Source organism: Columba livia, chromosome 9 (assembly GCF_036013475.1).
Source record: "Columba livia isolate bColLiv1 breed racing homer chromosome 9, bColLiv1.pat.W.v2, whole genome shotgun sequence".
NCBI lineage: Eukaryota > Metazoa > Chordata > Aves > Columbiformes > Columbidae > Columba > Columba livia.
In genome coordinates this window covers 27,182,833-27,254,921 of record NC_088610.1, presented here as the reverse complement: position 1 = coordinate 27,254,921, position 72,089 = coordinate 27,182,833, and the positions used below count along the sequence as shown (strand labels likewise).

Below are 72,089 nucleotides of genomic sequence, written 5' to 3'. Positions count from 1 at the left end.
CCCTCACTAACCCCTCGTCTGGCTGCATGTCTCTACTTTCCTTTTCTCTCACTCTCCTGCTTCCTGCCTCTTTTCCTGCAATTCCTCCATCTCACTCCTGAAGCCCAACACTACTATTTATTCTTCCTTCCCTTTCTCCTGCTCCCTTCGCTTTCTGCCTCTGTCCCATATCTTTCTTCCCGACTTGTCTTTTCAAGACTTTGGGCCAAATTGGCCCCAAGTCTGGGCATGGTTTGACCAATATTCAGAGGCCTGGCTGGTGACAGCAGGGACAGCAGGCAGTGACAGGCCCGGGGCTGACAGGCTCCCCATCCCCTAGGGGGCGCCTGGCTGCCACACCCAGCTGACATAGAACCTTTGTCACAATGCCCGCTACCGTGGCGAGTATGTGGTGACTCTGCAGGTGACAGGGACACTGCAGGACTTGGTGGCAGCTCAGCAATTTCTCACTTCCCCAAAGAAGCGGAATTCTGCAAATTGCTGCCTTTACTCTTGAAAGGATATCATCAGGTGGGTGTTTTGGTGTCATACTCTGAAAACCAGAGCAGAAATGGTGAACTATTCCCATGATATGCATGGTCCCTGCACCAAAGCACCGTGACTCAGCCTAAGGAGATCTGCAGCTTATTTTTTTGTACTGCCAGCAGATTGTGGAAGCACAGTATAAAAACCATCCTTATGGAGAGATCTGCGTATTTTAGGCTTAGTCTTAGTGTCTCAAGTAGCTGGGGTTTTTGCTTGGGCCTAATCCATACGGTCTTATGGCCTTACTCCTAGTCTGAAGACGAATGTGCTAGAAACTATAAAGCTAAAACATGTCCTGCAGCTTAGCCTTGCTTTGCCTGTCCTTGCCTGTCCTTGCCTTGCCTTATTTCCTTCTCATCCTGTTCTCTGTCCCATCCTCTCTCACTAACCCCTCGTCTGGCTCCATGTCTCTACTTTCCTTTTCTCTCACTCTCCTGCTTCCTGCCTCTTTTCCTGCAATTCCTCCATCTCACTCCTGCAGCCCAACACTACTTTTTATTCTTCCTTCCCTTTCTCATGCTCCCTTCGCTTTCTCCCTCTGTCCCATATCTTTCTTTCCGACTTGTCTTTTCAAGACTTTGGGGCAAATTGGCCCCAAGTCTGGGCATGGTTTGACCAATTTTCAGAGGCCTGGCTGGTGACAGCAGGGACAGCAGGCAGTGACAGGCCCGGGGCTGACAGGCTCCCCATCCCCTAGGGGGCGCCTGGCTGCCACACCCAGCTGACATAGAACCTTTGTCACAATGCCCGCTACCGTGGCGAGTATGTGGTGACTCTGCAGGTGACAGGGACACTGCAGGACTTGGTGGCAGCTCAGCAATTTCTCAGTTCCCCAAAGAAGCGGAATTCTGCAAATTGCTGCCTTTGCTCTTGAAAGGATATCATCAGGTGGGTGTTTTGGTGTCATACTCTGAAAACCAGAGCAGAAATGGTGAACTATTCCCATGATATGCATGGTCCCTGCACCAAAGCACCGTGACTCAGCCTAAGGAGATCTGCAGCTTATTTTTTTGTACTGCCAGCAGATTGTGGAAGCACAGTATAAAAACCATCCTTATGGAGAGATCTGCGTATTTTAGGCTTAGTCTTAGTGTCTCAAGTAGCTGGGGTTTTTGCTTGGGCCTAATCCATACGGTCTTATGGCCTTACTCCTAGTCTGAAGACGAATGTGCTAGAAACTATAAAGCTAAAACATGTCCTGCAGCTTAGCCTTGCTTTGCCTGTCCTTACCTGTCCTTGCCTTGCCTTATTTCCTTCTCATCCTGTTCTCTGTCCCATCCTCTCTCACTAACCCCTCGTCTGGCTCCATGTCTCTACTTTCCTTTTCTCTCACTCTCCTGCTTCCTGCCTCTTTTCCTGCAATTCCTCCATCTCACTCCTGCAGCCCAACACTACTTTTTATTCTTCCTTCCCTTTCTCCTGCTCCCTTCGCTTTCTCCCTCTGTCCCATATCTTTCTTCCCGACTTGTCTTTTCAAGACTTTGGGCAAAATTGGCCCCAAGTCTGGGCATGGTTTGACCAATATTCAGAGGCCTGGCTGGTGACAGCAGGGACAGCAGGCAGTGACAGGCCCGGGGCTGACAGGCTCCCCATCCCCTAGGGGGCGCCTGGCTGCCACACCCAGCTGACATAGAACCTTTGTCACAATGCCCGCTACCGTGGCGAGTATGTGGTGACTCTGCAGGTGACAGGGACACTGCAGGACTTGGTGGCAGCTCAGCAATTTCTCACTTCCCCAAAGAAGCGGAATTCTGCAAATTGCTGCCTTTACTCTTGAAAGGATATCATCAGGTGGGTGTTTTGGTGTCATACTCTGAAAACCAGAGCAGAAATGGTGAACTATTCCCATGATATGCATGGTCCCTGCACCAAAGCACCGTGACTCAGCCTAAGGAGATCTGCAGCTTATTTTTTTGTACTGCCAGCAGATTGTGGAAGCACAGTATAAAAACCATCCTTATGGAGAGATCTGCGTATTTTAGGCTTAGTCTAAGCGTCTCAAGTAGCTGGGGTTTTTGCTTGGGCCTAATGCATACGGTCTTATGGCCTTACTCCTAGTCTGAAGACGAATGTGCTAGAAACTATAAAGCGAAAAAATGTCCTGCAGCCTAGCCTTGCTTTGCCTGTCCTTGCCTGTCCTTGCCTTGCCTTATTTCCTTCTCATCCTGTTCTCTGTCCCATCCTCCCTCACTAACCCCTCGTCTGGCTGCATGTCTCTACTTTCCTTTTCTCTCACTCTCCTGCTTCCTGCCTCTTTTCCTGCAATTCCTCCATCTCACTCCTGAAGCCCAACACTACTATTTATTCTTCCTTCCCTTTCTCCTGCTCCCTTCGCTTTCTGCCTCTGTCCCATATCTTTCTTCCCGACTTGTCTTTTCAAGACTTTGGGCAAAATTGGCCCCAAGTCTGGGCATGGTTTGACCAATATTCAGAGGCCTGGCTGGTGACAGCAGGGACAGCAGGCAGTGACAGGCCCGGGGCTGACAGGCTCCCCATCCCCTAGGGGGCGCCTGGCTGCCACACCCAGCTGACATAGAACCTTTGTCACAATGCCCGCTACCGTGGCGAGTATGTGGTGACTCTGCAGGTGACAGGGACACTGCAGGACTTGGTGGCAGCTCAGCAATTTCTCACTTCCCCAAAGAAGCGGAATTCTGCAAATTGCTGCCTTTACTCTTGAAAGGATATCATCAGGTGGGTGTTTTGGTGTCATACTCTGAAAACCAGAGCAGAAATGGTGAACTATTCCCATGATATGCATGGTCCCTGCACCAAAGCACCGTGACTCAGCCTAAGGAGATCTGCAGCTTATTTTTTTGTACTGCCAGCAGATTGTGGAAGCACAGTATAAAAACCATCCTTATGGAGAGATCTGCGTATTTTAGGCTTAGTCTAAGCGTCTCAAGTAGCTGGGGTTTTTGCTTGGGCCTAATGCATACGGTCTTATGGCCTTACTCCTAGTCTGAAGACGAATGTGCTAGAAACTATAAAGCGAAAAAATGTCCTGCAGCCTAGCCTTGCTTTGCCTGTCCTTGCCTGTCCTTGCCTTGCCTTATTTCCTTCTCATCCTGTTCTCTGTCCCATCCTCCCTCACTAACCCCTCGTCTGGCTGCATGTCTCTACTTTCCTTTTCTCTCACTCTCCTGCTTCCTGCCTCTTTTCCTGCAATTCCTCCATCTCACTCCTGAAGCCCAACACTACTATTTATTCTTCCTTCCCTTTCTCCTGCTCCCTTCGCTTTCTGCCTCTGTCCCATATCTTTCTTCCCGACTTGTCTTTTCAAGACTTTGGGCAAAATTGGCCCCAAGTCTGGGCATGGTTTGACCAATATTCAGAGGCCTGGCTGGTGACAGCAGGGACAGCAGGCAGTGACAGGCCCGGGGCTGACAGGCTCCCCATCCCCTAGGGGGCGCCTGGCTGCCACACCCAGCTGACATAGAACCTTTGTCACAATGCCCGCTACCGTGGCGAGTATGTGGTGACTCTGCAGGTGACAGGGACACTGCAGGACTTGGTGGCAGCTCAGCAATTTCTCACTTCCCCAAAGAAGCGGAATTCTGCAAATTGCTGCCTTTACTCTTGAAAGGATATCATCAGGTGGGTGTTTTGGTGTCATACTCTGAAAACCAGAGCAGAAATGGTGAACTATTCCCATGATATGCATGGTCCCTGCACCAAAGCACCGTGACTCAGCCTAAGGAGATCTGCAGCTTATTTTTTTGTACTGCCAGCAGATTGTGGAAGCACAGTATAAAAACCATCCTTATGGAGAGATCTGCGTATTTTAGGCTTAGTCTAAGCGTCTCAAGTAGCTGGGGTTTTTGCTTGGGCCTAATCCATACGGTCTTATGGCCTTACTCCTAGTCTGAAGACGAATGTGCTAGAAACTATAAAGCGAAAACATGTCCTGCAGCCTAGCCTTGCTTTGCCTGTCCTTGCCTGTCCTTGCCTTGCCTTATTTCCTTCTCATCCTGTTCTCTGTCCCATCCTCCCTCACTAACCCCTCGTCTGGCTGCATGTCTCTACTTTCCTTTTCTCTCACTCTCCTGCTTCCTGCCTCTTTTCCTGCAATTCCTCCATCTCACTCCTGAAGCCCAACACTACTATTTATTCTTCCTTCCCTTTCTCCTGCTCCCTTCGCTTTCTGCCTCTGTCCCATATCTTTCTTCCCGACTTGTCTTTTCAAGACTTTGGGCAAAATTGGCCCCAAGTCTGGGCATGGTTTGACCAATATTCAGAGGCCTGGCTGGTGACAGCAGGGACAGCAGGCAGTGACAGGCCCGGGGCTGACAGGCTCCCCATCCCCTAGGGGGCGCCTGGCTGCCACACCCAGCTGACATAGAACCTTTGTCACAATGCCCGCTACCGTGGCGAGTATGTGGTGACTCTGCAGGTGACAGGGACACTGCAGGACTTGGTGGCAGCTCAGCAATTTCTCACTTCCCCAAAGAAGCGGAATTCTGCAAATTGCTGCCTTTACTCTTGAAAGGATATCATCAGGTGGGTGTTTTGGTGTCATACTCTGAAAACCAGAGCAGAAATGGTGAACTATTCCCATGATATGCATGGTCCCTGCACCAAAGCACCGTGACTCAGCCTAAGGAGATCTGCAGCTTATTTTTTTGTACTGCCAGCAGATTGTGGAAGCACAGTATAAAAACCATCCTTATGGAGAGATCTGCGTATTTTAGGCTTAGTCTTAGTGTCTCAAGTAGCTGGGGTTTTTGCTTGGGCCTAATCCATACGGTCTTATGGCCTTACTCCTAGTCTGAAGACGAATGTGCTAGAAACTATAAAGCTAAAACATGTCCTGCAGCTTAGCCTTGCTTTGCCTGTCCTTGCCTGTCCTTGCCTTGCCTTATTTCCTTCTCATCCTGTTCTCTGTCCCATCCTCTCTCACTAACCCCTCGTCTGGCTCCATGTCTCTACTTTCCTTTTCTCTCACTCTCCTGCTTCCTGCCTCTTTTCCTGCAATTCCTCCATCTCACTCCTGCAGCCCAACACTACTTTTTATTCTTCCTTCCCTTTCTCATGCTCCCTTCGCTTTCTCCCTCTGTCCCATATCTTTCTTTCCGACTTGTCTTTTCAAGACTTTGGGGCAAATTGGCCCCAAGTCTGGGCATGGTTTGACCAATTTTCAGAGGCCTGGCTGGTGACAGCAGGGACAGCAGGCAGTGACAGGCCCGGGGCTGACAGGCTCCCCATCCCCTAGGGGGCGCCTGGCTGCCACACCCAGCTGACATAGAACCTTTGTCACAATGCCCGCTACCGTGGCGAGTATGTGGTGACTCTGCAGGTGACAGGGACACTGCAGGACTTGGTGGCAGCTCAGCAATTTCTCAGTTCCCCAAAGAAGCGGAATTCTGCAAATTGCTGCCTTTGCTCTTGAAAGGATATCATCAGGTGGGTGTTTTGGTGTCATACTCTGAAAACCAGAGCAGAAATGGTGAAATATTCCCATGATATGCATGGTCCCTGCACCAAAGCACCGTGACTCAGCCTAAGGAGATCTGCAGCTTATTTTTTTGTACTGCCAGCAGATTGTGGAAGCACAGTATAAAAACCATCCTTATGGAGAGATCTGCGTATTTTAGGCTTAGTCTTAGTGTCTCAAGTAGCTGGGGTTTTTGCTTGGGCCTAATCCATACGGTCTTATGGCCTTACTCCTAGTCTGAAGACGAATGTGCTAGAAACTATAAAGCTAAAACATGTCCTGCAGCTTAGCCTTGCTTTGCCTGTCCTTGCCTGTCCTTGCCTTGCCTTATTTCCTTCTCATCCTGTTCTCTGTCCCATCCTCTCTCACTAACCCCTCGTCTGGCTCCATGTCTCTACTTTCCTTTTCTCTCACTCTCCTGCTTCCTGCCTCTTTTCCTGCAATTCCTCCATCTCACTCCTGCAGCCCAACACTACTTTTTATTCTTCCTTCCCTTTCTCCTGCTCCCTTCGCTTTCTCCCTCTGTCCCATATCTTTCTTCCCGACTTGTCTTTTCAAGACTTTGGGCAAAATTGGCCCCAAGTCTGGGCATGGTTTGACCAATATTCAGAGGCCTGGCTGGTGACAGCAGGGACAGCAGGCAGTGACAGGCCCGGGGCTGACAGGCTCCCCATCCCCTAGGGGGCGCCTGGCTGCCACACCCAGCTGACATAGAACCTTTGTCACAATGCCCGCTACCGTGGCGAGTATGTGGTGACTCTGCAGGTGACAGGGACACTGCAGGACTTGGTGGCAGCTCAGCAATTTCTCACTTCCCCAAAGAAGCGGAATTCTGCAAATTGCTGCCTTTACTCTTGAAAGGATATCATCAGGTGGGTGTTTTGGTGTCATACTCTGAAAACCAGAGCAGAAATGGTGAACTATTCCCATGATATGCATGGTCCCTGCACCAAAGCACCGTGACTCAGCCTAAGGAGATCTGCAGCTTATTTTTTTGTACTGCCAGCAGATTGTGGAAGCACAGTATAAAAACCATCCTTATGGAGAGATCTGCGTATTTTAGGCTTAGTCTAAGCGTCTCAAGTAGCTGGGGTTTTTGCTTGGGCCTAATGCATACGGTCTTATGGCCTTACTCCTAGTCTGAAGACGAATGTGCTAGAAACTATAAAGCGAAAAAATGTCCTGCAGCCTAGCCTTGCTTTGCCTGTCCTTGCCTGTCCTTGCCTTGCCTTATTTCCTTCTCATCCTGTTCTCTGTCCCATCCTCCCTCACTAACCCCTCGTCTGGCTGCATGTCTCTACTTTCCTTTTCTCTCACTCTCCTGCTTCCTGCCTCTTTTCCTGCAATTCCTCCATCTCACTCCTGAAGCCCAACACTACTATTTATTCTTCCTTCCCTTTCTCCTGCTCCCTTCGCTTTCTGCCTCTGTCCCATATCTTTCTTCCCGACTTGTCTTTTCAAGACTTTGGGCAAAATTGGCCCCAAGTCTGGGCATGGTTTGACCAATATTCAGAGGCCTGGCTGGTGACAGCAGGGACAGCAGGCAGTGACAGGCCCGGGGCTGACAGGCTCCCCATCCCCTAGGGGGCGCCTGGCTGCCACACCCAGCTGACATAGAACCTTTGTCACAATGCCCGCTACCGTGGCGAGTATGTGGTGACTCTGCAGGTGACAGGGACACTGCAGGACTTGGTGGCAGCTCAGCAATTTCTCACTTCCCCAAAGAAGCGGAATTCTGCAAATTGCTGCCTTTACTCTTGAAAGGATATCATCAGGTGGGTGTTTTGGTGTCATACTCTGAAAACCAGAGCAGAAATGGTGAACTATTCCCATGATATGCATGGTCCCTGCACCAAAGCACCGTGACTCAGCCTAAGGAGATCTGCAGCTTATTTTTTTGTACTGCCAGCAGATTGTGGAAGCACAGTATAAAAACCATCCTTATGGAGAGATCTGCGTATTTTAGGCTTAGTCTAAGCGTCTCAAGTAGCTGGGGTTTTTGCTTGGGCCTAATGCATACGGTCTTATGGCCTTACTCCTAGTCTGAAGACGAATGTGCTAGAAACTATAAAGCGAAAAAATGTCCTGCAGCCTAGCCTTGCTTTGCCTGTCCTTGCCTGTCCTTGCCTTGCCTTATTTCCTTCTCATCCTGTTCTCTGTCCCATCCTCCCTCACTAACCCCTCGTCTGGCTGCATGTCTCTACTTTCCTTTTCTCTCACTCTCCTGCTTCCTGCCTCTTTTCCTGCAATTCCTCCATCTCACTCCTGAAGCCCAACACTACTATTTATTCTTCCTTCCCTTTCTCCTGCTCCCTTCGCTTTCTGCCTCTGTCCCATATCTTTCTTCCCGACTTGTCTTTTCAAGACTTTGGGCAAAATTGGCCCCAAGTCTGGGCATGGTTTGACCAATATTCAGAGGCCTGGCTGGTGACAGCAGGGACAGCAGGCAGTGACAGGCCCGGGGCTGACAGGCTCCCCATCCCCTAGGGGGCGCCTGGCTGCCACACCCAGCTGACATAGAACCTTTGTCACAATGCCCGCTACCGTGGCGAGTATGTGGTGACTCTGCAGGTGACAGGGACACTGCAGGACTTGGTGGCAGCTCAGCAATTTCTCACTTCCCCAAAGAAGCGGAATTCTGCAAATTGCTGCCTTTACTCTTGAAAGGATATCATCAGGTGGGTGTTTTGGTGTCATACTCTGAAAACCAGAGCAGAAATGGTGAACTATTCCCATGATATGCATGGTCCCTGCACCAAAGCACCGTGACTCAGCCTAAGGAGATCTGCAGCTTATTTTTTTGTACTGCCAGCAGATTGTGGAAGCACAGTATAAAAACCATCCTTATGGAGAGATCTGCGTATTTTAGGCTTAGTCTAAGCGTCTCAAGTAGCTGGGGTTTTTGCTTGGGCCTAATCCATACGGTCTTATGGCCTTACTCCTAGTCTGAAGACGAATGTGCTAGAAACTATAAAGCGAAAACATGTCCTGCAGCCTAGCCTTGCTTTGCCTGTCCTTGCCTGTCCTTGCCTTGCCTTATTTCCTTCTCATCCTGTTCTCTGTCCCATCCTCCCTCACTAACCCCTCGTCTGGCTGCATGTCTCTACTTTCCTTTTCTCTCACTCTCCTGCTTCCTGCCTCTTTTCCTGCAATTCCTCCATCTCACTCCTGAAGCCCAACACTACTATTTATTCTTCCTTCCCTTTCTCCTGCTCCCTTCGCTTTCTGCCTCTGTCCCATATCTTTCTTCCCGACTTGTCTTTTCAAGACTTTGGGCAAAATTGGCCCCAAGTCTGGGCATGGTTTGACCAATATTCAGAGGCCTGGCTGGTGACAGCAGGGACAGCAGGCAGTGACAGGCCCGGGGCTGACAGGCTCCCCATCCCCTAGGGGGCGCCTGGCTGCCACACCCAGCTGACATAGAACCTTTGTCACAATGCCCGCTACCGTGGCGAGTATGTGGTGACTCTGCAGGTGACAGGGACACTGCAGGACTTGGTGGCAGCTCAGCAATTTCTCACTTCCCCAAAGAAGCGGAATTCTGCAAATTGCTGCCTTTACTCTTGAAAGGATATCATCAGGTGGGTGTTTTGGTGTCATACTCTGAAAACCAGAGCAGAAATGGTGAACTATTCCCATGATATGCATGGTCCCTGCACCAAAGCACCGTGACTCAGCCTAAGGAGATCTGCATCTTATTTTTTTGTACTGCCAGCAGATTGTGGAAGCACAGTATAAAAACCATGCTTATGGAGAGATCTGCGTATTTTAGGCTTAGTCTAAGCGTCTCAAGTATCTGGGGTTTTTGCTTGGGCCTAATGCATACGGTCTTATGGCCTTACTCCTAGTCTGAAGACGAATGTGCTAGAAACTATAAAGCGAAAAAATGTCCTGCAGCCTAGCCTTGCTTTGCCTGTCCTTGCCTGTCCTTGCCTTGCCTTATTTCCTTCTCATCCTGTTCTCTGTCCCATCCTCCCTCACTAACCCCTCGTCTGGCTGCATGTCTCTACTTTCCTTTTCTCTCACTCTCCTGCTTCCTGCCTCTTTTCCTGCAATTCCTCCATCTCACTCCTGAAGCCCAACACTACTATTTATTCTTCCTTCCCTTTCTCCTGCTCCCTTCGCTTTCTGCCTCTGTCCCATATCTTTCTTCCCGACTTGTCTTTTCAAGACTTTGGGCAAAATTGGCCCCAAGTCTGGGCATGGTTTGACCAATATTCAGAGGCCTGGCTGGTGACAGCAGGGACAGCAGGCAGTGACAGGCCCGGGGCTGACAGGCTCCCCATCCCCTAGGGGGCGCCTGGCTGCCACACCCAGCTGACATAGAACCTTTGTCACAATGCCCGCTACCGTGGCGAGTATGTGGTGACTCTGCAGGTGACAGGGACACTGCAGGACTTGGTGGCAGCTCAGCAATTTCTCACTTCCCCAAAGAAGCGGAATTCTGCAAATTGCTGCCTTTACTCTTGAAAGGATATCATCAGGTGGGTGTTTTGGTGTCATACTCTGAAAACCAGAGCAGAAATGGTGAACTATTCCCATGATATGCATGGTCCCTGCACCAAAGCACCGTGACTCAGCCTAAGGAGATCTGCAGCTTATTTTTTTGTACTGCCAGCAGATTGTGGAAGCACAGTATAAAAACCATCCTTATGGAGAGATCTGCGTATTTTAGGCTTAGTCTAAGCGTCTCAAGTAGCTGGGGTTTTTGCTTGGGCCTAATGCATACGGTCTTATGGCCTTACTCCTAGTCTGAAGACGAATGTGCTAGAAACTATAAAGCGAAAAAATGTCCTGCAGCCTAGCCTTGCTTTGCCTGTCCTTGCCTGTCCTTGCCTTGCCTTATTTCCTTCTCATCCTGTTCTCTGTCCCATCCTCCCTCACTAACCCCTCGTCTGGCTGCATGTCTCTACTTTCCTTTTCTCTCACTCTCCTGCTTCCTGCCTCTTTTCCTGCAATTCCTCCATCTCACTCCTGAAGCCCAACACTACTATTTATTCTTCCTTCCCTTTCTCCTGCTCCCTTCGCTTTCTGCCTCTGTCCCATATCTTTCTTCCCGACTTGTCTTTTCAAGACTTTGGGCAAAATTGGCCCCAAGTCTGGGCATGGTTTGACCAATATTCAGAGGCCTGGCTGGTGACAGCAGGGACAGCAGGCAGTGACAGGCCCGGGGCTGACAGGCTCCCCATCCCCTAGGGGGCGCCTGGCTGCCACACCCAGCTGACATAGAACCTTTGTCACAATGCCCGCTACCGTGGCGAGTATGTGGTGACTCTGCAGGTGACAGGGACACTGCAGGACTTGGTGGCAGCTCAGCAATTTCTCACTTCCCCAAAGAAGCGGAATTCTGCAAATTGCTGCCTTTACTCTTGAAAGGATATCATCAGGTGGGTGTTTTGGTGTCATACTCTGAAAACCAGAGCAGAAATGGTGAAATATTCCCATGATATGCATGGTCCCTGCACCAAAGCACCGTGACTCAGCCTAAGGAGATCTGCAGCTTATTTTTTTGTACTGCCAGCAGATTGTGGAAGCACAGTATAAAAACCATCCTTATGGAGAGATCTGCGTATTTTAGGCTTAGTCTAAGCGTCTCAAGTAGCTGGGGTTTTTGCTTGGGCCTAATCCATACGGTCTTATGGCCTTACTCCTAGTCTGAAGACGAATGTGCTAGAAACTATAAAGCTAAAACATGTCCTGCAGCCTAGCCTTGCTTTGCCTGTCCTTGCCTGTCCTTGCCTTGCCTTATTTCCTTCTCATCCTGTTCTCTGTCCCATCCTCCCTCACTAACCCCTCGTCTGGCTGCATGTCTCTACTTTCCTTTTCTCTCACTCTCCTGCTTCCTGCCTCTTTTCCTGCAATTCCTCCATCTCACTCCTGAAGCCCAACACTACTATTTATTCTTCCTTCCCTTTCTCCTGCTCCCTTCGCTTTCTGCCTCTGTCCCATATCTTTCTTCCCGACTTGTCTTTTCAAGACTTTGGGCAAAATTGGCCAAAAGTCTGGGCATGGTTTGACCAATATTCAGAGGCCTGGCTGGTGACAGCAGGGACAGCAGGCAGTGACAGGCCCGGGGCTGACAGGCTCCCCATCCCCTAGGGGGCGCCTGGCTGCCACACCCAGCTGACATAGAACCTTTGTCACAATGCCCACTACCGTGGGGAGTATGTGGTGACTCTGCAGGTGACAGGGACACTGCAGGACTTGGTGGCAGCTCAGCAATTTCTCAGTTCCCCAAAGAAGCGGAATTCTGCAAATTGCTGCCTTTGCTCTTGAAAGGATATCATCAGGTGGGTGTTTTGGTGTCATACTCTGAAAACCAGAGCAGAAATGGTGAAATATTCCCATGATATGCATGGTCCCTGCACCAAAGCACCATGACTCAGCCTAAGGAGATCTGCAGCTTATTTTTTGTACTGCCAGCAGATTGTGGAAGCACAGTATAAAAGCCATCCTTATGGAGAGATCTGCGTATTTTAGGCTTAGTCTTAGTGTCTCAAGTAGCTGGGGTTTTTGCTTGGGCCTAATCCATACGGTCTTATGGCCTTACTCCTAGTCTGAAGACGAATGTGTTAGAAACTATAAAGCTAAAACATGTCCTGCAGCCTAGCCTTGCTTTGCCTGTCCTTGCCTGTCCTAGCCTTGCCTTATTTCCTTCTCATCCTGTTCTCTGTCCAATCTCCTCTCACTAACCCCTCGTCTGGCTCCATGTCTCGTCTTTCCTTTTCTCTCACTCTCCTGCTTCCTGCCTCTTTTCCTGCAATTCCTCCACCTCACTCCTGCAGCCCAACACTACTTTTTATTCTTCCTTCCCTTTCTCCTGCTCCCTTCGCTTTCTCCCCCTGTCCCATATCTTTCTTCCTGACTTGCCTTTTCACGACTTTGGGCCAAATTGGCCCCAAGTCTGGGCATGGTTTGACCAATTTTCAGAGGCCTGGCTGGTGACAGCAGGGACAGCAGGCAGTGACAGGCCCGGGGCTGACAGGCTCCCCATCCCCTAGGGGGCGCCTGGCTGCCACACCCAGCTGACATAGAACCTTTGTCACAATGCCCGCTGCCGTGGCGAGTATGTGGTGACTCTGCAGGTGACAGGGACACTGCAGGACTTGGTGGCAGCTCAGCAATTTCTCACTTTCCCAAAGAAGCGGAATTCTGCAAATTGCTGCCTTTGCTCTTGAAAGGATATCATCAGGTGGGTGTTTTGGTGTCATACTCTGAAAACCAGAGCAGAAATGGTGAAATATTCCCATGATATGCATGGTCCCTGCACCAAAGCACCATGACTCAGCCTAAGGAGATCTGCAGCTTATTTTTTTGTACTGCCAGCAGACTGTGGAAGCACAGTATAAAAACCATCCTTATGGAGAGATCTGAGTATTTTAGGCTTAGTCTAAGTGTCTCAGGTAGCTGAGACACTTTGTGTGTCACAAATCCCTCTTGACAGTTTCTGGATTACAAACCCCGTTGGACAGCATGGGTGTCAGAAACCCCACTGAATAGCGTGTGTTTGTCACAAATCCCTTTGGAAAGCATGGGTGTTTCACAAACACCATTGGACAGCGTGTGTGTCACAAACCTCATCGGACAGCGTGTGTTTCACAACCCGCATTGGACAGCATGTGTATCATAAACCCCATTGGAAAGTGTCTGTGTCACAAACCCTATTGGACAGCGTGTTTGTGTCACAATCCCCATTGGACAGCGAGTGTCTTACAAACACCCCTGCACACTGTGTGTGTCACAAATTCCATTGAACAGCGTGTATGTCTCAAACACCATTGGACAGCGTGCGTGTGTCACAAACCCCAATGGAAAGTGTGTGTGTCACAAACCCCAGTCGACAGCGTGTGTCACAAACCCCTCGGACAGCGTGTGTGTCACAATCCTTATTGGACAGCATGTGTGCCTCAAGCCCCATGGGACAGTGTGTGTGTCACAAACCCCATTGGACAGCTTGTGTGTGTCACAAACCCTAATGGACAGCATGTGTGTCACAAACCGCATTGGATAGTTTGTGTGTCACAAACGCCTTTGGACAGCATGTGTGTCTGAAACCCCATTGGACAGTGTGTTTGTCAAAAACCCATTGAACAACCTTTTTGTCTCAAACCCCATTGGACAGCATGTGTATTACAAATGACATTGGACAGCGTGTGTGTCACAAAACCCATGGACAGCGTGTGTGTCACAAACCCCATTGGACAGCCTTTGTGTGTCACCAACCCCATTGGACAGTGTCTGTGCCAGAAACCCCATTGGACAGTGTGGATGTCACTAACCCCATTGGACCATGTGTGTGTCATCAACAGGATTGGACAGCCTGTGTGTCACAATCCCCATTGGACAGTGTGTGTGTCACAAAACACCTTGGACAGCGTGTGTGTCACAAACCCCATTGGAATGTGTGTGTTTCACAATCCCAATTGAATAGTGTGTGTGTCTCACAAAACCCATTGGAGAGTGTGTGTGCCATAAACCCCATTGGACAGCATGTTTTTGTCACAATCCACATTGGACAGCGTGTGTGTCACAAAAGGCATGGGGCAGCGTGTGTGTCACAAACCCCAGGGGACACTGTGTGTGTCACAAACCCCATTGTATAGCATGTGTGTCACAAACCCCATTGGACAGTGTGTGTGTCACAAACCCCACTGGATAGTGTGTCTGTGTCACAAACACCATTGGACAGCGAGTGTATTTCACACACCCCATTAGACAGTGTGTGTGCCACAAACCCCATTGGACAGCATGTGTGTTTTACAAGAACCATTGGACAACGAGTGTGTGTCACAAACCCCCTTAGACTGTGTGTGTTTCACAAAACCCATTGGGCAGAGTGTGTATCATAAAACTCATTGGAAAGTGTCTGTGACACAAACCCCATTGGACAGTGTGTGTGTGCCATAAACCCTGTTGGACAGCGTGCATGTCACAATCCCCATTGGACAGCGTGTGTGTCTCAAACCCACCTGGACAGTGTGTGTGTCACAAACCCCCCTGGACAGTGTCTGTGTCACAAACAGCATTTCACAGCGTGTGAGTCTACAAACGCCATTGGACAGCGATTGTGTGTCACAACCCCATTAGATTGTGTGTGTGTCACTAAACCCATTATACAGCGTTTGTGTCACAAATCCCATTGGACAGTGTGTGTGTCACAAACCCCATTTGACAGCGTGTGTGTCACAAACACAATTGGACAGCGAGTGTGTGTCACAAAACCCATTAAACAGTGTGTGTGTCACAAAACGCTTTGGACAGCATGTGTGTCACAAAACCCATTGGAATGTGTGTGTCACAAACCCCATTGTACAGCGCGTGTGTGTCACAAACCCTATTGGAAAGCTTGTGTGTCAGAAACCCCATTAGATAGAGTATGTGTGGCATAAACCCCATTGGACAGCGTGTGTGTGTCACAAACCCATTTGCACAGTGTTTGTGCCATAAACCCCTTTGGACAGCGTGTGTGAGTCACAATCCCTATTGAACAGCCTGTGTGTCACAATCCCCATTTGACAGCCTCTGTGTCTCAAACACCTTTGAACAGCGTGTGTGTCTCAAACCCCCCTGGACAGTGTGTGTGTCACAAACACCCCTTGACAGTTTCTGTGTCACAAACGCCATTGCACAACGTGTGTGTCGCAATCCCCTTTGGACACCGTGTGTGTGTCGAGGGTTAAGATTGCGGGGTGACAATAAAACCCTGGCAGATGTATTGTTAACCCCCTCTCCCCGCCCCCACTTTCCTCTCCCTCTCCCCGCTTTCCACTAAGGAGAGGCAATTGGGAGGAAAAGAAGGACAGAGTGAAGAGAGTTGGAAAAAATTAAAGATGTTTTACTAATGCTACTAATAAGAATAGAGAAAACAATACAAAATATACAAAACCAATCTTGAAAGTCTCAGCAACTGCAGAGCCGGCAACCAAAGTCCTGGATTAGACTCTGCAGCCAACCGGAGCTGGATTCAGTCTCTCACTAGGCCTCAGTTCGCAGGGACGACTAGCAAGGTCCTCTTCTAATGTCGGCCATGAGCAGAAGGGAAAAAGGCAAAAGGGGAAAAACGAACGAGATCCTTGTGATCTCCCACTTTTATATGAAGTATTCAAGTGAATGGAATGTTATACACAGTTGGTCAGTTTCTTGGTCTCTTTCTTCTCGTCGCCCCTCTCGCGAGATGTCCATCCGTGCTTATCAATAAGTTTGCATTCCATTGCTAGGTTTACCAAAACATGTGTCTGGTTCTCCAGGAAAATGCAGTTAATATGAAGGCTTTAGCTGACAGGCAAACTCACTGAAAGAGATACTTGTTTTTAAAAAAACCAGGACATTCCACCCCTTATAATACGCCATTCACTGAATGCTTAAACCTTATCAATACAATCTATCAATATAATCTAATTAATCACTACAACTATATATCTATATATACATATGTACATATATACACAGGAGTAATTAATCAGTGGACCATCCTTTAAAAAGTTCATTAAGTTCGTTTTGTCACGACAGTCTCCCAGGGCAGGAAAAATGGTACAAGTGCATCTCATTACCACTGTTTGTGGGTTAAAGACATCAACTTCGAAGAAGTTGAAAGGCGCCACTCGAAGAAGCTAGCTCTGGTTTCATCATCATTGTCTTGATCTGGAAGACACTTATTAAACACTGTTAGCATGGCAATTCACATCATGCAGTTCAGTATTGAATATTTTCACCTAAACTCAAATCCCCTTGAGGTACACACCGAACTTCTCCATCCTTAAGCATCACCCATCAGGTGCTGCCAGGTCCCTGGGCAAAAACAATCCCACGAATGGGCTTGCCTTTGCCTGAGGCAGGAGTAACCCAGACTGCCTTTCCTAACATGTTTTTCATGTGTACTACAGGGACTTTATCTCCTTCTACAGTCCGTAGAATTTCTGATTGGGCAGGCCCGGCTCGATTGGTTGATCCCCGGGTGTTGACCAACCAAGTGGCTTTTGCTAAATGTGAGTCCCAATTTTTAAAGGTTCCACCACCAAGTGCCTTTAGTGTAGTTTTTAGCAAACCATTGTACCTTTCAATTTTCCCAGAGGCTGGTGCATGATATAGAATATGATATACCCACTCAATACCATGTTCTTTGGCCCAATTGTCTATAAGACTGTTTTTGAAATGAGTACCGTTGTCTGATTCAATTCTTTCTGCCGTACCGTGTCGCCAAAGGACTTGCTTTTCAAGGCCCAAGATAGGAAATTGAGTCTGTCCCAAACCGCAATGGGCAGCGTGTGTGTCACACACACCATTGGACAGCATGTGTGTCACAACCAACATTGGACAGCGTGTGTGTGTCACAATCCCCATTAGACAGTGTGTGTGTTTCACAAACCCCATTGGACAGCGTGTCTGTCACAATCTCCATTGGAATGTGTGTGGGTCACAAAAACCTCTGGACAGCGTGTGTGTCACAATCCCCACTGGACAGCGTGTGTGTCACAAACCCCCCTGGAAAGTGTGTGTGTAACAAACCCCATTGGGAAGCATCTGTGTAACAAACCCCATTGGACAGCGTGTGTTTCACAAACACTATTGGACAGTTTGTGTGTCAGCAACCCCAACGGACAGAGTTTGTGTGAGTCACAATCCCCATTGGACAGTGTGTGTGTCACAAATCCCATTGGACACAGGGTGTGTCACAAACCCCCCTGTACAGTGTGTGTGTCACAATCCCCATTGGACTGTGTGTGTGTCAAAAGCCCCATTGGACAGAGTGTGTGTGTCACAAAAACCATTGGACAGCCTATGTGTCACAAACCCCATTGGACAGTGTGTGTGTCACAAACACCCCTGTACAATGTGTGTGTCACAAACCACTTTGGACAGCGTGCGTGTCACAAAGAGCATGGGACAGCTTGTGTCTGTCACAATCCGTATTGGACAGTGTGTTTGTCACAAACCCCATTAGACAGTGTGTGTGTCAGAAATCCCATTGCACAGCGTGTGTGTAACAAAACACATTGGATAGCGTGTATTTGTCACCAACCCCATTGGACAGTGTGTGTATCACAAACCCCATTGTATAGCGTGTGTTTGTCACAAACCCCATTGGACATCGTGTCTGTCACAACCCCCATTGGACAGAGTGCATGTGTCAGAAACCCCATTGGACAACGTGTGTCATCACAACCCCCACTGGACAGAGTGTGTGTGTCGCAAACCCCATTGGACAGTGTGTGTGTCACAAACCCTCCTGAACAGTGTGTGTGTCACAAAACACAATGGACAGCGTGCGTGTCACAAACACCATTGGACAGCGCGTGAGTGTCACAAAATCCATTAGACTGTGTGTGTCACAAACCCCATTAGACAGCGTGTGTGTCACAAACCCCCCTGGACAGCGTGTGTGTCACAAAACCCATTGTATAGCGTGTCTGTGTCACAAACCCTATTGAAAAGTTTGGTTGTTCACAAATCCCACTGGACAGCATATGTGTCACGAACCCCATTGGACACCGTGTGTGTCACAAGCCCCATTGGACTGAGTGTGTGTGTCAGAAACCCCATTGGACAACTTGTGTGTCACTAACCCCATTTTACAGTGTGTGTGTCACAAACCCCTCTGTACAGCGTTTGTGTCACAAACCCCCCCTGGACACTGTGTGTGTCACAAACCCCATTGGACAGCGTGTATGACACAAACCCCTTTGGAAAGTGTGTGTGTCCCAAACCGCAATATTCAGCGTGTGTGTCACAAACACCATTGGTCAGCATGCGTATCACAAACACCATTGGACAGCGTGTGTGTATCACAATTCCCGTTGGACAGCGTGTGTGTCACAAACCCCATTGGAAACTTTGTGTGTCACAGACCCCATTGGATAGAGCGTGTGTAACAAACCCCACTGTACAGTGTGTGTGTCACAAGCCCCATTGGACAGATTGCGTGTGTCACAAAACCCATTGGAGAGCGTGTGTGTTACAAACCCCATTGGACAGCATGTGTGTCACAAACCCCATCGGACAGCATGCGAGTGAAAAAACCCATGGGACAGCGTGTGTGTGTCAGAAACCCCATTGGACAGTGTGTGTGTCTCAAACCCCCCTGAACAGTGTGTGTGTCACAAAACACAATGGACAATGTGGGTGTCACAAACACCATTAGACAGTGTGTGTGTCACAAAGCCCGTTGCACAGTGTGTTTGTCACAAACACGCCTTGATAGTGCGTGTGTCACAAACACCATTGGACAGCGTGTGAGTCACAAAACCCATTGGAAAGTGTGTGTGTCACAAAACCCACTGGACAGTGTGTGGGTCACAAACCCCCCTGTACAGTGTATGTGTCACAAAGCCCATTGGACATTGTGTTTATCGCAAACCCGTCCGGACAGTGTGTGTGTCACAAACCCCTCTAGACAGCGTGTATGTCACAAGCCCCATTGGACAGAGTGTGTGTTTCACAAACCACATTGGACAGCATGTGTGTGGTACAATCCCCATTGGACAATTGAATGTCACAAACCCCTTTAGACAGTGTGTGTGTCAGAAACCACATTGGAAACTGTGTGTGTCACAGACCCCATTAGACAGCGTGTGTGTCACAAACCCCCCTGGACACCGTGTGTGTCACAAATCCCATTGTATAGCGTGTCTGTGTCACAAACCCTATTGAAAAGTTTGTGTGTTCACAAATCCCACTGGACAGCATATGTGTCACGAACCCCATTTGACACCGTGTGTGTCACAAGCCCCATTGGACTCAGTGTGTCTGTCAGAAACCCCATTGGACATCGTGTGTGTCACTAACCCCATTGGACAGTGTGTGTGTCAAAAACCCCACTGTACAGCGTTTGTGTCACAAACCCCCCTGGACACGGTGTGTGACACAAACCCCATTGGACAGCGTGTATGACACAAACCCCTTTGGAAAGTGTGTGTGTCCCAAACCGCAATATTCAGCGTGTGTGTCACAAACACCACTGGTCAGCATGCGTATCACAAACACCATTGGACAGCGTGTGTATATCACAATCCCCATTGGACAGCGTGTGTGTTTCACAATCCCCATTGGACAGCGTGTGTATGTCCCAATCCCCATTGGACAGCGTGTGTGTCAGAAACCCCATTGGACAGACAGTGTGTGTGTCACAAACCCCCCTGGACAGTGCGGGTGTCACAAACCCCATTTGACAGCGTGTGTGTCAGAAACAACTTTGGAGAGCGTGGGTGTGTCACAAACCCCTTAGACAGTCTGTGTGTCACAAAACCCATTGGACAGCGTGTGTGTCACAAACCACATTGGAAAGTCTGTGTGTCACAAATCCCATTGTATAGCGTGTGTATGTCACAAACCCTATTGGACACAGTGTTTGTCATGAACCCCATGGGACAGCGCCCGTTTCTCAAACCCCATTGGACAGCGTGTGTGTCACAATCCCCATCGGACAGAGTGTGTTTCACAAATCCCATTTGACAGCGTGTGTGTCACAAACCCCACTGGACAGTGTGTGTGTCACAAATCCCATTGGACAGCGTGTGTGTCACAAACCCCTTTGAACGGTGTGTGTGTCACAAACCCCTCTGAACAGCGTGTGTGTCACAAACAACCCTGGAGAGTCTCTGAGTCACAAACCCCTCGAGACATTGCGTGTGTCACAAACCCCATTGGACAGCATGTGTGTCACAAACCCCATGTTACAGCGTGTGTGTGTCACAATACCCATTGGACAGCGTGTGTGTCACAAGCCTCGTTGGACAGAGTGTGTGTGTCACTAACCCATTAGATAGGGTGTGTGTGTAACAATGCCCATTGGAGAGTTGTGTGTCACAAACCCCATTGAACAGAGTGTGTGTGAGAAACCCCATTAATCAGTGTGTGTGTCACAATCCCCCCTGGACAGTGTGTATGGCACAAACCCCATTGGAAACTTTGTGTGTCACAGACCCCTTTGGATAGAGTGTGTGTAACAAACCCCCCTGTACAGTGTGTGTATCACATGCCCCATTGGACAGATTGTGTGTTTCACAAAACCCATTGGAGAGCGTGTGTGTTACAAACCCCATTGGACAGTGTGTGTGTCACAAACCCCATTGGACAGCATGTGTGTGAAAAAACCCATGGGACAGCGTGTGTGTGTCATAATCCCCATTGGACAGTGTGTGCATCACAAAACTTTCTGGACAGCGTGTATGTGTCACAGTCCCCATTGAACAGAGTGTGTGTGACAAACTCCATTGGACAGCGTATGTGTCACAAACCCCATTGGACAGTTTGTTTGTCAACAACCCCATTGGACAGAGTTTGTGTGTGTCACAATCCGCCTTGGACAGTGTGTGTGTCACAATCCCCATTGGATAGCGTGTGTGTGTCGAAAACCCCATTGGACAGCGTGTGTGTGTCAAACCCCTTTGGAGAGTGTGTGTGTCACAAACCCCATTGGACAGTGTGTGTGTCACAATCCCCATTGGACAGTGTGTGTGTCACAAACCCCTCTGGACAGCGTGTGTTTCACAAACACCCCTGGAGATTGTCTGTGTCACAAACCCCATTGGATAGCGTATGTGTCACAAACCAAATTGTGGGAGCGTGTATGTCACAAACCCCCCTGGACAGTGCGGGTGTCACAAACCCCATTGGACATCGTGTGAGTCACAAACCACATTGGAAAGTGTGTGTGTCACAAACCCCGTTGTATAGCATGTGTATGTCACAAACCCTATTGGACAGAGTGTTTGTCATGAACCCCATGGGACAGCATCCGTGTCTCAAACCCCATTGGACAGCGTGTGAGTGTCACAATCCCCATCGGACAGAGTGTGTTTCACAAACCCAATTCTGCAGCGTCTTTGTCACAAACCACCCTGGAGAGTGTGTATGTCACAAATCCCATTGGGCAGCGTGTGTGTTAAAAACCCCATTGGACAGTGTGTGTGTCACAAACCCATTGGACAGTGTGTGTGTCGCAAACCCCTCTGGACAGCGTGTGTGTAACAAACAACCCTGGAGAGTCTGTGAGTCACAAACCACTCAGGACAATGTGTGTGTCACAATCCCCATTTGACAGCATGTGTGTCACAAACCCCATGTTACAGCGTGTGTGTGTCACAAAATGCCCATTGGAGAGTTTTGTGTCACAAATCCCATTGGATAGAGAGTGTGTGAGAAACCCCATTAATCAGTGTGTGTGTCACAAGCCCCCCTGGACAGTGTGTATGTCACAAACCCCATTGTAAACTTTGTGTGTCACACACCCCATTGGATAGAGTGTGTGTAACAAACCCCCCTGTACAGTGTGGGTGTCACAAGCCCAATTGGACAGATTGTGTGTGTCACAAAACCCATTGGAGAGCGTGTGTGTTACAAACCCCATTGGACAGTGTGTGCGTCACAAACCCCATTGGACAGCATGCGTGTGAAAAAACCCATGGGACAGCGTGTGTGTGTAACAATCCCCATTGGACAGTGTGTGTGTCACAAACCTCTCTGGACAGCGTGTGTGTGTCACAATCCCCGTTGAACAGAGTATGTGTGACAAACTCCATTGGACAGCGTAAGTGTCACAAACCCCATTGGACAGTTTGTTTGTCAACAATCCCATTGGACAGTGTTTGTGTCACAACCCCCATTGGATAGCGTGTGTGTATCGCAAACCCAATTGGACAGCGTGTGTGTGTCAAAACCACTTTGGAGTGTGTGTGTGTCACAAACACCATTGGACATGGTGTGTGTGTCACAATACCCATTGGACAGTGTGTGTGTCACAAATCCCTCTGGACAGCGTGTGTTCAACAAACACCCCTGGAGATTATCTGAGTCACAAACCCCATTGGACAGCGTGTGTGTCACAAACCAAATTGGACAGCGTGTGTGTCACGAACCCCATTGGACAGCGTGTGTGTCACATTCCCCATTGGACAGAGTGTGTGTGGTTTGTCACAAACCCCATTTGACAGCGTGTGTGTCATAAACCCCATTGGACAGTGTGTGTGTCACAATACCCATTGGACAGTGTGTGTTTCACAAACCCCTCTGGACAGCTTGTGTTTCACAAACACCCCTGGAGATTATCTGAATCACAAACCCCATTGGACAGCGTGTGTGTCACAAAGCAAATTGGACAGCGTGTGTGTCACATTCCCCATTGGACAGAGTGTGTGTGGTTTGTCACAAACCCCATTTGACAGCGTGTATGTCACAAACCCCATTGGACAGTGTGTGTGTCACAAACCCCACTGGACAGAGTGTTCTTTACAAACATCCCTATACAGCGTGTGTGACACAAACCCCATTACACAGCGTGTGTATGTCACAATCCGCATTGGACAGTGTGTGTGTGTCACAATCCCCATTGGACAGTTTGTTTGACATAAACCCCATTGGATAGCGTGTGTGTGTCACAAACCCCATTGGATAGCATGTGTGTCGCAAAACCCATTGGACACCGTGTGTGTCAGAAACACCATTGGAAAGTGTGTGTGTCACAAACCCCATAGGATAGCGTGTGTATGTCACAAACCCCACTGGAAAGTGTTTGTGTCACAAACACCATTGGATAGCGTGTGTGTGTCACAAACACTATTGGACAGTGTGTGGTTCAAGAACCCCGTTAGACAGCGTGTGTTTCACAAGCCCCATTGGAAAGAGTGTGTTTGAGAAACCCCATTGGACAGTGTGTGTGTCAAAAACCCCATTGGACAGTGTGTGTGTCACAATCCTCATTGTACAATGTGTCTGCCCCAAACCCCATTGGACAGCATGCGTGTCACAAACCCCATGGGACAGCGTGTGTGTATCACAATCCCCATCGGACAGCGTGTTTTTCACAAACACCATTAAACAGCATGCATGTCACAAACAACATTGGACAGCATGTGTATGTCACAATCCCCATTGGACAGTGTGTGTGTGTCACAAACCCCATTGGACAGAGTGCGTGTCACAAACCCCATGTGACAGCATGTGTGTCAGAAACCCAATTGGATTGCGTGTGTTTGCCACAAACCCTATTGGAATGTGTGTATGTCACAAACCCCATTGGACAGCGTGTGTGTCACGAACCCCATTGGACAGCGTGTGTGTCACATTCCCCATTGGACAGAGTGTGTGTGGTTTGTCACAAACCCCATTTGACAGCGTGTATGTCACAAACCCCATTGGACAGTGTGTGTGTCACAAACCCCACTGGACAGCGTGTGTGTGTCACAAACCCCATTAGAAAGTGTGTGTGTCATATACTCAATTTGATAGTGTGTGTGTCAGAAACCCCATTGGACAGTGTGCGTGTCACAAACCCCACTAGACGGCCTGTGTTTCACAACACCCATTTGACCGAGTGTGTGTGTCACAAACCCCATTGGACAGCTTGTGTGTCACAAACCCCATTGGACAGAGTGTGTGTGACAAACCCCATTGGACAGTGCGTGTGTCAGAAACCCCATTGGACAGTGTGTATATCACAAATCCCTTGGACAGCATGCATTTCACAAACCCCATGGGACAGCATGTGTGTGTCACAAACCCCATTTGAACAGCGTGTGTGTCAGAAACCCCATTTGACAGCGTGTGTGTCAGAAACCTCATTGGAAAGTGTTTATGTCACAAATCCCATTGGATACCGTGTGTGTGTCACAAACCCTTTTGGACAGTGTGTGTGTCGCAAACACCACTGGACAGCGTGTGTGTCACAAGCCCCATTGGACAGAGTGAGCAAGTCACAAACCTCATTGGACAGCGTGTGTGTCACAAACGCCTTTGGACAGCATGCGTGTCACAATCCCCATGGGACAGCGTGTGTGTGTCACAATCCCCATTGGACAGCGTGTGTGTCACAATCCCCATTGGACAGCGTGTGTGTCACAAACCCCATTTTACAGCGTGTGTGTCACAACGCCTCTTGGAAAGTGTGTGTGTTACAAACTCCATTGTATAGCATGTGTGTGTCACAAAGCCTATTGGACAGTGTGTGTGTCACAGACCCCACTGGACACTGTGTGTGTCACCAACCCCTTTGGACAGTGTGTGTGTGTCACAATACCCGTTAGACACTGTGTGTGTCACAAACCCCCATGGAGACTGTGTATGTCACAAACCCCATTGGACAGCGTGTGTGACACAAACCACTTTGGAAAGTGTGTGTGTCCCAAACCGCAATGGACAGCCTGTTTGTCACAAACACCATTGGAAAGCATGCCTGTCACAAACAACATTGGACAGCATGTGTCTGTCGCAATCTCCATTGGACAGCGTGTGTGTCACAAACCCCATTGGACAGAGTGTGTGTGAGAAACCCCATTAATCAGTTTGTGTGTCACAATCCCCCCTGGACAGTGTGTATGGCACAAACCCCATTGGAAACTCTGTGTGTCACAGACCCCTTTGGATAGAGTGTGTGTAACAAACCCCCCTGTACAGCGTGTGTATCAAATGCCCCACTGGACAGATTGTGTGTTTCACAAAACCCATTGGAGAGCGTGTGTGTCAAAAACCCCATTGGACAGCGTGTGTGTCACAAACCCCATTGGACAGCATGTGTGTCACAATCCCCATTGGACAGCGTGTGTGTGTCACAATCCCCATTGGACAGTGTGTGCGTCACAAAACTTTCTGGACAGCGTGTATGTGTCACAATCCCCATTGAACAGAGTGTGTGTGACAAACTCCATTGGACAGCGTATGTGTCACAAACCCCATTGGACAGTTTGTTTGTCAACAACCCCATTGGACAGAGTTTGTGTGTGTCACAATCCCCCTTGGATAGTGTGTGTGTCACAATCCCCATTGGATAACGTGTGTGTGTCGAAACCCCTTTGGAGAGTGTGTGTGTCACAAACCCCATTGGACAGTGTGTGTGTCACAATCCCCATTGGACAGCGTATGTGTCACAAACCAAATTGGACACTGTGTGTGTCACAAACACCCTTGGACAGTGTGTGTGTGTCACAAAACCCATTGGACAGAGTATGTGCGACAATCCCCAGTGTACAGCTTGTGTGTGTCACAGTACCCATTAGACAGTGTGTGTGTCACAAACCCCATTGGACAGAGTGTGTGTCACAAACCCCTTTGGACACTGTGTGTGTCACAAACCCCATGGGACAGCGTGTGTGTGTCACAATCCCCATTGGACAGCGTATGTCTTCAGAAACCCCATTGGACAGTGTGTGTGTCACAAACCCTATTGGATAGTGTGTGTGGCTCAAACCCCACTGGACAGCATGTGTGTCACGAACCCCATTGGACAGCATATGTGTTCACAAACCCCATTGGACAGTGTGTGTGTCACAAACACCATTGGACAGCATGTGTTTGTCACAAACCCCATTGGACAGAGTATGTGTGACAAACCCCATTGGAAAGCCTGTGTGTGTCACAATACCCATTAGACAGTGTGTGTGTCACAAACCCCATTGGACAGAGTGTGTGTGACAAACCCCATTTGACAGAGTGTGTGTCAAAACCCCACTGGACAGCGTGTGTGTCACAAACCCCATTGGACAGCGCATGTGTGTCACAATCCCCATTGGACAGTGTGTGTGTCACAAACCCCACTGGACAGCCTGTGTGTCACAAACCCCACTGGACAGCGTGTGTGTATCACAATCCCCATTGAACAGCGTATTTTTCACAAACACCATTAAACAGCATGCATGTCACAAACAACATTGGACAGCGTGTGTGCATCACAATCCCCATTGGACAGTGTATGTGTGTCACAAACCCCATTGGACAGAGTGTATATCACAAACCCCATGTGACAGCATGTGTGTCACAAACTCCATTGGATAGCGTGTGTTAGCCACAAACCTATTGGAATGTGTGTGTGTCTCAAACCCCATTGGATAGCGTGTGTGTGCCACAAACCCTATTGGACAGTGTGTGTGTCACAAACCCCACTGGACAGCGTGTGTGTCATGAACCAAATTGGACAGCATATGTGTTTACATTCACCATTGGACAGAGTGTGTGTGGTGTGTCACAAACCCCATTTGACAGAGTGTGTGTCACAAACCCCATTGGACAGTGTGTGTGTCACAAACCACCCTGGACTGTGTATGTGTGTCAAAAACCCCATCGGACAGCATCCGTGTCACAAACACCGTTGGACAGCGTCTGTGTGTCACAATCCCCACTGGACAGCGTGTGTGTCACAAACCCCATTGGACAGTGTGTGTGAGACAAACCCCATTGGACGATGTGTGTGTCACAGACCCCATTGAACTGTTTGTGTGTCACAAACCCCCCTGGACTGTGTATGTGTGTCAAAAACCCCATCGGACAGCATCCGTGTCACAAAAACCGTTGGACAGCGTCTGTGTGTCACAATCCCCATTGGACAGCGTGTTTGTCACAAACCCCCGTAGACACAGTGTGTCACAAACCCCATTGGACAGCGTGTGTGACACAAACCACCTTGGAAAGTGTGTGTGTCCCAAACCGCAAAGGATAGACTGTTTGTCACAAACACCATTGGAAAGCATGCGTGTTACAAACAACATTGGACAGCATGTGTGTGTCGCAATCTCCATTGGACAGCGTGTGTGTCACAAACCCCATTGGACAGTGTGTGTGTCACAAACCCATTTGGACAGTGTGTGTGTGTCACAAACCCCATTGGACAGAGAGTGTTTCACAAACCCCATTGGACCGTATGTGTGTCACAAACTCCCCTGGACAGAGTGTGTGTCACAAACCCCATTTGAAAGCGTGTGTGTCACAAACTGCATTGGACAGCCTCTTGGAAAGTGTGTGTGTTACAAAACCCATGGTATAGCATGTGTGTGTCAAAATCCCTATAGGACAGTGTGTGTGTCACAAATCCCACTGGGCAGCGTGTGTGTCACAAACCCCATTGGACAGCGTATGTGTCACATTCCCCATTGGACAGAGTGTGTGTGGTGTGTCAAAAACCCCATTTGACAGCGTGTGTGTCACAAACCCCATTGAACTGTGTGTGTGTCACAAACCCCGCTGGACTGTGTATGTGTGTCAAAAACCCCATCGGACAGCATCCGTGTCACAAACACCGTTGGACAGCGTCTGTGTGTCACAATCCCCATCGGACAGCGTGTGTGTCACAAACCCCATTGGAGCTTGTGTGTGTAACAATCCCCATTGGACAGTGTGTGTGTGTCATAATCCCCTTTGGACAGTGTGTGTGTCATAAACCCCATTTGACAGAGTGTGTGTCACAAATCCATTGTACATTGTGTGTGTCACAATCCCTATTGGACCGTGTGTGTGTCACAAAACCTATTGGACAGAGTGTGTTTCAAAACCCCACTGGACAGCGTGTCTGTGTCAAAAACCCCTTTAGACAATGTGTTTGTCACAAAACCCATTGGACAGAGTGTGTGTCACAAACCTCATTGAAAAGTGTGTGTGTCACAAACCCATTGGATAGCGTGTGTGTGTTACAAACTCCAATGGACAGTGTGTGTGTCACAAACCCACTTGGACAGCGTTAGTGTCACAAACCCCATTGGACAGCATGTGTGTCACAAACACCATTGCACCGCATGTGTCTGTCACAATCCCCATTGGACAGCATGTGTGTGTCACGTTTCCCATTGGACAGTGTGTGTGTGTCACAATCCCCATTGGACAGAGTGGGTGTGACAAACCCCATTGGACAGTGTGTGTGTCACGTTCCCCCCTGGATATTGTGTGTGTCACAAACACCATTTGACACCGTGAGTGTCACAAACACCATTGGACAGCGTGTGTGTGTCAGAAACCCCATTGGAAAGTGTGTGTGTCACAAACCCCACTGGAAATTGTGTGTGTCGCAAACCCCATTTGATACCATGTGTGTGCCACAAATCCAATTAGACAGTGTGTGTGTCACAAAACCCACTGGACAGCGTGTGTGTATCACAAACCCCTTAAGACAGTGTGTGTGTCACAAGCCCATTGGACAGAGTGTGTGTGTCACAAACCTCATTGTACAGCGCATGTCTCACAATCCTCATTGGACAGCGTGTGTGTTACAAACCCCATTGGACAGAGTGTGTGTGAGAAACCCCATTGCACAGTTTGTGTGTCACAAACCCCATTGGACAGACTGCGTGTGCCAAACCCCGCTGGACTGTGTTTGTGTGTCACAAACCCCATTTGACAGCGTGTGTGTGTCACAATCCCCATTGGACAATGTGTGTGTCACAATCCCCATTGGACAGAGTGTGTGTCACAAAACCCATTGGACAGCGTATGTGTCACAAAAATCTTTGGACATCTTGTGTGTCACAAACACCATTGGACAGAGTGTGTTTGTCACAAACCCCATTGGACAAAGTGGGTGTGACAAACCCCATTGGACAGCGTGTGTTTGTCACAAATCCCTTGGGAAAATGTGTTTTCAATAAACCCCATTTGATAGCATGTATATGTCACAAACCCCACTGGACGGTTTGCCTGTCACAAACCAGACTGGATAGCGTGTGTGTAACAAAACCCCCTGGACAGTGTGTGTGTCACAAACCCTATTGGACAGTGTGTGTATCATAGAAACCACTGGACAGCGTGTGTGTCACGAACCCCAATGCACAGCTTGTGCTCCACAAGCACCATTGGACAGAGTATGTGTGTCACAAACCCCCCTGGACAGTGTGTGTGTCGCAATACCCATTGGACAGCGTGTGTGTCACAAAACCCATTAGACATTGTGTGTGTGTCAGAAACACTCTTGGACAGCGTGTGTATCTCACAAACCCTATTGCACATTGTGTGTGTCACAAACCCCACTGGACAGCTTGTGTGTCCCAAACCCCGTTGGACATTGTGTGTGTCACAAACCCCCCTGGAGAGCAAGTGTGTCACAAAACCCTTTGGACAGCGTGTGTGTCACAAACCCCATTGGACAGAGTGTGTGTCACAAACTCCTTTGGACATTGTGTGTGTCACAAACCCCCCTGGACAGCGTGTGTGTCACAAACATCATTTGACAGCGTGTGTTTGTCACAAACCCCATTTGAGAGAGTGGGTGTGACAAACCCCATTGGACAGTGTGTGTGTCACAATCCCCCCTGGACATTGTGTGTGTCACAAACCCCATTTCACACCGTGTGTGTCACAAACACTATTGGGCAGCGTGTGTATGTCACAAAACCTATTGAACAGCGTGTGTGTCACAAACCCCACTGGACAGCGTGTGTGTCACAATCCCCATTGGACAGTGTGTGTGTTTCACAAACCCCATTGGACAGTGTGTGTGTCACAAACCCCCCTGGACAGCGTGTGTGTCACAAACATCATTGGACAGCGTGTGTTTGTCACAAAACCCATTTGTCAGAGTGGGTGTGACAAACCCCATTGGACAGCGTGTGTGTGTCACAAGCGCTATTGGAAAATGTGTGTTTCATAAACCCCATTTGATAGCGTGTATGTGTCACAAACCCCATTGGACAGTGTGCGAGTCACAAACCCCATTGTACTGAGTGTGTGTGTCACAAACACCATTGGAGAGCATGTGTGTGCCTCAAACATCATTCGAACGTGTGTATGTCACAAACCCCATTGGATAGCATGTGTATCACAAACCCTACTGCACAGTGTGTGTGTCACAAAAACCACTAGGCAGCGTGTGTGTCACGAACCCCATTGGACAGCGTGTGTATCACAAGCCCCATTGGGCAGCGTGTGTGTCGCAAACATCATTGGACAGTTTGTGCGTCACAAACCCCCTTGGACAGCGAGTGTGTGTAACAATACCCTTTGGACAGCGTGTTTGTCACAAACCCCATTAGGCAGCGTGTTTGTCACAAACTCCATTGGACAGCGTGTGTGTCACAAAGCCTCCTGTACACTGTGTCTGTCACAAAACCCCTTGGACAACATGTGTTTCACAAACCCCATGGGACAGCGTGTGTGTGTCACAATCCCCATTGGACAGCTTGTGTGTCACAATTCCCATTTGACAGTGTGTCTATCACAAACCCTATTGGAGAGTGTGTGTGTCAAAAACCCCACTGGACAGCGTGTGTGACACAATCTCCCCTGGACACTGTGTGTGTCACAAACCCCATTTGACAGCGTGTGTTTCACAAACACCTTTGGACAGCGCGTGTGTGTCACAAACCCCATTAGAAAGTGTGTGTGTCACAAACCCAACTGGATAACGTGTGTGTGTCCCAAACCGCAATGGACACTGTGTTTGTCACAAACAACTTTGGACAGCATGCATGTCACAAACACCATTGGACAGCGTGTGTGTGTCGCAATCCCCTTTGGACAGTGTGTGTGTGTCACAAACCCCATTGGACAGAGTGTGTGTCACAAACCCCTTTGAACAGCGTGTGTGTCACAAACACCGTTGGACAGCGTGTGTTTGGCACAAACCCTATTAGACAGACTGGGTGTGACAAACGCCCCTGGACTGTGTTTGTGTGCAACAACCCCATTGGACAGCGTGTGTGTGTAACAATACCCATTCGACATTGTGTGTGTCACAAACCCCATTGGACAGAGTGTGTGTGACAAACCCCATTGCACAGCGCATGTGTACCAAACCCCCATGGACACTGTGTGTGTCATAAACTCCATTGGACAGAGTGTGTGTGACAAACCCCATTAGATAGTGTGTGTGTGTCACAATCCCCATTGGACAGTGTGTGTGTCACAAACACTATTGGACAGCGTGTGTGTCACAAACCCCATTAGACAGCGTGTTTGTCACAAGCCCCATTGGACAGCGTGTGTATCACAAACCCCATTGGACAGTGTGTGTGTTACAAAACCATTGGACAGCGTGTGTGTCACAAACCCCCCTGGACAGTGTGTCTGTCACAAACCCCATTGGATAGCGCGCATATCACAAAACCAATGGGACAGAGTGTGTGTGTCACAATACCCATTGGACAGCCTGTCTGTCACAAACCCCATTGGACAGTGTGTGTGTCACAATCCTCATTGGACAACGTGTGTGTGTCACAACAGCCATTGGAGAGTGTGTGAGGCACAAAGCCCTCTGGACAGCATGTGTGTCACAAACAACCCTGGAGAGTCTCTGTGTCACAAACTCCATTTGACTGCGGTGTGTCACAAACCTCATTGGACAGTGTGTGTGTCACAAACCCCCCAGGACACTGTGTGTGTCACAATCCCCATTGGACAGTGTCTGTGTCACAAATCCCATTGGACAATGTGTGTATCACAATCCCCATTGGCCAGCTTGTGTGTCACAAACCCCAATAGACAGTGCATGTGTCACAAACCCCATTGGACAGGGTGTGTGTGTCCCAATCCCCATTGGATAGTCTCTGTTTCACAAACCCCACTGGACAGAGTGTGTGTGTCACAAACCCCATTGGACAGTGTGGGTGTCACAGTCCCCAATGGGCAGCATGTGTGTCACAAACCCCATTGGACAGTGCGTGTGTCACGAACCCCCCTGGACAGTGTGTCTGTCACAAACCCCTTTTGACAGCGAGTGTGTCAGAAACGCCATTGGAAAATGTGTGTGTCACAAACCCCATTGGATAGCTCTTGTGTGCAACAAAACCCATTGGACAGCGTGTGTGTGTCTCAATACCCATTGGAAAGTGTGTGTGTCACAAACCCCATTGGACAGTGTGTGTCTCACGAATCCCACTGGACAGCGTGTGTGTTACGAACCCCATTAAACAGCGTGTGTGTCACAACCCCCATTGGTCAGTCTGTGTGTCACAAACCCCCCTGGACAGTGTGTGTGTCACGAACCCCATTGGAATGTGTGTGTGTCACAAACCCCTTTGGACAGAGTGGGTGTGACAAACCCCATTGTATAGTGCATGTGTCACAATCCCCTCTGGACAGTGTGTGTGTCACAATCTCCATTAGACAGCGTGTGTGTCACAAACACCATTGGACATTGTGTGTGTCGGAAACGCAGCCGGACAGTGTGTGTGTCACAAACCCCATTGGACAGTGTGTGTGTCACAGAACCCTCTGGACAGCGTGTGTGTCACAAGCACCTCTGGGTGCTCTCTTTCACAAATCCCATTGGACAGCGTGTGTGTCACAAACTAACCTGGATAGTGTGTTTGTCACAAACCCCATTGGACAGCGTGTGTGTCACAAACCGCCCTGGGCAGTGTGCATGTCACAAACCCCATTTGACACCGTGTGTTTCACAAACCCCATTTTACAGTGTGTGTGTCACAAACCCCATTGGACAGCGTGTGTGTGTCACAATCCTCATTGGAAAGTGTATGTGTCACAAGCAACATTAGACAGAGTGTGTGTCACAAACCCCATTGGACAGCCTGTGTGTCACAAACACCATTGGACAGCGTGTGTGTGTCACAATCCCCATTTGACAGTGTGCGTGTCACAAACAACATTGGACACCGTGCGTATGTCACAGACCGGATTGTAAATTGTGTGTGTCACAAACCCTATTGGACAGCGTGTATGTCACAAGCCATATTGGACAGAGTGTTTGTAACAAACCCCACTGGACAGCGTGTGTGTGTCACAATACCCATTTTACAGTGTGTGTGTCACAAACCTCGTTGGACAGAATGTGTGTGACAAACCCCATTGGACAGAGTGTGTGTCACAATCCCCATTGGACAGCGTGAGTGTCACAAACTCCCGTGGACACTGTCTGTGTCAAAAACTCCATTTGAACTGCGTGTGTGTTAGAAACCCCATTGGAAAATGTGTGTGTCACAAACCCTACTGGACAGTGTGTGTTTCACAAACGCCACTGGACAGTGTGTTTGTCATGAACCGCATTGGACATCGTGTGTGTCACAAACGCCATTGGACAGCATGCGTGTCACAAACACCATTGGACAGCACGTGTGTGTCACAATCCCCATTGGACAGCGTGTGCATCACAAACGCCATTGGACCTTGTTTGTGTCACAATCCTCATTGGACAGTGTGTGTGTGTCACAATCCCCATTGGACAGAGTGTGTGTGTCACAAACCCCATTGCACAGCGTATGTGTCACAACCCCCCCTGTACAATGTGTGTGTCACAAACCCCATTGGACAGCATGCGTATCACAGACCCTATGGGACAGCGTGTGTGTGTCACAATCCCCATTAGACAGAGTGTGTGTCACAAAAAGCATTGGACAGTGTGTATGTTCACAAATAGCATTGGACAGCATGTATTTGTCACAAACCCCATTGGACAGTGTGTGTGCCACAAAACCCATTGGAAAGTGTGTGTGTGACACAAACCCCATTGGACAGCGTGTGTGTGTCACAAACCCCATAGGAAAGCGTGTGTGTCACAATCCCCACTGGCCAGTGTGTGTGTCACGAACCCCATTGGACAGAGTGTGTGCCACAAAACCCATTGGAAAGTGTGTGTGTGTCACAAACCTCATTGGACAGCGATTGTTTCATAAACCCCCCCGGACAGTGTGTGTGTCACAAAACCCATTGGACAGCATGCGTGTCACAAACAACATTGGACAGCGTGTGTATCTCTCAATCCCCATTGGACAGCGTGTGTGTGTCAAAATCCCCAGTGGATAGCACGTGTGTGACAAACCCCATTGGACAGCGTGTGTGTGTCACAAACCCCTCTGGACAGCGCATGTGTCACAAACACCCCTGGAGAGTCTCTGTGTCACAAACACCATTGGACAGCGTGTGCGTCACAAACCCCCCGGAACAGTGTATGTGTCACAAACCCCATTGGACAGAGTGTGTGTCACAAACCCCATTGGAAAGTATGTGTGTCATAAACCTTATTGGACAGCGTGTGTGTCACGAACCCCATTGGACAGCATGTGTGTCACAAACCCCATTGGAAAGTGTGTGTGTCATAAACCTTATTGGACAGCGTGTGTGTCACGAACCCCATTGGACCGCGTGTGTGTCAAAAACCGCATTGGAAAGTGTGTGTGTCGCAAACCCTATTGGACAGCGTATGTGTCACGAACCCCGTTGGACCACGTGTGTGTCACAAACCCCATTGGACAGCATGTGTGTGCCACAATCCCCATTGGACAGTGTGTGTGTCACAAACCCCATTGAACAGTGTGTGTGTCCAAACCCCATTGGAGAGCGTGTGTGAGTCCCTGTCCAAAATACGATGTCCAGGACAGAGTGTGTGTGTCACAAACCCCATTGGACAGCGTGTGTGTCACAAACTCACCTGGACAGCGTGTGTGTTCCAAACCCAGTGGAAAGTGTGTGTGTCACAAACCCCATTGGACAGTTTGTGTGTCACAAAACACACTGGACAGCATGTGTGTCACTATCCCCATTGGACAACGTGTGTTTCACAAGCCCATTGGATAGATTGTGTGTGTCACAACCCCCATTGGACAGCGTGTGTGTGTCAAAATCTCCACTGGACAGCGTGTGTGTCGCAAACCCCATTGGACAGAGTTTGTGTGTCACAAACACCATTGGACAGCATTTGTTTGTTCACAATCCCCATTGGACAGTGTGTGTGTCACAATCCCCATTGGACAGTGTGTTTCACAAACCCCATTGGACAGCGTCTGTGTGTCACAATCCCCATTGGTCAGTGTGTGTGTCATAAATCTCATTGGACAGAGTGTATGTGACAAACCCCTTTAAACAGTGTGTGTGTCTCAAACCCCCCTGGACAGTCTTTGTGTCACATCACCCATTGGACAGAGTGTGTGTCAGAAACCCCATTGGACAGTATGCGTGTCACAAACACCAATAGACAGCGTGTGTGTGTTACAATCCCCATTGGACAGCGTGCGTGTCACAAACCCCATTGGACATTGTGTGTGTCACGAACACCATTGGACAGCGTGTGTGTCACAAACCCCCCTCAACAGTGTGTGTGTCGCAAACCCCATTTGACACCGTGTGTGTCACAAACCCCATTTGACACCGTGTGTGTCACAAACACCATTGGACAGCGTGTGTGTGTCACAAACCCAATTAGACAGTGTGTGTGTTGTGGGAAACTGCAGCGGGTATGTGGAATCCTTGACAGAAAATATGAAACTAGAGATCAGCCTTGAGATATTAAGATTTGCCCTTGAGAAGGATGGGAGTAAAGGAGTATCCGGAGAGAGGAGAGATGTACCCGTGAGAGAGAAAGGGATAGAAGAATAACATGGATGATAGAAAAATTAACCAATGAGATGTTAGTGCTGTAACTTGTAACCAATAGTGAAAAGACACATGAACTGATTGAATTGTATAAAAATGCACTTGTAGCAATAAATGGCATCTATTACTTTCATCTTGAAAGAACTTGGTCCATGTCATTTGTCTGTCTCAACCGCGACATATGGTGACCCTGACGTGATCCTGCCTGAAGAGGATCTCGCATGACAAGGTGACAGCGTGAAGCTGTGAACAGCCGGAGAAGAGCTGTGGAGACGGAGCCCAGTACAGCTGATAAGAGCAGCCGAGGAGAGCTGCCGAAGGTCCGGAACGTTGAAAAGACATCTCGCTAAGGAGGAGGTGAGTTACCGGGAACAGGGGGGTTGAAACTTATCTAAAGAAGATGGTACTATATTATCTACATGGAAGCTGCTTCTGAAGAAGCAGGGTGTTAGCCTTCCAGAACTAACTTTAAGAAAAATGTTACTATGGGGCAAAGCACAAGGTATAGAGGTTAATCCTGTGACAGCATTTAGTGTGTCACAATGGATGGACTTGGGGGATAAACTGCTTGACAGTGCTACTCAAGGGTCCAAGGAAGCATCTGAACTGTTAACGACGTGGTGCTTGTTATTAGATACTCTGAAAGAGTTAAAACAGCAACAGGCAGAGGCGGCGGAGGGGGATGGTCTTCCTGGCTCCTCTGGGCCAGATTTGGAGGAAAAGGCAAGATTAAGTACTACTCCAACCTCCCCTGTTACTAAGGATTCGTCAAAACCACCCAAGTCCGTATTATCTGACACGGATAAGGATCCGCGGCACTTTCTTGGAAAGTTAAAAGGAGTAAAGAAGGAGCATACGTATGTGTGGCTCCGAGATCAGAAAAAAATTATGAAAGACTCATATACATGTGTGTGGCCCTGAGATCAGATAAAAGCTATGAAAGACTCACACGAAAAAACAGCGTTGGGTTATGTGCGATCTCGGGAGGGGCCCTCGAAACACCAGTCGGAGCAATGCGTTCGGCCGACCGCTCCGCTGTCATCAATCACGGCTCGAACCTCTCCTCTACCATCATCAACCGCGGTTCCGCCGTCTGCGTCACCGCCATTGATCACAGTTCAACCCTCTGCCCCGCCGCTATCAGTTGCGGAAGAAAAAAATGGACATTTTTTTTCCTATCCCCCCTTGCCTGGAGATTTAGGTGGGGAGGACCCCCCGTGGTGAGCCAGACTGAGCCAAATAACGTAATTCCTATGGATTTGGGTCCCCCCAACCTGCCCCCGCCTCCCTCCCACGCTGCTAAAAAGCGAATTCCTGAGGGTGGGGGTGGAGTTTCAGAGCGTAAACTGAACTTACCAAAAAGCTGGGATTTACCCCCATTTTCAGTTACAGTTAAACCACGGGACCCCGTGTGTTTCTGGAAGAGACACTAATTGACACACCACAACTACAGGCACGATAACTTTCTGAAATCCTGAGGCAGTCACCAGACCTCGCATATCAAGCTATGATAAAGGTGCCTGAAACCAACAATGCAGCCAAATCAATTGCAACTATTGATCAGGGTCCCAGTGAGAATTACATGCAATTTATTGACCATCTTCAAGAGGCCATCAATAAGCAGGTTGAAAACTTAGAAGTTAAGGAAGCACTAATGTTGAAATTAGCAGTAGAGAATGCTAATGCTTGCTACCGATGTGTTATCTGCAAGTTTTACAGTACATATTATGTGCTTCTGTGTATTGCCTCTCTGAAAATCAAGCAGCTTGTCAGGAATGTGAGTTAATTGTTTTACTAGTTGTTTTTCAGTGCGCCGTAAAACTCTGTCCCCATTTTTCCCAGTCGTGCTGCAAGCACCCTGTGTTTTCTCCCCCTCCCTCCCCATTCTCAAGGTTTTACTTGCAAGACGGGGTCAGGAATAATTGTTTTCAGTTGTGTTCCTGAAAAATCAGTATTGGGAGGTGTTTTAAAACTTAGGAAAGCACTCGGAATTATGAGGAAGGAAGATCTTGTTAAATATTGAAATCAGTGTTCGCTGCTGTTTACGTTAAATGATTGGGAAAAGTGTCCGGAGAATAGAATTTTGTTGCAATTAATGTTGTTTTTAAGATGAGAAGAGCAGGACAAAATAAATCTCTACAAGAGATCATTAGATCATTACAGACAGTTTTACAGCTGGAACGATTTGAACGTCAACAAGCTGAGAGAGAGTTAACTGACAACACACATGTCACAGTAAACTTGCTAAAGTCTGCAAGATGCTTTCCTCATTAACCTGTTTTCTTTGTGGGTATCGGTTTAAGCATGTTGCAATTTTGGTAGGTCTTTATTATATGGTACGATAAGTTTACAGTCTGTTAAATTATGAGAATCCGTTGACTCAAAATGTGTGTTTTGTGATAATACAGAAGATCATAAGTAATTTAGTTCTTCACTGCGTGAATGTGATGGTAAAATTTTGTGTGTAGTAGCTGTTATTTTTTTTTCTTTTCTCTAGCATGCTACCTTTATTCCGGCATTCAGACTTGCGCAACTCTCTGACAGGCTGTGTCTCATCTCGGTGTGCTGGATTTGGTTTTTCCGTATGCACATCATGTAAAGAATCCTGGTTTTGGCATAACAGCTGTGGCGCACCAGATGAGACACTAAAACAAAACAAAATAAAACAAAAAAGGCCTTGCCCAGTCCAGCTCGCTGCGGGGGCCGGTGGGGCTCCAGTGCACGCTGACTTTTTTTGTCAGGGAGACCCAGAGGTACCTCCACCTGGCTGAGCAGTAGGCAGCCCAAAGGTGCAATGCAAAAAATTGAGATATTGTCTTAAATTGGTGTAACTGTGATCCATCTGCTTATTTGAACTTGGTATATGGTTTTCACATCTGAGCTCAGTATTTTAGTTTGCATATTCATATTTGGTACCAAAAGAATCTTGTTTGGGGAGATAACTACAAAATGTGAACCGGTTCCACTGCTAAAATTCCACCTTTCTCCCCCTTAGGATGCATCCTTACACATTAAAGTAATCGCTTATATTGTTAGAAAAGCATTTAAATTGTTAAAATGCTATGATAGCTGTGAATTTGGAAGAGGTTGTATTTAAAAATTGCTAGAATATTAACTGATTTGGATCTAGGAAAATAGACTAATGGATTTATGTTTATTATACTGGTTTATACTGTTTTTTGACACCTCTAAATTGTAAAACGTAAATGAAGCTAACGAATGTAACTATTTCTGAGCTACTTGAAATTTGTAGTTGGAATGAAATGGGTAAACAAAAGAGCAAAATATCCCAGGCCTGTGTGCAGCTCATTGTAACTGAGAAGTTTCCCAGAACCTCCTACTTCATACCAGCCAGTATGCCAGCTGCGTGACCTTGGTTATATCTACACTGCACAGAAAGAAAAAACAACTGGAAAAATCTGGCTGCCTGCTTTTAAAGCAGTGAAAGGGGGGGTTCTCTCTCCCCGCCACTGCAGCGATGTAATACTGAATGGAGCAGTCCGAGGGTGAAGTTTAAAGGCATCCTTAGCAGACCCATAGTTCTAATGAAACTGGAAAACTAAACCAAAAATTTGTTAATAGACTTATTCTGTGGTAATTAGTTGTAAGTGACTTCTTAGTAAATTCACTGTGCTAGTTTTTGAGGTCATGAGAGAGAATGAAAGAAAGGCCGTTTTTTGAGACCAATAGAATGCCATATTTGGAACAAAGTTTAAATACATGAATTCTTATAGTTGTTAGAAACTCCTATACTTCTCTTAGGTTAAGATTTGTTAAGTAAATTGTAAGCTCAAATAACGTTTTCTGAGAATTCTGTTTAGTTGCATGGCCTACAAGAAGCTGCTTGGATGGCGCATATCTGCTTGCTGCAAGTGAGAAATCTCCAAGGAAATTTCAAATGCTGTATTTCCACTAGTATTAACAGCCAATGTTTCGATAAAGCAAATACTACACTGATTGATCTGAAACAGGACTTCGATCTGGTAAGGGAAAACAATATCCAATAAATATGACAGCCAAAATGGAGTTGGAAACTTTGAGGAATAAATTTATGACAACTTTACAGGCTGACTGCATTCAATTGGACTTGCAGATTTGTCTATTTATAGCTACAACATAGAAACAACCTGTGGCTATTGTGGAACAGTATGATGAGATTGCTAGCAGACTGATATACTGCTTTTTACTCTGATCAAGAAAAGCAGGGAATGAATTTAAGTTTCAATAGGCCATGATCCTTTTGTCATATATGTACCATTTGTGAAATGTAATTCTGATTTTTTAATTTTATTTGTAATCTATGTCTTTGTAAATTGCACTAGCTGGTTTTCTTAACAGCACAGCTTTTGGCATGCATAAATGTAAAATGTAAATTGCTGCAGAACCTGCAAGTCTTTCACATCAGGTCATAGGCCATACTTGTATTTGGTCTGATCCTACATACTTGCAAAGTTTTTGTTGCTGGTTCTGGGAAGTCCCATAAAGCTGTAGTGGTTTGGTGTGAAGATAACAATTGGCATCATTCTGTAAAAATTATTGAAGGTTCAACCCAATTAGCAGAACTTGACACAGCTTTACATTACTTAGAGCTTTTTAAGGAGGAACCTCTAAATTTGATTTGTGATTCTGAGTACGTAGTCAAGGTCCAATGCACGTATCTCCTTCTGAACTGTGTTTTTTGTTTTGGTTCTGTTCTTTTTTAAACAAAAAGGGGGGAGAAGTAGGGAAAACACCACAACACCTATTGTCAAAAGCATTGTATGTGATGAAATACTTTGCAAGTGTGACCCAAAACCATGCTAAATCAGAAAGAACCTACATTAGTTATGGCCAAATCACTAGTTAATGGTCAATGGAAAAGGCCACATCAATTGATAACCTGGGGGAGAGGCTATGCTTATGTCTTTACAGACCAAGGGCCGCAATGGTTGCCAGCACGAAATGTGAAACCTGTGTTATCTTCCTGACAATGATTGTTGCAGCTGCTGTGTTTTGGATGCCCGCACAGACAAAGACTAACATGTGGAGTACTTTAACCAATATGACTGACCAGGACTCCATATGCCTAGCTATGGCATCTCTGGAAAACCCGTTCCACACATGCTTGGTTGGCATCCCCCTTGATGACTACAGCAGCATCACACAACTGTTTCAAAATAGAGGTTGGTGCAGAGGCATTGCAACAAACTGTAATAATACTAACATGGCACTTTGGATTAACTGTCTCCCGGAAATAGACATTGAACCACAGGAACTGGAATTGCTGGCATCTCTGCCCATGGACACTTGTATCAACCTGGTTTGTGAAAAGTGTCAGAACAATATACGAGAAAATGAATGAATAAAACTGCAAAATGTTAATTCTACCTTTGGTGACTATAGAAATGAGACTCAATGGTGTAATGGCTCGCAGAAGAATCCAAGGGATGTCATTGATAATGTGGGAACAGCGACCCCAAAACCTCCTGTATGGTGTATTGTTGATCTGTGGAGATAGAGCCTGACCAGGAATTCCTTCTAATGCTGTTGAAGGACTGTGTATTTTGGGACTATTAACTCTCTTAACGCCCAATGTATAATAGATAATAGATCACAGAAGAGCAAGACGAGAAAAACACTTTTTGCGTGTATATGAGTCAAAATGTGATGATAATGTAGATTTTTGGGGTTCAAGGTTAAGGGTTTTAGAATCTCTTGTATCTGGTGTTGGCACAGCTAAAAGCTTTAAATATTTTAGAAAATTAGGATGCTGACTAGTTAAGCAAACTAACAGAACTTAAAAGGCTTTAAGTGGACTTTTTCTAGATGTACATTCTGTAAGACATGCCACATGGCAGAGTGGGGTCGCGATAGATTTTTTGTTATTAGCTCAAGGACATGGGTGTGAAGACTTCGATGGGATTTGTTAAATAAATTGATTAGTGGTTGAGGGTTTCTAGGATGGTTGTTATCAGTAGTGAAAACAGGACTGATCATTTTGATGGTTGTTGTGGTTGTGTTACTAATGTTGCCATGCATGATTTCTCTGCTGCAAAGGGCCCTGCAGTGGACAATGAGGGCAGCATTTTTAGCAAAAATAAAAAAAGGGGGAATTGTGGGAAACTGCAGCGGGTCTGTGGAATCCTTGACAGAAAATATGAGAGTAGAGATCAGCCTTGAGATATTAAGATTTACCCTTGAGAAGGATGGGAGTAAAGGAGTATCCGGAGAGAGGAGAGATGTACCCGTGAGAAAGAAGGGGATAGAAGAATAACATGGATGATAGAAAAATTAACCAATGAGATGTCAGTGCTGAAACTTGTAACCAATATTGAAAAGACACATGAACTGGTAGAATTGTATAAAAATGCACTTGTAGCAATAAATGGCATCTATTACTTTCATCTTGAAAGAACTTGGTCCATGTCGTTTGTACGCCTCAACCGCGAACCTTTGCTCTTGAAAGGATGTCATCAGGTGGGTGTTTCGGTGTAATACGCTGAAAACCAGACCAGTAATAGTGAAATATGCCCATGATATGCATGATCCCCGCCCCAAAGCACCATGACTCAGCCTAAGGAGACCTGCAGCTTATTTTTTTGTACTGCCTGCAGATTGTGGAAGTACAGTATAAAAACCATTCTTATGGAGAGATCTTCGTATTTTAGGCTTAGTCTAAATGTCTCAAGTAGCTGGGGTTTTTGCTTGGGCCTAATCCATACGGTTTTATGGCTTTCCTCCTAGTCTGAGGAAAAATGTGCTAGAAACTATAAAGCCAAAAAATGTCTTGCAGCCTAGGCTCGCCTTGCCTGTCCTTGCCTGTCCTTGCCTTGCCTTATTTCCTTCTCATCCTGTTCTCTGTCCCATTCTCTCTCATTAAACCCTCGTCTGGCTGCATGTCTCTACATTCCTTTTCTCTAACTCTCCTGCTTCCTGCCTCTTTTATTGCAATTCCTCCATTTAACTCCTGCAGCCCAACACTACTTTTTATTCTTCCTTCCCTTTCTCCTGATCCCTTCGCTTTCTCCCTATGTCCCATATCTTTCCTCTCGACTTCTCTGTTGGAGACTTTGGGCCAAATTGGCCCCAAGTCTGGGCATGGTTTGACAAGTTTTCGGAGGCCTGGCTGGTGACAGCAGGGACAGCAGGCAGTGACAGGCCCGGGGCTGACAGGCTCCCCATCCCGTAGGGGGCGCTTGGCTGCCACACCCAGATGACATAGAACCTTTGTCACAATGCCTGCTAGCGTGGTGAGGATGTGGTGACTCTGCGGGTGACAGGGACACTGCAGGACTTGGTGTCAGCTCAGCAATCTCTTACTTCCCCAAAAAAGCGGAATTCTGCAAATAGCTGCCTTTGCTCTTGAAAGGATGTCATCAGGTGGGTGTTTCTGGTGTAATACACGGAAAACCAGAGTAGAAATGGAGAAATATTCCCATGATATACATGGTCCCTGCCCCACTGCACTATGACTCAGCCTAAGGAGATCTGCAGCTTATTTTTTTGTACTGTCAGGAGATTGTGGAAGTACAGTATAAAAACCATTCTTTGGAGAGATCTTCGTATTTTAGGCTTAGTCTAAGTGTCTCAAGTAGCTGGGGTTTTTTTCTTGGGCCTAATCCATACGGTCTTGTGGATTTCCTTCTTGTCTGAAGACGAATGTGCTAGAAACTATAAAGCCAAAAAATGTCTTACAGCCTAGGCTCGCCTTGCCTGTCCTTGCCTGTCCTTGCCTTGCCTTATTTCCTTCTCATCCTGTTCTCTGTCCCATCCTCTCTCACTAACCCCCTGTCTGGCTGCATGTCTCTTCTTTCCTTTTCTCTCACTCTCCTGCTTCCTGCCTCTTTTCCTGCAATTCCTCCATCTCACTCCTGCAGCCCAACACTACTTTTTATTCTTCCTTCCCTTTCTCCTGCTCCCTTCGCTTTCTCCCTCTGTCCCATATCTTTCTTCCCGACTTGTCTCTTGGAGACTTTGGGCCAAACAGGCCCCAAGTCTGGGCATGGTTTGACCAATTTTCAGAGGCCTGGCTGGTGACAGCAGGGACAGCAGGCAGTGACAGGCCCGGGGCTGACAGGCTCCCCATCCCCTAGCGGGCGCCTGGCTGCCACACCCAGCTGACATAGAACCTTTGTCACAATGCCCGCTACCGTGGCGAGCATGTGGTGACTCTGCAGGTGACCGGAACACTGCAGGACTTGGTGTCAGTTCAGCAATTTCTCACTTCCCCAAAGAAGCGGAATTCTGCAAACTGTTGCCTTTGCTCTTGAAAGGATGTCATCAGGTGGGTGTTTTGGTGTCATACACTGAAAACCAGAGCATGAATGCTGAAATATTCAATGATATGCATAGTCCCTGCACCAAAGCACCATGACTCAGCCTAAGGAGATCTGCAGCTTATTTTTTTGTACTGCCAGCAGATTGTGGAAGCACAGTATAAAAACCATCCTTATGGAGAGATCTGCCTATTTTAGGCTTAGTCTAAGTGTCTCAAGTAGCCGGTGTATTTGCTTGGGCCTAATCCATACGGTCTTATGGCTTTCCTCGTAGTCCGAGGACGAATGTGCTAGAAAATATAAAGCAAAAAAATGTCCTGCAGCCTAGCCTTGCTTTGCCTGTCCTTGCCTGTCCTTGCCTTGCCTTATTTCCTTCTCATCCTTGACAAAAAAGGTCGTAGGTAGGCGCTGGGTAGAGACTCGAACTCTTGTGGGTTACTCTGAGCAGTATTTATTGTAGAAGATTCACAGGAACAGCAGCGTTGGGTCACCTCCTCAGAGAGTGACAATCATAGAGCAGTATAACTAGTCATTATACAGGGTTCTAACAGGTATTATGCAACTAAACAAAATCTATCACTGTCTATCACTGTCGATATCTATCACTGTCGATATCCTCAGGTTCCTTCCGTTCCAGTGGTCTGCAGGTTCCACTTCTTCTTTCTTGGCAAGTACAGAACGACAGGTCATCGGGTCGCAGGGCTAGCTTCTTTTGAAGTTCCACCTGTCTCATTTGTTATCCATAGTTCACCAGTCTAGCATAGAAATCAGCAACCCTAAGAATAGCATTTATCAATGTCTTAACTAAGGGTACAAAGCAAGCATAATGTAACCACGCTTATGGTTCTGGGTAAGGACTATACAGGGGACAAGCTGAGACTTTCAGCCTTAGCAGCACAGCTTATAACACTGATATAGGCCTAAAATCCTAATTTCCTATTTTCCTACAACAGTCCCCCATTTTCTCTTTAAAATTTCCCAATTTACTGATAACGATAATAAAGCTTCTGTTGATTCAAGAGATTACAGCAACAATTACAAAACATTGACATACATTGAATCAAAACAAAAATGATCACAAAGACAATTACAATGACAATGACAATCATCAAAATCTTCTTCACTAACGTTCCGAGATCAGGAAACCAGGAAGTCATCCATTGCCACAGGTCTGCGACACCCCAGTTAGCGTCATCTCGTTGAATTTGCTGCATAACATGACTAACTTTCCAGATTTTATCCACTTCAGTTATCAATTGCTTACTCTGATCAATATACATACAGCAACTGGAGTTTAGCATGGTACAGACACCTCCTTGCGAAGCTAACAGGATGTCTAAAGCCATTTGATTCTGTAAAACAATCTGAGATAGGTTACGCAATTCTTGAATTTCTGGTGTCACTCCTTGATACCAATGCATATAATTTCTGATCCGAGTAAAACTGTTTTGCAGATAGAGCAAGTACTGCGTTACTGCCTCGTCCCCTTCCAGGAGGGCAGTTTTGGCAGACATAAAGGTAAACGGAACTGCCAAAACTCGCCCGAACAAAACTTCAACAGGCTGAGTTTAGTAGTAGCATGAGGAGTTGTACGAAGATCCCATAAAACAAGCGGTAATGCTTCAGGCCATTTGAGACCTGTGTCTGCAGTGACTTTTGCCAAACGATCTTTAATAGTGCGATTCATCCGCTCTACCTGTCCAGAAGATTGTGGATGGTAGGGCGTGTGAAAGGCAGCCTGTATATCAAGAGCAATATAAACTTGCATTAGAACAGCAGCAGTAAAGTGCGGTCCCCTATCAGAATCAATAATTTCAGGGATACCGTACCTCGGAATGATATCACGAAGCAGGGTCTTAACCACAATTTTCGAATCGTTCTTGCGAGTAGGAAAGGCTTCCACCCAGTGCGAAAGTTGATCAACAATAACAAGAATGTACTTATATCCCATAGAAGGGGGAAGTTCTGCGAAATCAATTTGCAGTTTCTGGAAAGGAAAGTAAGCAGGCGGCCGCTTGCCAGGGACTGTTGTGACCTTTGTGACCCCATATTTCTTGCAAAGAGTACAAGAGCCAGTCAGGCGTTTTGCAGCACTGTAAACTCCAGGCGCTGCCCACAACTGTTGGATTTTAGAAGCTACAGCTTCAGGCCCCCCATGAGTACGATCGTGAATCCAGCGAGTTAGAGGAAGGACATACCTCATAGGCAATAAGGGTTTATCACCTAGTTTCCAGATGCCGTCCTGTTGCGTTGCTTCCCAGCGTTTCCATTTGTTGAGCTCTTCTTCATCCAGTTCATCATAAAGGGCAGGACCAACGGGAAAAGGAAGAAGGGTAGCAACCACAGTCGTAGCAGGAGATGCATCGTGGACTGCTGCCGCTCTCGCCGCGGAGTCGGACAAGGCATTGCCATGAGCGAAAGAATCAAGGCGTTTAGTATGAGCAGGAATGTAAATAACAGCAATTTCTCGTGGTTCCTGGATAGCGAGCAGCAAATCATGAATTAATTGTCCATGAGCAATAGTACGACCGGCGGAGGTCAAAAAACCGCGTTCTTTCCAAAGTGCGCCAACAGAATGACAAATGCCAAAAGCGTACTTAGAGTCTGTATAGATATTAACTCGGAGACCTTTAGCAAACGTTGCAGCACGAGTCAAGGCAATTAGTTCTGCGGCTTGTGCTCCAAGTGCTGAAGAGAGAGGTTCAGCAAAAAGTACGTGATTTTCAGTGGCAACAGCAAAACCAGTAAAACGCTTACCATGCAGATAGTAACTTGATCCATCTGTGAACAGGTTAAGGTCAGGGTGGGCGAGAGGAACATCTTGCAAATCTTCTCTGCTTTTAGAATAAGTGGTGACGAATTGCACACAGTCGTGTGGGTCATTGGAAAGGTGCACCTCAGGTAGAAGGGTAGATGGGTTCAAGGGTTTTGACCGTTTTAAAGAGATATTATCGGTCAGTAACAGGATGGCTTCGTATCGATGTATGCGCTGCGGTGAGAGAGACTTGGTAGCATATCGGGTTAGTAAAAGTTCAACTTCATGAGGCACGGCAACAATCAATTTGTGACCCAGAACAAGTGGGCGAACTTTTTCCACTAATTCCGCAGCTGCTGCTACTGATCTAAGACAATGTGGCGACCCTTTGATAACTGGGTCAAGAGCAACTGAATAATAACCCACAGGTCTTTCATAGGGTCCATGAGGTTGTACTAGGACCCCCTTTGCAATGCCACCCTTCTCGGTAGCATACAAAGTGAAAGGTTTTGAGTAATTTGGCAGGCCTAAAGCTGGGGCTGTGACTAAGGCTTGCTTCAAAGATGCAAAGGCATAGGACAATTCTGGCATCCAGACAATTGGCTCTGGAGCTTTGTCCTTTGTAGTTTCAATAAGTGGTCTAGCTAGTTCGCTAAACCCTAAAATCCATGGTCGACAGAACCCAGCTTGGCCAAGGAAAGCTCTCATTTGTTTTTTAGTAACAGGTGGTGTAATTTGAAGAATAGCGTTGATTCTGTCGGGATCAATCTTTCGAACTCCTCCTGCTAAAACAAAGCCCAAATATTTTACCTCTGGTTCACAGAATTGTAACTTAGCTAATGAGGCACGATGACCCTTATGATATAGTCGAATGCAAAGGTGCTCTGTATCAATTGCACAGGCCTCCCAAGTTTGGCTAGCAACAAGCAAATCATCAACATATTGAATCAGTGCAGATTTGTTTGGCAATTCAATATCTTGGAGATCATATTTGAGAATTTGCGAAAACAAGGTAGGGAAAGCAGTAAAGCCTTGAGGGAGCCGAGTCCAAGTCAATTGGCGACCTTCCCAAGTGAAGGCAAACAAAGGTTGGCTTTCTTCTGCTACAGGTATGCTAAAGAAAGCTCCTGTCAGATCTAAAACAGTGTACCAGTGCGCCCAAGATGGAATTTCGGTTAAAATTAAACTTGGATCTGGTACAACTGGGTGCGGAGCTTCAACATAATCGTTGATAGCCCGTAAATCTTGTACAAAACGGTACTCAGGATCTCCATCCTCATCTAGTCTATTTTTACTAACTGGAAGAATTGGGGTATTAAATGGACTCACAATAGGTTTTAGAATCCCTTCATCGAGAAAGGTTTGAATTTGTTTTCGCAAACTCGGTAATGCAACAGCTGGTATTGGATATTGCTTAATAGCAGGAGGGGGACCACCTTTAGTTTTAATGACAACCGGCAGCGCAGACTTTAAAAGACCAATATCTTTAGTTGTACGACTCCAAAGTCCAGAAGGGACATTCCGCAATTCCCAGGGAATGGCCACTTCTTTCTTCGGAGTATGATCTAGAGTGAAAACACTTCCAATAAAAATCAATTTAGCTTTACCTTTACCATAGGTCAATTGAGTACCAAACTCTTGTAAGAGATCTCGTCCCAGCAAAGAAGTCGGTGCCCCCGGTGCAACAATAAAGCGAGCCCATGTAACTTTATCACCTAAAGTAACAGGGAGTGGTTTAGAGAGAGCATGGTTAAGCACAGAGCCTGTAACACCCTTGATAGCAATCATTTCCTGCGATGTTTGTGGCACATCAAAGTTGAGAAGCGAGAGTGTAGCCCCCGTATCTACTAAGAAAGAGACTGATTTTCCATTAACATCAGCTAAGACATGGCCTGTAGAGGAAATTTCTAAGGTCATTATGCAATGCTTACTGAGAGTAGCTACGACGATATGGAGGCGGCGGAGCAGAAGGGGCGTCAGTAATACCACCAAGTTGACTACCAGCAGTGGCAGCAGGTGCAGGTAGAGTAGCTCCTGGTTGATATTGGGGTCGCAACGGGCATTCACGTTGCATGTGTCCTAAATTACCACACCAAAAACAGGTTAATTGCATTGCATCATTCGTAGGGTTGGTAACAGCAGGGTTTGTAACAGGGAAAGAACCCTCCATGGGTGGAAAGGAACTTCCCATCCCGATTCCTCTGCCGAGGAGTCCCCGGCCCCGAGGGAAGCGAGCTCGGAATACCCCTCGGACTCCTCGGGGATACCCACGTCCCCGAGTTGCGGAAACCCCCTGAGCTATGGCTACAGCTAGTAAGTTCATATCTTCCTGTCTTTCTCTCCGATACTGTCTACATTCGACCTCACGTTCTTTCTCCTGCCGAAGGCGCTCAGCCTCCCTTTCTAATTGTAGCTTACGTTGTTGCTCTTCTGTACGGCCGTTATACACAAAATTAGCAACAGAGAGAACTTTTTGTAAATTCTCTGCTTGCCAGCCAGGCATATGTTTTTGAAAATGTTTTCGAATATCAGGGGCTGACTGATTGACAAAAATGCTAATAGCCAATGGTTCCTGAAAATTATCTTCGGTCATTCCTCCATACTGTATTAAAGCTTTTCTCAAGCGGTGCCAAAAGTCTCCCGGGTGTTCATCAGGAGCCTGTTGGCACTCTGTAACTTTTGACCAATTAGTCACTTTTTCATCACACTTTTGAATTGCTTCAATCAGATTATCAATTGCAACTAAATAGGTAGCTTTTTGGTCCTCCTCATGTAAGTTCCAATTTGGTTCTTGTTCTGGCCAGCGATTACGTCCCTGTGTCTGTTCAGCCAATTCTTTATCTTTAGCCAGGATTTTTTGTTTTTCCTCATGTGTAAATAATTCGGACAAAAGTGTTTGCATATCATTCCAGCTGGGAGAGTAATCTCGGGCAATGGTTCGAATTATTTTAGAACATCGCTCCGCGTCATCACGGAGTCGCGGCATTTTATCATGCCAGAGTAAAAGATCACCTGGTTTCCAGGGGTAATGTGTAGTTACCCCGAGAAGCAGTGGCTGGTTGCCAGCGTTACTACGACCAGCTCTGGGATTAGCCACATAGGATAAAGTCATAGGGAAAATACCTGCAGGTGAATCAGTTTTGGGCTTAGAATTGTCACTTATTTCATCATCCAGATAAGCAAGTAGTTGGTGTTTATTCATGCTCTTCTGGAGTTGTTTTCGTTTTCGTATATCAGCATAGTCAAACCACAAATACAAATAGTCCATTTGTTGGGGCTGGCGGTCCTCCAGGATTTTACGGAGAGACTGCAATTTGGTTTCTTCAAATGAGCCATAAATCGGCCACCGATCATCAAGGGAAGCCCCAGCCACTCTGCTTATAAAAGGCCAATCATCTTGGCAGAGGGCAATTAATCTTTTTATGTGCAACCCTGCGGTTCCTGACAATCTTCCCCAATTTGAAATCATTTCAGCCAAAGGCGTATTTTTAGGAACTGAGGGTCCAGCCCCCATCCTTGTAAATATATTTAGAGACTTGAACTCTAATAAAAATATAAAGAAAAGAAACAAATCGGGAGAACAGGAGAGACTCGAACTCACCTGTCCCTGGCCAGGTCCCGTTGTTTCAGTTTATGCTGCAGAGTCCCATCTGTGGGGTGCCAACTGAAAAAAAAGGTCGTAGGTAGGCACTGGGTAGAGACTCAAACTCTTGTGGGTTACTCTGAGCAGTATTTATTGTAGAAGATTCACAGGAACAGCAGCGTTGGGTCACCTCCTCAGAGAGTGACAATCATACAGCGGTATAACTAGTCATTATATAGGGTTCTAACAGGTATTATGCAACTAAACAAAATCTATCACTGTCTATCACTGTCGATATCTATTACTGTCGATATCCTCAGGTTCCTTCCGTTCCAGTGGTCTGCAGGTTCCACTTCTTCTTTCTTGGCAAGTACAGAACGACAGGTCATCGGGTCGCAGGGCTGGCTTCTTTTGAAGTTTAACCTGTCTCATTTGTTATCCATAGTTCACCAGTCTAGCATAGAAATCAGCAACCCTAAGAATAGCATTTATCAATGTCTTAACTAAAGGTACAAAGCAAGCATAAGATAACCACGCTCGTGGTTCTGGGTAAGGACTGTACAGGGGACAAGCTGAGACTTTCAGCTTTAGCAGCACAGCCTATAACACTGATATAGGCCTAAAATCCTAATTTCCTATTTTCCTACAACAATCCCCAACAAAGTTTTTCAAATCCCCTTCATAATTTTTACAATTTCATGTCAAAATTACTAAAATTCCAGTTGAAATTCTTAAAACTAATGTTGAAATTTTTGAAGTTTCCTTCTAAAATTTTCAAAATCCCCAACAAAATCTTTCATCAAAAAATTTTCGTCAAAAAAATTTTCGTCAAAATTTTTACCATTTCACATCAAAATTTCTAAAATTGCAGTTGAAATTCTTAAAACTAATGTTGAAACATTTAAAGTTTCCTTCAAAAGTTTCCTTCCTTCCAGGGTCCTGGAAGAGGCTGAGGCGTTTTCTTGGAGTTGCATCCAGCGAAAGTTAAGTTTCAATAATTCGAGAATGAAACCATCCTAACATGAAGCACAGCGCTGGCCATTCCCGACTTCCATCACCAAAAGCAAAAGGCAGACCAGCTGCTTCTTTAAGGCAGCAACGACAAAATAAAGGCGCTTAGAGCCACAGCAACTCTTCTGTGCAAAACCTGATCATTTGATTGCTATGGAGGAAATTCAGCCTCCCTGGGAAAACAAATTTGAATTTTGGGAAACAAGTTACCCAAGGCCTTTTTGGAGGAACGTTACGGTTGAATCCCATTTGACTATCAAAACCAGCCTTTAAAGCTTGGTGTAGGAAAGAAGCAAACAGATTGATGTCTCCGGGAGCTCTGCAGTGTGATCAGACCAACTCTCTGGGCCCTACCCAGCGAGACACATAAACCTTCCCGCACGGACACAGCTCCCGAGCACGACTCCAGCCCTCCCTCATTGCTCCCTTGCACTTTTCAGCATGGCTTTTGCTGTTAATTTAGCAAGAACTCCTCCTGTTGGCAAATCACTGTTGGTAACAAATTACTTGTTGGTCAACAAGTCCAATGGCTTCGTAGCCTACACTGGGACCCAGATTGCTCCTAGGAAGGAAGTGTTGATTACAGAGAAAACATAATACAGATTAAAGAGAAGTACACATTGCTGAGTCAACACCTTGAACTGAGAACCTGCTGAATTGGAACTGGGAGGCTTAGAGGAGTCAACGCAGCTGTGATTTAGGGCCCAGCAAGCCCCGTGTGTCAAAAGTGTTCTAAATCGTGCTGAGGAAACAGATGCTTCCCACAAAACGATGTGGGTATCTCTAGATGTGCATCACTACCTTTCTGGCCACGGCCCCAACTGACTTCTTGCGGCACAGCCCCGCAGCACCAGAACATGTCGCCAATCACCTCCCGCCTGAGGAGTGCAGGTTGAACAGCTGTGGCAAGTTACTTGTTTTGTTCGATGTCAGTTTTACTCCTTTTGCTTTTCATGAAGTGAGGCTGTTTCACGTCCACTCCATCATGACGTTCCAATTTCCCTGAAAGTGCTGGCGTCACCTTATCCCAGAGAAGGACCGTGCTGTGAGAAGGAGGAATACACCAGTCCAAGCCAGGAAAAGAAGGGCTCTGCTCCGGGGACGTGGCGGTGCTGTGCTTTGTCCTGAGCCCCCAGCTGATCCCAATACAACTCTGCCCTTCCCAGGCAGAAATTCCCCGCAGGGCAACTGGGCAGCTGGAGGCTGGGGAGAGAGATGCTGCTGCTGCCCAGTACTGCCCCAGTCATCGCAGTCACCTCTGGTTCTGTGCAGTGCACGGGGGTGCTGGGGAAGAGGAGGATGCTGCGAAGGCTGCAGCCCGGGGCATGCAGCAGCCACAGACAGCCATGGCTGGTTTGCAATGCGCCACACAGGGATCAGCAGCTGCTGCGGCTCTTGGCTAACTGGGTTTATACCTGAGCCTCCCTCCATTTTTGAGCCCCAGAAACCCAGGGCAGAGTAACTCACACCTGAGACGAAGCTCTGAGCGGGTGGATTTCTTGTCAAGACCACCACTGTTTGCAGCGCTTCTCCCCGGTGTCTCAGGCCTGAACGTGCTCTTGTGACGCTGGAAGCCTTGTGCATCAAAGCCTTGTGCAGAGATGGATCATGGCTCAGATTTCCAGCAAGGGAGCAAGCAGCCGGCTCTTCCTGACTTGGAAGACCCTCGGTGGAGGCGAGGGACCACATGTGGGTTTGGAGGGTCTCACCTGTATCAGCTCATGCAGGTGCTCTGAAACACCCCCGCAATGGGGAGGGTCCTTGTGAGACGAAGGGGATGCCGTACGGTGCGGGTCAACCAGGCCAAGTCGGCAATAGATCTCAAATGTTCCAAGTCCTGGACTGGAATTGGAGACAGGCGGGTGGGAAGGGAGCTTGAGGGGGATCCAGCCAAACTGCTGGCTTGCGGCAGCACCAGCCCAGGGCTTCCCGCAATCAGCGCCGGGACACCCCGAGGACAGAGATTTCCTGCAGCCTTCTTTGTCCCGAGGTTGAGCAGGAAGAGATAAGCACAGAGGGAAAACTGCCATTTTTTTTTTATTGGCTTTATTGATTTTGAAAACAATCCAAGGCCGAGCAGAGGCTGGCAGCACCATGTCCTCAGGGCAGGTGAACGCCGCAGTTGCGGCTCTACTCCTCTTGCTGTCCCGCGGTGCAGCTGCAGCGGAAAGCCCTGTGCAGAGCCCGGAGTGCCCTCCTGAACTGGGAAGGCCGTTGCCGTGGAGCTGGGCCCTGAGCTGGGCAGGCGATGTCTGCGCTGGTCTCTCCTCCATGCTCTGCAGACATTGGAGAAACCGTGTTCTCTTCTTCATCCTTTGCAACTGGGACGAGAGGGGCTGTGCTGGCCTGTCCCTTGTTCTCTCCTGCCAAATGAGCCTCAATGGCTTCAAGTCCTGCAGGTGCTGGTGCTGCCACTGGAACATCTGTGCATTGGGCCAGGTCCTGCTGTTCCACCAGTTGCTGGCCAGGTCCCTGGATCTCAGCCTCAGCCCTGCGCACGGCCTCACTGATGATGTACTCCACAATGTCTGCCAGGTCCACATCATCCTCTGTGGGGCTGTGCTGGGCAGGTGCCGGGCACTCTGCCTCTGCTGCCGCCTCCGTGTCTGTGCAGCTGGGCAAGCCAGACCCCTCCTGGGGACATGCAGGGGTGTCCTGGAGGTGCTCCTGGACCGAGGGGTTGATCCAGATGCTGTGGATGGTGTCTCCGCCTTGGCACCCCTCTCTGCTGTTCTCATCCTCCACATCCATGCGCTGGGCCAGATCCTGCTGTTCCTCTGGTTCCTGGCCAGCTGCCACGATCTCAGCCACAGCCCTGCACACAGCCTCACTGACGATGTGCTGGGCTGTGTCCCACAGAGCCGCGTTGTCAGCTGTGGGGCCCTGTGGGGCAGGCGCCAGGCACTCTGCCTCTGCTGCTGCCTCGCTGTTGGTGCTGCGAGGCCAGCCAGACCCCTCCTGGGGACCTTTATGGTGGTCCTGCAAGTGCTCCTGGACCGAGGGGGTGACCCAGGTGCTCTGGAGGGTGTGCTGGCCCAGGCTGTGGCTGATCTGTGGGCAGGAGGAGGAGCAGGACACCTCCTTGTCAGTTGGCATCTTGGGTCTCCTCTATCAAAGAGCTGCAACGGGCACCCAGTGGAGATGCTGCCTCGTGAGAAGCTGCTGCCTCGTGAGAAGCTGCTCTCCTGGGAGTGAGCACCCCAGGGCTCTCGCTCCTTAAATACCCCCACGGTCAGGGCGGGGACCCCCGTGTCACAATGGCCTCTGGCTATGTCGACCCCGTGTCACAATGGCCTCTGGTTATGACGTCACAGAGCCCGGGCGGTCGTCACAGAGACACCCACCTCCGGGCCCGGCTGGGACTGGCTGTGCGTGGCGTGGGGCAGCCCCTGCTTGAAGGAGGAGGGAGCAGAGAATGGCAAGGGAAGCTGTCCCCAGCACACAGGACCCCGTCCCCCAGAGCTTTGCTCAGAGACGCTGCTGCCTGCTCCACTACACCTGCAAGAATCCGCATTCAGAGCTTGTTTGCAGGACAAACCAAGGGCCACTCTACAGCCTCACCACACTGATTCTTTGTTTTTGTCATGGTCTGATCGTGGGGAGACAATCAAAACCGTGGGAGAAGGTTTCCCTTCACCCTTTTTCCCCCTTCAGGCCGCAGTAGTCTACAGTTAATCTCCACTCATCACTAGACTTACACACTGGCCAAATTGGGCTATTGAAAGGTGAGCGAGTCTTCCTGGTCACACCCTGGCTTTCCAGTTGACGAATCAATTTCTGAATAGGAATCCAAGAGTCCCGATTGGTGCGATACTGTCGACGATGCACCATTGTGGTAGCAACTGGCACCTGCTGATCATCAACCATCAGCAGTCCTACAACAGAAGGGTCATCTGAAAGACCAGTCAAATCAGACAGCTGTTCAATTCTCTCAGTGTCCACAGATGCTATCCCAAATGCCCACCTATAACCTTTTGGGTCCTTAAAATACCCTCTCTTAAGGTAGTCTATGCCAAGGATGCACGGAGCATCTGGGCCAGTCACAATGGGATGCTTTTGCCAATTTTTTCCAGTTAGGCTCATTTCAGCCTCTACAACAGTTAGCTCTTGGGATCCCCCAAGTAACTCCAAAAATACTGATGAGTTGTGTGCCCTTACAGTCTGAAGGAATTATTGTGCACTGAGCAGCAGTGTCCACCAAAGCCTTGTACTCCTGGGGGTGTGTTGTACCAGGCCATCTTATCTGTACCATCCAGTAAATTCTGTTATCCCTTTCCTCCGCCTGGCTGGAGGCAGGGCACTTCTAATCTCGGTCTTCCACGGTCACTCGGTGCGAATTAGAGGTTCCTTCACAAGCATCAGAATCTCTTTTGTAAACCGGGGCAGGCCTTTTCCTAGAAGCCTGCCCTGTTAACTCATGCACTCGTTCTTGATGTTCCCCAGTAGGTTTACTGTGCCACTTATTCATATCTTCTCCCTGCTCACGTAGGAAGGACCACAGCAAACCTCTGATGGTGGCCTGCCTGCAGCAGCAGTCTCTCTCTGGAGATTGGGAACGCCTTCTCTCTCTCTCTGGGGATTGGAAACGCTTTCTCTCTCTCTCTGGATATTGGAAATGCTTTCTCCTAATAGCTGAAGCATTGGTTCGTACAAATCGAGAGCCATGTGTGTATTCCCTGAGTGCTTTCATTTCTCTCAACAGCTTTTCAAAACAGCCAACAGTTGTTTCACTCAGTTTCTCCACCCTAGAGACATAAGCCCCTAGGGGATCAGAAAGGTTTTCCTCAAATTCCCGGAGCCGCTCAGTCATGTCATTAACACTTTGCCTACCACCACTTGACATGAACGTTCCTGCCAGTATCTCAGCATATGGAGCTGGTGCACTCTGTGAGAATCTGCGCCACATAGACCGTGTACACTCAACTCTATCTGGATTCACCCCCTCCTGGCTATCTGGCCCAAAATAGATAATCTCTCGCACAGCTAACTCTCTCAGGAACTGGATACCTCGCTCCATAGCATTCCATTTCCTTGATGTGCATTGACAGTCATGCTTGTTACGAAATCTTGTTTTCATGGCTGTCAAGAGTCTGGTCCAGGGGGCCGTGGGGTTGGGCTCAGTGGCAATTGCCCTATCAAGGGTGGAATCCCTTGACAGAGATCCCAACTGTTTGGCTTCTCCGCCCTCCAGTTCTCTTGTGTCAGCCCCGTTATCCCAGCATCGGAGCACCCAGGTTAACATATTCTCACCAACTTTACCAGTATAGTCTTTTCGCAACTCTCTCAGCTCACTTGGAGAAAAAGACTGGGTAACGGTCACTTCCTCCCCTGATGATGCCCCTGGGGATGAATGTGGCCCCTTGCCATCATCTGCAGCCCGATTAGTCTTCTTAGTCGCTTTCTTACAACCGGCTACTGATGCCGATATGAGCTTAACATTATCGCTGGGCTTGTTTTTGCTACAACAGAAACAATGCCCCGTATTTGAGGAAGAAGCTTAAGCCTGAGTAGCCATGGTGTTTGTGACTGGGGAAGTGGCGGCCTCAACGGCAGCCCCTTTTCCAGCCTCACCAGACACCGTGCAACTCTCATTGATCAAAAGATACACAAGCCTTCGATTTAACCCAATCTCTCCTAACAAATATATGAATACTAAGATATTTGTCAGGACAGAGATCAGTATTATAGTTCTTTCAAAACTCCATGAATATTCCAAGTGCTCAAAAACATCGGGAATCGGCTCAAATGAGAAGGGAGAAGTATGCTGAGTCAAACTTTCCCAAGATTCACTAGCCCATTTAGCAAACACATAACTGGAATTTAGCTCTCCTGGCGGTCTCTCAAGGTACAGCAGAAAGGAATAGAAACTCATTATTGGTTGCACTACCATAAAGTAAACCACTGCCAAGCCACAGAGTACCGTTATAAGCATGGTCCAGTTCTTTGTTGTTATCTAATGTAAAACTCTATTGACAAGAAACATCCAGAGAAAACAGGAATACTTGTGCACAATGTATCAAATAACTTACAGAAATTATACCACAGCATTTTTCAAATCAAAGTAATTCACCTCTACATTAATACCACTACTCAATACTCTAAACACCCAGACCTGTGAGTCTTATAATCCTATGAGTTGGCACTGTGCCAGGAAAATTCAAAGGTACTGTTGATCAGTTTTAAAAACCTCCCGTTTTTTTCCCCGTGCCACCCCAACCTGAGCCTGCCACGTGGCCACGTGGAGCCGAGCCGCGCTCAAAGAAAGACACGGCAGACAGCGACACCTAGTGCCCGCGCTGCGCAACGCTGAGCCCGCCAGTGGCCGCCGAAGCAAAGGCTGATGGCGGCGGAGAAACGGCAGGGCGCAGGAGCACGCGGGTCCGACCCTGCCCTTATAAGTGCCAAAATACTAAAAATTTCTCAAGTCGCGAATTTGCCCGCATTCTCCATCAATTATCTGTCCTGGTTTGATCGTGGGGAGACAATCCAAACCGTGGCAGATGGTTTCCCTTCACCCTTTATCCCCCTTCAGCAACCCCCCCTCTCTCCTTCCCCCTCCTTCTCACTAGGATGTGGGGAGGACAGGAAAAGAGAAAAGTAAAGGAAAAGAGAATTGGGAAACTTGAAAATGTTTACTAAGACTAGGAAAACGAACACAGGGCAAAAATAACACAGAAACAAATATTGGAAACCCAGTCCTGAAGTCCAGCAGGATCCCACAGTTGAACCGGAAACAGCACAAGACTTCAGCTTGCAGGAACAGCAGAACGAAGGAAAGCAGTCCGATGAAAAACAACCAATAAGCCGAGCAGCCGATGCAAAAACGGAGCAAACCAGTCTGCGTGCTCTGCTTTTATATGCAGGTATCGTGAATGGGATGGAATACCCTTATTGGTCAGTTTGTGGCCACATGACTCGGGCCAGTTCCTTCCATTGCTCCCTCCCTCCGCTTCAGCCCAAAACGAGGGGGGGCGGTTCACAACGCCAGGGCAGTTTTCAACATGACCGTCATGAGATTTCTTATGTAGGTATGAGCCTCCTTTGAAGAAAAAGGCTGAAGCCTTTTCAGCAACAGAACCTACCATTTCCCCCTTTAGTGACAACCAGGGTTCTCTCAAGGTGCACTTTTACAGTACTTCTGAGCTGTTCAGTGACTCACTTACTAAAGGAGGTGGCCTCATCCAACTCCCAGTTTTAGCCTGCCAGCTCTCCAATGCATTGCCTCTGCCACCTTCCTTCTACCGGGCCCAAAGTGCATTCTACTGCCTGGTTAGGGAGATGCACGTGCCACCGGTCCCAAAGCATCCCTCTGGGGACCCATCATACCTGGCCATTACCCCTCAGCTGCTGCACCAGCCAAACCTTTCTGGAACAGCAAACTCTCAGAATCTGCTCCAGGTCTGTAAGAGTCAGTCCAAAACCAGTATCTGCCTGAACATCGCCACCAAGAACAGACTGTCAATGACTTAGAGAGAGGCCTGAGGAGAAGCATTGTGTTGCACAGGTGTCTCCAACCTGAAAGGCTACTGCTAACAATGGCTGCTGTGTGGAGTTTGCCTGCTGCTTCAGCCAATCTAGCCCCCACCTCCTAAAAGGGATTGTTAGACGGGTCTCTCAGACCCAGGGACAATCGCTGCTGTCCAGAAGATGGATTCTTGCCTGCAGCCTCAGTCACACCTTGTCCTCCACCCGCTCCCTCGAACAAAGGACAACAAAAAAGAGCATGCCCAGAAGCTCACCAAGGGTCCTGAGGTCACCCAATGGACCAGACAGATACCCCTGAATGCAGGCCACGAAGGCGCAGACAAGCGCTGGCAAGAGAGGCGAAGACTTTTTGAGCCTGCACAGTTAAGCCTGGATTGAGAAACAAAGGCGGAGATTGGCCTGAAACAATGGGAGCGAGGGGGGGTGAAGAAGTATAAAGATGGTTCCTGACTGGACGTCATTGAGATCTCCCCACCAGAGGATCCCAAACCACCATGGAGGACCAGCAGGACTCCACGGGACTGGACACCAGAGGGACGCCTTTGGAACTCACCTGCTGGTAAACCAGTCCTCATTCCCATCTTTTCCTTCTTCTTTCCCTGTTTCTTTTTCCTTTCCCATTTTCTTACTCTCTCGCTATCGCGTGCCGCTTTACGGGCAAATTAATAAAGTAACACGGTTTGATTGCATTCTAAGCCCTTGGCATTTCAGATGCCTTAATTTTGTGCTTTGAGAAGAACGTAAATGAACCATCACGAGTCCATCACTAAGTGGACCCCAACAAGGTCCTTGCAAGCTCTCAATCTCCTTTTGCTCCCCTAGCACACTTCTTCCCCCTTCCATGCAGTTTGGTTTTGGCCTAGGGAGCAGACAAATCCTTGGAAAAACTAGGCATTCTTTTCATGTCCTATGTCAGCACGGGAAAAGAAGAAAATCCGAAAGTCTCAACATCTACACCGCCCTAAGTGGAAGGCCAACGTGTCCCCACCATCCACCAGCATGATATGCCACTAGTTCATATACGACTCAGTGATTTCGGGAGAGGTAGAAGAAAACATGCACCAAAAATTAGAAAAAAATTCAGAAAGCTTAAGACAAAACAGCACTTCTTTAGAAGGAGATGATTGGCTCGAAGGGGGATGGGGTTGTAGCTGAGCTTGTCCCAGTTGGACAGCATTTTAAAACTGATGAGGACTGAGTGGCCTCCTATGCCCTAGCGAGAAATTGGTGTGCTCTGCTCGCTCCCTGAAATGCCTGCACACCAATGCGCGCAGCATGGGGAATAAGCAGGAGGAGTTAGAATCCTGTGTTTGGTCGGGAGATTATGATCTGGTGGCAATTACAGAAACATGGTGGGACAGTTCACATGACTGGAATGTGGTCATGGATGGCTATGCCTTTTTCAGGAAAGACAGGCCAGCCAGGCGTGGTGGTGGAGTTGCTCTCTATGTGAGAGAGCAGCTACAGTGTACTAAATTCTGCCCAGGAGCGGATGACGAGCGAGTTGAGAGTGTATGGGTCAGGATCAAGGGGCAGGCTGGCGGGGATGACATTGTTGTGGGCGTCTGTTACAAGCCACCAGATCAGGCTGAGGAAGTTGATGAGGCCTTCTATGGGCAGCTGAGAGTGACCTCACAGTCACAGGCCCTGGTTGTTGTGGGTGATTTTAACTTCCCTGGTGTTTGCTGGAAGGACCATTCAGCCAGCCAGCCACAGTCCAGGAGGTTCCTCCAGTGCATTGATGATAACTTCCTCATGCAGATGGTGGAGGAGCCGACTAGGAGAGGTGCACTGCTGGATCTCATCCTCACCGACAACGAGGGTCTGGTTGAAGCAGTAAAGGTTGAGGGCTGCCTGGGTTGCAGTGACCACGAGAGGGTAGAGTTCAGCATCTTGGGTGGCAGGAACAGAATAGCAAGTAGAATTGCAACCCTGGACTTGAGCAGGGCTAACTTTGGCCTTTCCAAGCAATTGCTGGGGGAAATCCCATGGGCAAGACTGCTTGAAGGAAAAGGGGCCCAAGATAGCTGGATTGCATTCAGAGATTGCTTCTTCCACACTCAGGATCAGAGCATCCCCACACGTAGGAAGCCGAGGAAGGGAGCCAGGAGGCCTGCGTGGTTGAATAGGGATCTGTGGGGTATGCTCAACAAAAAAGGAGAGTTTACAGGTCATGGAAGCAGGGGCTGGCCACTTGGGAAGAATATAAGGCTGCTGTTAGAGGATGTAGGAAGGCAGCTAGGATAGCCAAGGGCTCCTTAGAATTACAGCTGGCGAGAGGGGTCAAGGACAGCAAAAATAACTTTTTCAAATACATAGCAGATAAAACTAATACCAGAGGCAATGTAGGCCCACTGATGAGTGGGGTGGGTGCCCTGGTGGCAGAAGACACAGAGAAGGCAGAATTACTGAATGCCTTCTTTGTCTCTGTCTACTCTGCCGGAGGCTTTCCTGGGGAGCCCTGTACCCCTGAGACCCCGGATGAAGCCAGGTCAATGGAGGAGTTTGCTTTAGTTGATGAGGACTGGGTTAGGGAGCAATTGAATAGTCTGGACATCCATAAATCCATGGGTCCAGATGGGATGCATCCATGGGAGCTGAGGGAGCTGGCTGAAGTCATTGCTGGACCGCTCTCCATCATTTTTGCCAACTCTTGGGAAACGGGAGAGGTGCCCAAGGATTGGAGGAAAGCAAATGTCACTCTAGTCTTCAAAAACGGCAAGAAGGAGGACCTGGGTAATTATAGACCTGTCAGCCTCACCTCTGTCCCTGGGAAAGTAATGGAACAGCTTATGCTTGGTGCCATCTCAAGGCATATCAAGGATAAGAGGGTTATTAGGGGCAGTCAGCATGGCTTTACCAAGGGTAAGTCATGCTTGACCAACCTCATAAAATGAGAATGTAGCAAGATGGATGGATGATGGCAGAGCGGTGGATGTGGTCTACCTTGACTTCAGTAAAGCCTTTGACACAGTCTCCCACAGCATCCTCACAGCTAAGTTGAAGAGGTGTCGTCTAGACAATAGAGTAGTGAGGTGGGTTGCAAACTGGCTTAAGGAGAGAAGCCAGAGAGTGGTAGCCAATGGTGCAGAGTCTAGTTGGAGGCCAGTATCTAGTGGAGTGCCTCAGGGGTCAGTACTGGGGCCAATATTATTCAATATATTCATTAACAATTTGGATGAGGGAATAGAGTGACTATCAGCAAGTTTGCTGATGACACCAAGCTGGGAGGAGTGGCTGACACACCAGAGGCTGTGCTGCCATCCAGAGTCCTGGACAGGATGGAGAGTTGGGCGGGGAATAACCTGATGAAATTTAACAAGGGCAAGTGTAGAGTCCTGCATCTGGGCAGGAACAACCCCAGGTTCCAGTATAGGTTGGGAAATTACATATTAGAGAGCAGTGTAGGGGAAAGGGACCTGGGGGTCCTGGTGGACAACAGGATGACCATGAGCCAGCACTGTGCCCTTGTGGCCAGGAAGCCAATGGCATCCTGGGGTGTATTACAAGGGGGGTGGTTAGTAGATCGAGAGAGGTCCTCCTTCCCCTCTACTCCGCCCTGGTGAGACCACATCTGGAATATTGTGTCCAGTTCTGGGCCCCTCAGTTCCAGAAGGATAGGGAACTGCTGGAGAGGGTCCAGTGCAGGGCAACAAAGATGATTAAGGGAGTGGAGCACCTCCCTTATGAAGAAAGGCTGAGGGAGCTGGGGCTCTTTAGTTTGGAGAAGAGGAGGCTAAGGGGGGACCTTATTAATGTCTCTAAGTATATAAAAGGTGAGTGCCATGAGGATGCAGCCAGGCTCTTCTCGGTGGCAAACAATGATAGGACAAGGGGTAATGGGATCAAGCTGGAACACAAGAGGTTCCACTTAAATTTGAGAAGAAACTTCTTCTCAGTGAGGGTGACAGAGCACTGAACAGGCTGCCCACAGGGTTGTGGAGTCTCCTTCTCTGGAGACATTCAAACCCGCCTGGACATGTTCCTGTGTGACCTCACCTAGGTGTTCCTGCTCCAGCAGGGGGATTGGACTAGATGATCTTTTGAGGTCCCTTCCAATCCCAAACATACTGTGATACTGTGATACTGTGAACCAACACAGCATTTTTTATTTTTTGCCTTTGTTTCTGCTCTGGTGTCAGCTGAGGCTTTATGGTTTCGCCATCTTCCCATGAACCCGCACTCGATAAATGCAGGTATACTTCGGGTTTCCCCAGTTGCTCTTGACAAGAAATTTGACATATGAAAAGGCTCTGGGAAGTGCCTGTGAAGAAAAGACGCAAAAGGCAACGGAGGCGTCAAGAGCCAGAGTGCAGTCAATGGATCTGCCCCTGCCAGCCCGGCTCCTGCGCAGGAACCAGCTCCCAGAAGTGCTGCGGGCCCCTGTGCCCAGCGAGAAAGCGTTCACGCTCTTCCTGCTGCGGATATGTGGGCAAACCTGCTTTGCTCCCTGGCATCTTTCCCCTGCGTGTGGACCGTACCTTCACCGGGAACGTCTGGATGGGCTCTTTCGCCACATTGTACATGAACATCCCAAGCAGAGTTTCCTCTTCTCCGTCCACATCCAGTCCCTCGGGGGCAAAGCACAAGGAGAGCAGCTCAGACTCATCCCAGCACCGTGGGGACGTACGCACTGGATCAGCCCCATCCCGTTCCCAGCCTCTCCTGGGACCTCAGCGCTCATCTGGTACTGGTTGGGCTGGAGCTCAGTCTCCGCCTGGAGTTTTGGTGAAGAACCCTGAGGTGCCCTGGCCAGACTAAGTCTTGAGAGCAAGGAAACCTCTCAAGCCCTTGAAGTATCATACCAGGGCACGGCCGGGCTCAGGAGAGAGCGGGACACAAACCTCCGAGGATGCACAAAGTCGCTGTCACGGCTTGGCCCCAGGGCAGAAGCGCCCAGCAGACACTTACAAAGACGGCGACGTCTCTGGGGGCGCTAATGATGGACCCAGAGGGATAGGCTTCCTTGGAGATGTGCTGCACGGTGACGGCGCTCAGGTGGATTCGTGCTGGCAACCGGATGACCACCTGGCCCTGACGCCCTTGGAAAGGCCAGCAGTTCCCTGGGGAAACATCCGGCTGCAACCAGAACAGCAGAGAAATGAAGTGTGAGAGAGCGCTGGGGGCCAACACAACTGCTCCTGGAGCTTGCAGCGCAGGCACCAGGGTGTCTGTGGCGTCTGCTACAGCTGGGAAATGCCCCTGAGATAGACTCCAAGTTCCCAGGAAGGAAGGAAACCAGCACTGAGGATTTCTGCTGCCCTACCTGGAGAACAGCCTCAGGAGGACTGGCAGCACGAAACAGCTGTATAATGCTGCAGATCCAATTCCCTTGGCAGCTGTAGGTCTGGGAAGTTCTCTGCGTGTCGATGGCAGCACCTGGAAGGAAGCGGGGGCAGATGACCGCAAGCGGAGGACTCAGTGCTCAGACGCGACCCGTGAGGCCGCTGCCAGCTCCTCGTTTTTCAGGCCTGTCCTCATCACCAGTTTGGAGAGCAGCGCCGGGAGCACGGCTGGGCTGCTTGTGTCCATACCAGCGCTCTGCAGGGCCCAGTCAGACATCTCCACGGAGACTTGCGAAGCCGCCTCGGACGCTGCCTGGTTGAGGAACAGCACAGTCAGCAGTCCAAGCCCACCAACAACCCCAAGGAGGCTTTCTCGGGGCTTCTGCCCAGCCAAACCTCCTTCCCCAAATGCATGCTCACCTTCCTCGCGCTGATGAGCTGCACCCTCAGCTGAGCCACCTCCTGCAGCAGACGCTGCATATTTTGATTTTGTGCCGCCAGCAAAGCCTGGTAATCACTGAAGGACCAGGAAAGCAGATCTCGTCAGAGAGATGTCCATCCCCTCTGGGGAGCGTCAGAGCTCAGCACGGAGCACAGACACGGGGGCTCGCCCGGCTTTGCCAGCGCTTCCCTCCTTACCCGGCTGAGCAATGCAAAGGCCAGAGGGAAGAACGGGAGCCCTGGCTTTAGGAAAATGGGTGCAGGTAGCACGAGGTGTTGGCTGAGGCTTCTGCACAGACCCAGTTGCAGCTCAGGAAACATCTCTTACCTCTGGATCTTCCGTTCGATTGCAGACCCACAGATCTCCTCCTGAAAGGGAACAATTCCCCGTTATAGTCTCCACCTCCAGAGCTGCCGGGGCTCCCCAGGGGAGGCTTCCCCAGGAGACACGACACAAGCTGCTCTTTGCGTCACCCTGCATGGAAGCAGAAGAGCCCGTGACTTCTCCAGCCGCTGTCAGCAGTGCTCCCTTGCAGGAGTCACCCACCTCCATCCACCTCTTCGCCCGTGTCGTCCACCCTGGCATCGAGGTTGTGCAGTAAATGCCAAGAGCCACCAGGAGCAACAGGAGGATGACTCGGAAGCACCTCATGTCCCTCAAGAACTGCATCCTCTGCCTGTCCATCACAAACCAGTTCTTTTTGGGGGCCATCTTGTGCCTGAAAAAGAGAGTCCAGGGGCTGTCAGGGAAACAAGTGTTGAGCAAACCCCTTCAACAGCTGGATTTGCATTCTTAGGCTTAAAAGCTGGAGGAACCTGATTTCTGTCCGCACTGCTCAACACTACTGGCAGCTCTTCCGCAGAGGAAGAGCTGCAGGAGCACCTTCTGAAAGAGAAGGAAAACAATCCATAAAGAGCAAATGAAGACTCGTCAGCAGCCTTGTGGTGTGGACCTCGCTCTCTCTTTGGCTGAGAAACCAGGATTGTTCTCACATAGTTAGTTTGGGTTGGAAGGGACCTTCAAAGTTCATCGAGTGCAACCTCCTGCCATGAGCAGGAACGTCTTCACCCTGATCGGGTTGCTCAGAGCCCCGTCCAGCCTGGCCTGGGGTGTCTCCAGGGATGGTTCATCCACCACCTCTCTGGGTACCTGGGCCAGGCTCTCACCACCCTTAGGGGCAACAATTCCTTCCTCATGTCTGGGTTGGGGAACAGGCCCTGTTCTCCCCTTTGCTTGCACTGGCCCTGGACATCCCCTTCCCCCCGTCCACAGCAGAAACCTGCACTACGTACACAGCAAAGACGGACACACTCAGCAGACGTGTCCACAGGGAGACCAGGGCACCTGCCCCATGGCAAGTGAGGCTGAAGACCATCCCTGGGCAAAAAAAAACAGAGACAAGTCAGGCCTGTCTCTTGAGGTCTCCTCTCCAGGAGTTCACCCCAAGCACATCACAGCGAGCAGCAGCGGCTGAGCTTACATGCAATTTTTGTGGCCTCATTGTGCCACTTTCCAAATCCCAGAGTGGCAGAGCCAGAACTTGACTTCCAGAATCGTGTCACCAGCTCCAACCTCATGCCGGCGCTCCTGCCGGAGGACAAAGGGAGATGCCGCTTGCCCACCAGCCCCACGCTGTGTGAGCCGAGGCCCTGGCCAGAGCTCGGCCTCGGGAAGCCTCGCAGGGGACGTTCCAGCTGCGGGGACAGAGGCAGCCCCTTCCCCAGCTCCATTTCTCTCTCCAGAAGCCTCTGTCATCTTCCCCACGCTGCTCCCCGCCCCACGGGTCGTGTCCGGCCGCGTCCCAGCTCCCACCCCAACCCGCCGCCCCAGACAGGAGCAGCCAATTCTTACCCACTCGTCTGGCAGCGGCTCGGCCCCACTGCCTCCGGTGCCAGCTCTTGGTCAGCCTTGGCCTCCAAGGAGCCTTTGGAGGCCTCTCGGCATCTTCTCTGGGGTGCCTTTCTCCTGGCCATGGCTGGCAAGGGCGGGCTCCCCGCTCAGCGCAGCACTTGGCCTGTCCAGGCACCAACAGCTCGAGCAGCCCAACAGCACCCGCAGCAGGAGCTGCCTGCCCAGGGCAACAGCCAAATGGCAGCTGGGGCTCCTTCCCCGGGCGGGAAGGCCACGCTGGCCAACTCTGACCTCACAGTGGCAGCTCTGACGTCACACTGGGGTCCCCAGGGCTGAGCAGGGTGGGGACACCCTGTGGGCTCTGCTGGGGCGACACGGCTGCCGCCTGCCCGGGCACAAACGCCCCCTCAGCAGAGGAGCCGGATGGAGAACGGGGACGTTCATGGGGTCAGGAGTGTGGTTTCCAACAGCCCGTGCGGAAGGAGACAGGACGAGTGCAGGTTCTGAGCTGCAGACGGGCAAACTACTCATCCTGTGGCTTCGAGTGGGGGAGTTGGCAGAGGCATTGACCCCCCAGCCAAACCAGCAGCAGTTTGGTGCAGGCTCCAGAGGAAGGAAAGGCCAGAGCAGCATCTGAGCCCAGAACTCCCGCTGGGAAACCCCAAGAAAGCAAACAACACACTGAACTGCAACAACGAAGGCCAGTGGCATCCTGGGCTGGATTAGAAGGGGGGTGGTTAGGAGGTCCAGAGAGGTTCAAGATGTGGGTGCACGGAGCCTCGTGCAGACCTTTCCCAGAGTCTGCCACTGGACTACAAAACAGCCACTTTGCTCCATCAATACGGCAGCCTGGGGAGCTGCTGTGAGCTCTCTGCTGAGCAAGCTGCCTGTACAGCAATGGTTGTGCTGCTCACGGGTCAGTGGACAAGCCCAATTTAAGTTTTACATCAATCACCTGGCTTAATTAAATGCCTCCTAGATCGAACGAATCACCCAGCATGAAAAGGTTGTGTGATTTTTAATGTCCTCTTTGCTTCATGGTACTTAGGGAGCTGAATTTGCAGAAGTCTGAAGCAGTAAAATTCTGCTGGTATTCACCAAAACGGCTCCAGACTGCACTAACCACCTGTGAGATCAGGTCTGGTTTGCACTTTGCTGAGAAGAACGGAATCGACTGGGGAGAAAAGAATGACTTCAAGGCTAAAAGGAAGACATGACAGGGCCTGTTCTGCACTTTGCTGGGAAGAAAAGGATTTATTCAGACTAAACCCTTTCAAGGTGATGGACTAGAAACAATATCGGCGGTTTAACAAAACAGAGGCTCATCTGAGATCAGTGAAAAAAGATCCAACGAGAAGCAAGGAGAGCCCAGACTTAGATATCGGACTGAATCACAGTGACAGGACAGGAAGGGGTGGAGATGGGACTCAGGGATGAATCCATAGACAAACACATGGGGAATTAATTAACTAAATTAATTAATTAATTAACCGGCTGGTGCCATCACCGCCAAATCTCAGCAGCAGCGTTTGTTAACACCGGTTAACAGCTTTGGGTACCCAGAGCTGCCTTCAGCTCTCGTGAAAGCGTCTCCTCGTAACACCCAGCATGAGCCCAAGAACGACGCCTCCCTAACGCACACACTGAGGAACCTCAAACAGTGCCCCCTTCTCCATGGGCAGCGTTACAACCTGTGACAGAAAGGGGATTCCACAGCCTGGAAAAGCTCCACAAGGAACTGGAGGTTCCTGGGTCTCAGAGTAATTCTAGAGCTCAAGTGGTGACAGACATCAGCTCCAGCTCAGAAAGGCATGGAAAGAGAAACCCTTTTCTGCCGTGAGTGCCAGTTTGGGGCAGGCTGCCGTGTCCATGGGGCAGCAGGAGCTGCCTGAAGAGCCCCGGGGCCAGGCCACCTGGCGCTCCCACTGGGCCCACGGCTCCTCCTTCACCTCGGTCACGAACACACACGGCATCTCCCGCTGCCCCGCGCCCCGCCGCCTCATGGCCCCGGCCACCCGAGCCCGCCCGCTCCCAACGCCGGACCAGCGCCAGGCGGAACTGCGGCTGCACCGACCCGCGCTGCCCATGGGAAATGGAGTCCGGCCCGCCCGCCCTGTTACAGTTGAACTCGGGGCACCTCCCCAGCAGCCATCAGCGAGGCGGGGGCCTCCCCTCTCAGAGGCACCCAGCCCGGCCACGGGCCTGGAGCAATCAAATCAATCAAATCTGAGTGGAGCCATGAGAAATAAAACCTCAGTCTTAAACCACCTTCCCAACATCCCTCCATCCAAAGAGCTACAGTAAGAAAAACGTTGGGCAGAAGGGTTTTGCTTAAAAACAGTCAATAAGGTTTGTCTTTGCATTATCAAAGGTTTGTTTCCCAGGCCACAGCTCCTTCAGAAAGGGGCTGGGTATTATTTAGCCCTGGCAAATGGGTTTGTTCCATTTTTCATTAAAGAAACACTGGGATGAGAGACTCCGAAACAGCCTGATTTTCTGTAATTTACACTGGAGCAATGGAGATGAAGGAAGATGTTCAAGCTGGACGTGTCTCCTGGTGCCATGAAGTTGACATCAGGAGCTGGAGGAGCAGTTGGGGCTTTCGAAACGTAACATTCTACAGTGGCTGGCAACCGCCTTTGGTGACTTGGCCTGGCTGGCGAAGGCACCGGCTGCTTCTTGCTGGTGCCTTTCACTGACATTTGCATTGTAAAAATGAGTGAAGTTGGCAATGACTGCCATTCCCAATGTTCCCCAAACGCACAGGTAAAGGCTGTAGATCTTAGAGTGCTGTGGATCCTTGATTTCTTGATACAGCCGTGTTGACAGGGAGGTCTGTTATGTAACCGTAGAAGCTGATATGTCTCTCTGGGTCATGGCCACATCTGTAGATGAAATATCAGGTTTTTGGAGGTGGTGGGAAGAGGTAATGATCATCTGAACCATGGGAATTTCTCATGTGAACTGCGCTCAGGTGCTCAGCGAACACATAAAAGTCATGCAGGAAGATCACTCATCTTACGTATTGAATCAGGATTAGATTGATTTTGAATACATAGGCCACGTTTATAATTTCTGCTTTTAGTTCCTTCCTGAAGTACTACAGAATAAGTTATTGAGAAGAACATCCCGCAACGTGTGTCTGCCCTGTATTTAAGTTCCACCTGCTGAAAATCCAGGGTTGGTGTTGGGCTCTCCATTATCACATCCATTTCGACACTGGGGATTTTGGCATTAATGCCCGGGAGCTGGGCTTTGGCTCCAGACCCCAGTGTGTCTCAGGGGATGGCCCAGTTGTACTGACTGCAGTCCAAACGTGGCGTGTTTTGGAGGTGCTGCTTTGAGACCCAGCTGTTAATGTCTGAATCTGGGTGAAACACCTTCAAATGCACAAACAGCTGGAGATGGTGTGAGCAGTGCAATGACAGCAGTCTCAGAACACCAGTTCCCTGACTTGTAGTTTTTCAGTTTTTGCTGGGCATCTTTCTGGGTTTGATTTCCTACTCCTTATTTCCCAAGGACCCTTGTCCATTAACAGCAAGAGAGTCTAGTGTAGGATTTGCACTTGTACAGCTCATCTCATTGGGGATTGACCTGATTATCCTGTTGTGCAGGAAAGGAAACTCAACCACATGTCAGTTCAGTAACTTTCTGCCCAGCATCTCATGGAAAGGCTGCAGTACAGTAAGTAAACATCTTCACTCCTCATCTGGTAACAGTTTGACATCGTGAAAGCTCAACTGACTTAATTCAGGAGAACTTTAGAGTTATCTGGAGCTTATGATAACTTTGAAGATAACTTTAAGAGTTCTAAAATATCAGAACATGGTCCCACAAAATCTTGGTAATATGGTCCCAGCAGCAGACCGTGTCCTGCTCCATTGAGTCCATTTTTATTGTTCTGCTTACAATAGATGACAGCTCTTTTCTCCTGCAGCAGAAGTACAGACAGATCTCCTGTTTCTGGGAAAAACAACCCTCAGGCTGTGTGAGGATCGGTTGTGCCTTCCAGCACAGCAAACCTCGAAATACAAATGGGCTTTTCCTGCCACCTAGTAACAGTGAGTGAAAACATTTTCTCTACTATTTGTTCATTAGAGTAAGTACATACACAAGAGTGTCCTTGCAGTGCTCAGTAATCTATGAAGGTTCAAAATGTACCGTGGTAAATCAGTGGCGTAGGATCTGCTACCGCAGTGAGTTCAGAGCAAAGAAAGGAATTGTATTGGCATTTGAATAGTGTTGCCATGGGACTTGAGCTGCCATGTTACGGATCTTCATGTTGCAGGAAAGATGATGTCACAAGTGGTGATTCAGGCTGCTGGGTTCCACAGAGCAGAAATGTTGCAGAAATCATTTGCAAGGGTATATAATATCTGAAAATCAAATTAGTTTTGGAAAATAAAAAAGCACCATTACAAGTTTTGTTTGTTTGTTTGTTTTTGTTTGTTTCCATTCCTTTCTCAGAGGAGCTCTTGGCTTCCAGGAGTCCTGTTAGACAGCTGAACCTGGAGCAGGGAAAGTGTCCAGGGCAGGGCACCAAGACAGGGGTCAGAAATCAGGCAGAAGCTGGAGTGAGAGCAGCAGGACTTGTCACAGATGCAGGAGCAAGGGGCCTAAAATAGAGTTGTTCATGGGCCTGAGCTCCAGAGCTGGAGACAGGTGTCATGAGAAAAGTCCAGAGAGACCTCTAGTCAGAAGCAAACAGCCCGTGTTCCAGAAATTCCCCCAGGGAAAGGCAGCGTGTCCGGTCTGGGTGTGTCGAGCCCCCCAACCCCAGAGGAGTAAGGCAAGAACTTGGTGCTGTTTCTGTGAGTGCCCGCACTGCCTTCTTTACAGTTCCCACAAACCAGCAGCCACCCCCGGCAGCTGGGGCTCTCCTAAACAAAATGTGGGCACATTTTGGTGTTTTACAGCCATCACCTCCCTGAGGTCCCTCAGCCTTTCCCGCCAAAGCCTCCCCGATGTCACCCCCTCCCTGAGGACCCTCAGCCTTTCCCGCCAAAGCCTCCCCGATGTCCCCCCCTCCCTGAGCTCCCTCAGCCTTTCCCGCCAAAGCCTCCCCGATGTCCCCCCCTCCCTGAGCTCCCTCAGCCTTTCCCGCCAAAGCCTCCCCGATGTCACCCCCTCCCTGAGCTCCCTCAGCCTTTCCCGCCAAAGCCTCCCCGATGTCACCCCCTCCCTGAGCTCCCTCAGCCTTTCCCACCCAAGCTCCTTCCGCGCCGTCCCGCCCTCAGGCTCCTCCGCCGCTCCCGTCGCTCCCCCCGTTCCCGGCCCCTCCCCGCGGCAGCGCCGCCCCCGCCCCTCGCGCCCCCTGGCGCCCTCACGGCGGCCCCAGCCCCGCCTGCGCCGCTCCCGACCCGGCGCTGCCCCCTCCCGCTCGCTTTCCTCCCTCTGCCCTGTGGCACCACGGGCTCCCCGCTCCGCCCCACGGCCCCGCCCGAGCCCCGCGCA

The 72,089-nt window shown here is 48.8% G+C and overlaps 1 protein-coding gene across 1 annotated transcript; it reads right to left on the bottom strand.

Moving 5' to 3' along the window:
- Nucleotides 1-44,441: 44,441 nt before the first annotated feature.
- On the bottom strand, nucleotides 44,442-50,967 carry LOC135580269 (protein NYNRIN-like). Its single transcript, XM_065074415.1, has 2 exons — nucleotides 50,580-50,967; nucleotides 44,442-49,057 (listed from the first exon to the last, which is right to left on the bottom strand). Exon 2 carries the CDS (start codon nucleotides 48,893-48,895, stop codon nucleotides 45,695-45,697), a length of 3,201 nt encoding a protein of 1,066 aa, XP_064930487.1. The 5' UTR covers nucleotides 48,896-49,057; nucleotides 50,580-50,967; the 3' UTR covers nucleotides 44,442-45,694.
- Nucleotides 50,968-72,089: the final 21,122 nt, after the last annotated feature.

Excerpts from the sequence above, each read along its gene's own strand:
- LOC135580269 (XM_065074415.1), bottom strand. The coding sequence starts at position 48,895 with ATGACCTTAGAAATTTCCTCTACAGGCCATGTCTTAGCTGATGTTAAT.